At 45.3% G+C, this 72,089-nt stretch overlaps 1 long non-coding RNA gene across 1 annotated transcript; it reads right to left on the bottom strand.

The window, feature by feature from the left end:
* Nucleotides 1–49,631: 49,631 nt before the first annotated feature.
* LOC147683811 (uncharacterized) lies at nt 49,632–51,560 on the bottom strand. Its single transcript, XR_015301062.1, has 7 exons — nt 51,492–51,560; nt 51,305–51,396; nt 51,131–51,216; nt 50,956–51,037; nt 50,784–50,854; nt 50,442–50,529; nt 49,632–50,102 (listed from the first exon to the last, which is right to left on the bottom strand). It is a non-coding gene; the product is annotated as an uncharacterized LOC147683811 (long non-coding RNA).
* Nucleotides 51,561–72,089: the final 20,529 nt, after the last annotated feature.

The following is a 72,089-nucleotide window of genomic DNA, read 5'->3' as shown; positions in this document are numbered from 1 at the left end:
CCCTCCGTAAGTATGTTCTCCCTTTCCTCCCGGTTGTTCACCTCCCTTCTTGTATCTTTTCCACCTCTCAGTTCACCAATTTCCTTTGTTTCACAGGTGTCTCTCTCTCTTGTCTTTCGACTACTCTTCTATTGCCATCTTCTTCCTATCATTCTAACTATTTCTTGGACTACCTTCTCATCTTCTCTACATACATCGCTTCTATTTTCCTTTTTCTCACCCTATTTCCTCTTTCCTCATCCTTTTACTCATTATTATGCTGCATTGACTTTCATCGATTTTCTTACTCTCCTTAGTCTTTTTACTCCTCTGGGTCCTCTTTGCACTTCCTTTTCTTCCTCTGTTTTCTTCCTCTTCTATGATATGATATGTCTCTGAAAGTAATCACATGGAATGTTAAGGGCGTTAACTCCCCTATCAAGCGACAAATAATTTTATCTCATCTTTCACGTTTGAATGTAGATATTGCTTTTTTACAAGAAACCCATTTATCGGCTGAAGAATCTGTTAAATTGAAGAGAAGCTGGGTGGGTGATGTTTATTACTCTCCCGGGGATGGTAAACGTAATGGGGTTGCTATTCTATGTCACAAAGCTCTTTCACATTCCCTGCTTGCTCAGGAATCAGATTCTGAGGGCCGATGGATATATGCTAAACTTTCTATCAAGAATGTTCCAATTTTTCTCCTAAATGTTTATGCCCCTACCACTGGTGATCCCACTTTTTGGCATTCATTTTCCCAACACATCACCAGATTTATTGATGATAATTTTATACTGGCAGGAGATTGCAATCAGCCCCTAGATCCCTTCCTAGATAGGAACTCCAAAGCACATTTCATCCCTAACAAATCTCATAAATCCTTCTCTCAAGCTATTTCCCAACACAAACTCACTGACGCTTGGCGTCTATGTAACCCAGAACTTCAGGAATTTACTTTTTATTCTCCGTGTCACCACTCCCAATCCCGAATTGATTACATTTTTGTTACCCACAACATTGCCCAAACTCTCACCCATGCGGAAATTGGTCCAATTTTACTTTCTGACCATGCCCCTACTTTAGTTCAATTGGACATCTTACCCAAATCTGTAGGCCCTAAACGTTGACGTTTCAACAATTCTCTCCTCCTAGACCCTAAATTTACTACCTCCTTCACTTCCTTCTCCCATGAAGTTTTCTCACTAAACGATAATTCCCCTGTCCCCACACACACCATTTGGGATGCCTTTAAAGCGGCGGCGAGAGATTTCATCATTGGCTTTGTTGCTAAAAAACGCAGAGCTGCTCGTGATTTTACTAAGGCTATCCTTCTGGATATTAAGAAATTGGAGCATTCTTATTTTACTTCCCGCTCACAGCAAACTCTCACTGCCCTGGTTAGCGCTAAGATGAAATTTAACAAAAAATCCACGGACTACGCATCTCTGTACTTATTAAAATCTAGTGCCAAATTCTATGGAGGCAAAAATAAGGCTGGCAAGATCTTAGCCAACTATCTTAAGGTGAAACACAATAAATTAAACATTGAATCAATCTACGACGCCAATTCAAATCTCAAACACACTGACGCAGACATCCTCACTGAATTCTCTACCTTCTACAAGACCTTATACTCTTCTGAAACTCAGCCTTCTCTCCACTCTCTAGACACATTTTTCTCCTCCATTCAAAAACCGTCTCACTTTCCACTTGACCTTTCTCACTTAGAACTTGATATATCCCACCAAGAACTACTCAAAGCACTTCAAACCCTCCAGAAAGATAAGGCCCCTGGGCCGGACGGCTTCACAGTAGAATTTTTTCTCCACTTTTCAAAGCTTCTTATCCCTAGACTCCACTCCCTTATTGGCACCTTCCTCTCCTTGGGTTCCTCCTCAGGCTCTTTTTCAGACGCTCATATTTGCCTCATACCTAAGGAGGGGAAGGATCCTCAACACTGCAAAAATTACAGACCAATTTCTTTGGTCAATATTGACTATAAAATGTTTGCAAAGTCTCTTGCGGCACGTCTCGACCTTCTTCTTCCAGACCTCTTGGGCGTGGAACAGTCGGGCTTTGTCAAAGGTCGTTTTATCACGGATAACACCAGACTCCTCTTCAATATTCTTTCTAAATCTCGCCTCTTACCCCATCCCCTTGCGGCTATTGCCCTGGATGCCGAAAAGGCGTTTGATAGAGTCGAATGGACTTATCTATTTCACACCCTTCGCTGGTTTGGTTTCGGTCCTGTTTTTATCTCCTTAATCTCACTACTTTATTCTAATCCTCGCGCAGCGGTTTGTGCCAACGGCCAAATATCTTCTTTTTTCGATTTAAAAAGAGGTGTTCGCCAAGGCTGTCCCTTATCTCCCTTTCTCTTCAATCTGGCCTTAGAACCCTTCCTCTCCAAGCCCGTCAAAACCCCTCCATTCACGGTTTCCAACTGTCAGACTCCCACATCAAACTAGCCGCTTATGCGGATGAGATTTTGCTATTTCTCTCCAACCCCTCCGTTTCCATTCCTGCCTTTCTCACTGAAGTCCATGCTTATTCCCAAATTTCTGGCTACAAACTCAATAACGATAAATGTGAAATCCTCCCCTTGACTAAATTTACATTTCAACCCGATTTTGCCGCCTCCAATTTCACATGGAAACCTTCCAATATCAAGTACCTTGGTATGCATATTACCCCCACCATCCCAGACACTGTTTCCCTGTGCATGTCCAAATGCATTCAAAAGTTAACGGATCTCACATCCAAGTGGCATCCTCTTTACCTATCCTGGTGGGGTCGCCTTGACACTATTAAGATGATGTTGTCTCCCATTGTCCTCTATACCCTCTCCAATATTCCGGTCCCTGTCCCCTCAAAATTTTTCAAGAAGATCAACTCTATTCTAATGTCCTTTCTTTGGAGTAAAAAGAAACCACGAATGTCTCTAGCACGTTTGATTCGTCCTAAGTCAGAAGGTGGAGCTAACTTCCCTGACTTCCCAGCCTACCACAAGGCGTTCCAATTGAGGCAAGCCTCTTTTTGGCTACAGGACCCTGACACCCCATGTCCTCTATGGGCCAAATTTGAACGCCTCCTTCTCTCTCCCTTCTCCTTTGCTGAATACCTCTCCTTTTCTCGCAAACCCATCTCTATCTCTACTCCGATTCATAAGTTTACCACCAAATTACTCCTCTCTTCCACTCACTCCCCTCCCACTACCATTGCTGACTTCCTCTCCTCCCCCATATGGCATAACACGGCCCTGCTCATTCGTGACAGACCCTTTTTTTGGAAAACTTGGCATGCTCGAGGTCTGCAGTGGATCTCCCAACTTTTTTCTCACTCCTCTTTCTTATCTTTTGACACCCTTCGCTCCCTCTATGACTTACCCACTTCCTTTGTACGCAAATACCAATTGCTCAAGAACACAGTCCTAGCGAAATACAATGACCTCTCTCAGCTCTGCCCTCCTCCTGCTTCATCTGCTTCCACTCCCGCACTTCATTCCTTCTTACGCACTACACCAAAAGCTGCTGCCATTTACAAGTATCTTCACGCTGGTGAGATTCCAAGGCCTAAATCTAAAGTGGAAGAATCCTGGGAGCACGATTTGTCTGACTCTTGGTCGGTTTCCTTCTGGGACAAAATATGGACCAAACTTCGCAAATCTTCCAGAGCAGCAACCCTCACTCAGACTTTGTTTTTTATTTACAATAGACTCCCCCTCACACCCTCTGACCTTCACAAACGCTTTCCCAATACTCCTCCCACATGCTGGTCCTGTTCGTCACCACAAGCTAACTTATTTCATATGTTATTTTCATGCACTCATGTTCATAGTTTTTGGTTACAGGTTTGGACCCAAATTAATTTAATTTTCCATACCTCTATCCCTCTTTCTCACACACACATTTTTATGGGTAGCCTCTCCCCTTGCTGGGATGACGTTGATCTAAAACCTCAGATTGTTGACCTATTAATTGCTGCTGCCTTCCAACAAATAACGGTCAACTGGAAAGACTTCTCCAAAATTTCCTTCAAGGCGTGGTGGTTTAATGTGTGCCATAACCATAGACTTGATACTGCTCATGTTTTCCCGGCATGTATGGCTACTAAACGCTTGGACTTATGGACTCCCGTCACACTTTATCTGGACTCATGTAGTAAACGCTTGTTTTACCCTCCACCTCCACAACAGGAAGTTCCTAAACCTCCTTAATCGCTCGATACATTCCACTTATCCTTCATTGTACCATTTCTTTTAATTCTTTCCAATGTTATCATGCTTTTCATATTTTATGCTTAACGTGTTTTCTCTTTGCATTGTCCTTTTTTTTCTCATCTTGTACCCAGATTTCTTTTATTATAATGCTTGCATTTGTATGATTTTGTTATCTGCTCAGACTCTTTAACTTGATATCACATTGTACTTTGTTTTGACACCTGGTTTTTTTCTCTTATTATTATCAAATAAAATTTTCTTGAACTAAAAAAAAATGTCAAGGCAATTCTTGTGATTAATGTTCCTGCTAGGGGAAGATCAGAGGTTTGTCTCTCTTTTTATATCTTTATTAATTTTTTTTATTTTTATAGTTTCCAATACAATAGTGTACAGGCATCCATATGCATTTCTCTTCAGTTACATTAGCGTTTACGCGGCAGCATTGTACATGTAAAGCAGGATATCACTGCCTCGCTGTTTCCGTGCTGTTTCCTGTTATGGCATGATGCTACACGTGTACTGATAGGTTACCTTGGGCTCCTACAGCCCGTACAGTCTGTTATCTCCAATGGAGGGCCGGAGTAACGGTATATCATGCATCATTTTGTAGTTGTGCACAGAAATATATGAAAGCGATAGTACATGCATATCAAGGCTTTACATAACTGGTCTCAACCCTTTAACAGGGGCTGGGATTATGTCAGAAGCAAATAAAGCAGTATATATGCAAATGTAAGGCCTGTGTGCTTAGAAATTGTTTCTTATAACAAGATTACTACATTTAACTATAACCTATACTAAACCTAAACCAAAGATGGGGGATATCAGATGATCGAACGTATATGTGTCAGGTATTTAGTGTGTCAACTGAGCAGTCCCGCAGCTAGGTTATCGTGCGTGTAAGGTGTGGGCTACCATTCCCGCCTCCAAAGCATCAGAGTGTTGTATCTTGATTAATTCAACAAGTAGAGCAGAGGGTTAATATGCCTGCTACAAAGAACGTGTTCCATGAAGATCACACAACTGTTTTTATGTGGGTAGCTCAGTAGATTGCTGCTTTTGTCACATTCTTTTGTTAGTTGCAGTTCAGAAGTTACAAGTTACAATACTGCTACACCACAGTTATCTATGAACGGTCTTCAAAGTGCAGCATGCAAACTGCATGGTATAGGTTAGAACGCTATGTTTTTCCCCAGTCTTTCTTATCCAAATGTTGCTAAAAAGGGTTCATTTGAGTAGAAGTACATATTTATCAGTAAAGCTCATGGATGTCAATTTCACAAAATGCCTGGTGTAGCAGTAGTGGAATCACACACCCTTTCACCTTCACTTTCTCTCGCACTCACATTTACATTCACTCTTTTTCACGTAAACCCACTCGAGTCCGCGAGCACATCGCAATAGACAGTTAAAAGCATTTTCTTGCTCAACTCAGCTCCCAGGGAAGGTCATGTTCCACCTATTTGTGCTCCATGTTTTATTACACTAGTAATAACCAGTGTAATATTATTCACTATTAGTGTAATAAAAAAATGACTGAAAACAAAGCGAGTGGAGCCCCAACCAGCATTCGTAAGGAGGAGCTGTCACTGTATTCCTGGAACTGATTTTGCCACATCAGAGGCCAGGAGTTGCAAAGGCAGTGCCAGGGGTCACAAGGGGCAAGCTAGGGATGCAGCTGTGAATGTCCATTGTAAAGCCAACCCCAACCACTGTGGTACATTTTACACCCTGAGTTCGGGGTTCTCCAGACCACTCTTTAAATATGCTGCCTACTAGCATTGATGACGTGATTCCTACACCTTGTAATCCTCATGGTCTTATGTCACATTTCCTATAGACGGATTTATATATGTCTGATTCATTGTCTCAGTATAATGTGTGTGTGCTGTAAAGTGCTCTGACACTCTACACTGGTAGCGCTATAAAACAAATTGAATGCAAGTGAGAGAGGGGCTATATAGAGATGAGGGGCACACTTGGAGGGGTGTAGTGAGGGAATCCGTGGAGAAGGAGATCGCTGGGGGGGCCAAAAAACATTGTCGCACGAGGCGCTACCAGGGCTTGGCCCCCTTTAGTGTATGGTAATCTAATAGATTATTTCTCTTTGTCAATGTATAAATCTACTTTTTATACTAGATCTCCGGGAATTGAATTGCTTATTTTCACTCAATGATTACCCCACACCCTCCTAATATTTGAAAGTGATCCACATGCTGAAACAGCAACAAAAATATTGAGCTTTTATTCTTCAAGAAACTCAGGGCATATTACTAACAACTAGTGATAATTATCGCTAAGTTGGCTTAGCGGCAATATTTTTATCGCCGAGCTGCGGCGATTTTTATCACTTAGGAACCTTGCTATTATCAAGGTTTATCTCCTAAGCGATAAAAATCGGCCGAAATGCATGAATATCGCTGAAAAGTCAGCGATATTCATGCATTACCAAGCTAATGCTCTTAGCCTTGTTATCCACCTACCATTGGATAACATGGCTAATAACTGCTCTGGGGCAGGTGTTAGCTTTTGGAGATATTCGCGCTTAGCGCGAATATCTCCAAAAGTTGGTAATAGGAGATAGCGATGTTAGCGACTGTTTCCAGTCGCTAACATCTTGGCACGCCCACTTTGCATGTCATTAGTGATAAATATCACTGACATGCAAAGCGGGGCCCAAGATGGTCGCTATCTCCTACTAGCTGTCGCTAACTGGTGTTAGCAACAGCTAGGTAATAGGGAGATAATTTTATCTCCGCTTTCTTGGCTTTTAAAGCCAAAAAAGCGGAGATAAACCCCCTTGATAATATGCCCCTCATTGCTTCCATGGAGGTCACATACAGACAATGTTGGGCAGATTGTGGTAATTCCACGGTTTTGATAAATGAGTTACTAAAACCAATAATCATGAAATTGTGAGGTGTTTCCACTCACTTCACCGCATAAATTGGTGTGAAAAGTTTGCTAGCCGAATGCTGTTGCTTATAGTGATGGTGAGTTCATGCAGAGAGGTGGTAATAGTGTATATTTGATGCGGTGATAACACTTTTCTCTAAATCACGTTAAATGCACAGAAACTCACTTTCCCAACATTTAGCACTATGTCTAAATCCTCATGACATACTCTAAAAGACTTTGATTTGGCGAATGTTCATGGTCACTTGTATTCGAAATACACATGTTTACCAGGATTTACATCACAAGTAAGGGTGACGTACTCCTGGAAATTCAGGAATAAGACACCCACTCACAGAAGAAGTTTTTTTTTTAATATGCCATAGATATATTTAGGTCAGTGGTGTAAAGAGCATGACCATGTCTTTTTAAATTCCTTATAAAGATTTGCTAGGTCTATAAAAAAAACTATTACTGATTTTATTTGAAAAAAATACCCACTTTTTAAGAGTATCTTCTTATTAATATTTTCAAATATAGTACAAGAAGTGTTGAGTCTCATAACGAAACAGCTTTATTAAGTTATACATTTATCAGGTATTTCTTAATGGTAGAAACCTAAATTAGATAAGCACAAAAACACTGAGTAATGGTTTCCTCCAAAAAATAGCCAATCCTTTAGCTAAAGCTTGCAGGTACCCAGTTTGGAATTTTAAATTAAAATACAGCGCAGCTCGTGCAGGTAAGAGCGGTGAGGCCGGGTTTGGAGGGGGGGATTTCAACGGGCGATGAAGAGGAAAAATGTAATAAATAATACATTTTCCCTCATCGGCGTCTGTCAAAACACCCCCCCCCTCTCCCCTCACGCCAGCCCCCCCCCCCTCACCCCAGCTGACCCCTCCCCCCCGCCCCGCCCCCACCGCTCCACCGCTCTTACCTGCACGGACCGTGGCAGTTAAAATATCATAAACATCATAAACTTTTTTAGGAAAGTTTAACTATCCACAGCAGACCTCTAGGGAGCCAGCAACTGTGCCAGAACAAGTAGGCTCTGATTATAATTTGACAAAAAATCTGAAATTATTTCTATTAGAGGCCAGGGATTCGCCGCCTCTTCAGTGGCAAGGGCTCTTTCCTGTCTGGATTGCAGTCTTGCTGCCCCTGCATTATTCATCAGAAACACCATCTCTGGCACACTGATTGCACATTTATTTGTGTTTAATGTGAGCACCTCTGCGGCACAGGGGTGTAATTCTAACTCCACGCCCGGGGATATATTACTTTTGCGGCATCTCTGCACTAGAATACATCAGAGAAAAGACCACCCTTGAGATGCATTGACACTAGTGAGCTATATACTTCTGGAAATTATTAATTGCTTTTGCTAGCCCAAAGGGCACTCTGACCGTCCACAGAAAAAACTTGATTGGAAAAAAGGTCCCTTTTTGGCAGAGCAATTGATCATTAATATGAACTGCACCTGCACATTTTTGCACCAACTTATTTTGATTGCATAACCTGCACTGGTCCTGGTGCAATGCTGTCCGACATGCACACCGTCTGCAAAGAGTAATAAGCATTGGCCATGCAAATAGGCCTGAAAATGAATGAAAGTGCCTCTTTTCGCAATAGTGGGTTTAGGCACTTACTAGTTCATCATACAGGTACTCACTCCAAACTCGTCACTCACCTTTAGACTCTTGCATCCATACATTCATCCACTGACTCATTCAACAACATATACACAATAAATTAAAAGAATATAAGTAGACAAAGACTGCTACTGTCTAACATGGTGGGCATATGGTTGCAACAACGAAACTAAACCTAGCAGTGGATGTCTATCTTACAGAGGTATTGTAAATAGGCTATCTTTGGTTTAAAGTTCCAGGATGGCTGCCATCTTAGAATGGTAAATCAATGATACACTATGGACAACATCAATCCGTCATGGTCTCCTGGTTTAGACGTAGTCGCCACGTGGTACACGGTTCACTGTACTTGAATTGAGCACAACCAAGTGACCCCTTAGCACTGCCTCGAGAACTGTTGCATTATCTTAATTAATAATAAAATATTAAGTAAAAACGGGAGAAACAAAGTGGTGATAGGGGTTCTATAAAATGATTAAATTAAAAGCAAAAAGATTGGCCAACCAGCCCACACACTGAAGTACACTAATATTCAGGTGGATGTACACATGGTCAGGAACAAATCCCGACATTCACAGGGCAAGAGAGCCAGTGACTGGTGTGGACTGAACCATTAGCCCATGCAGAACGCTGTCATGGTTGGAAGCAAAGTGTAAATGACACTTAAGAAGACTAATGGCAGAAGAGAGCTGACACAATGGACCTATATGGATATATATTTATATATGGATCAGTGACTGCTCCTCCGTAATGGCGGAGGAGCATCGCCCCACTTAGAGTAGAATTAGAAGTAAAACAAAAATAAAACAATTTTATTATCGTTTTATTTTTCACTGTCAGTAGATGCTGCAGAGTTTAGGATAGAGCAGGGCCTGACAATCCTCTGTTGACAGGGCAGCGATGGGGAGGAGGAGTGGGGGGGGCACTTGTAAATGCACACGTCAATTTGGCCGGCCGTCCTAGGCCGGCCAAACAGACATGGGCATTTAGGTTTCTCCACCCCAGCTGTGTTCCACAGCTGGGTGAAGAAATGGGACAGACTCCCTGTGCCTGAGCGAGCAGCAAACCAGCCCTCTCAGGCCAATCCGCACGCTGCTCTCTTAGCATGAGAGCAGCGTCTGGATTGGATAAGACGTCTGTAAATGGTGTCCTACGGACTGCTGAGAGCAGGTATAGCAGAAGAGCCGAGGCACGAGGTGGCCAGCCGGTCGGCATCAGATCATTTTTTATTATTATTATTAATCCCCCCTCCATGCCCTGACCCCCTGCTGCTGGTGCCCTGCCGCCCGCTACTATACATTGGCAGCAGCCGTGACTGATAAGGATGTATGCATTATTTAATTATTTGCTTTGATAAAAGATCCTGGCAGTCAGCTAAGAAGAGATTCTAGCAAGAATTATTACAGTGAAAATCTTCTCTCCCAGGGTATGCCAGAGGCGATAGATAACCAACACTAAAATCCTTCTCTAGAAAGGTCATTTGTGACGTTTCATTTAACAAAATACACATCTATAGTCTTTAATACAGAGAAATAATAATCCAGTTAATATGGCAGGCCTACTGCGTTTAACATAACTTTTTAGAAATATGTTTTCATTCTGAACCAATTGGGCCTCTAGTTGTTATCAATGGCGTGTCACCATAGCCAACTCAGAACTACTCTGTTAATCATAATTCATCCCATAAGGCAACCATCATGTATGCCATCAAACAATTACAAATATGAACAAAATGCAGTTTCAAAACAATATAAAATTCTTACCAACAGAGCCTAATAATGCTTACCATAGTGCAAATTGTCTATCCCCATGGTTTGCTTGGTAGGTCATCAACACCAAAACCCTGGCCTACTAAGATAATGTGCGAGATTCCATGTCACAAAATACCTGACTCCAGGTTTTATCAAAGTATATTAACAATTCATCCATAAAAATGGCGTTGGCACTAAATGGACAATGCAAAAAAAAAGATATTCGACACTTGGCCATTTAAACAATTCTGTGTGGATTTGCATCAATGAAATCTGTTTTCTGGAAATATTTCTTCAAAATTAAACCAGGTACAATCTAATTTGCCAATAATTTGTATGCGAATGTGTGACTTCTTTTTTCAGATTTCAAACTGAGAGTCTTTTAACTGTGTTTTCAGTCCCTACAAGAGCTACGGCTCTTTGTGAAAATTATGATTTGTATTTTGAAGTGCACACTCAGTGGCGGCTGCCTGTGAATGGGGGTGGGAGGGCAGGGGAGAGATAAAAAACATTTTAAAAAAATATACTTACCTTGTTTGCCATCGCCGCCTCGCTGCACACCTCTCTCTCGCCTTTCCTCCGTCTTCTTCTCTGCTGGAAGAAAAACCGGAAGCCCCCAGGCTTCCAGACTCTGCCGGCCAATCACGATGCTGCAAATGAGAAAACTGCAGCATATTAGTGTTGATTCAGTGGTAGAGTAGAGGCAGCGTGTTCTAGAAGACATATCTCCCAAGTATTTAGAAAGCAATGATTGGTATATCAGTTCCTACATTAGTTGATTTGTGTGTTTCTACTTGGTGTGTGTGTGTACATGTGTGTGAGTGTGTGTGCGTGGGTGTGAGTTTTCTTGTGCATGTGTATATATATATATATATATATATATATATATATATATATATATATATATATATATATATATATATATATATATATCCCATGCTGTGTGGACCAACTCAGTCCTCACAGCGTGGGTTAACCTTGTCAGAACCTGATAAACTCTATTTTTGTGAGGACCGGTGCGCTGTGAGGACTAGTCACAATCTTGTGTTTAGGTACCTTCGAGCGAATGTATAAAAAAAATATGTGCATGTGCTACAATTTGTAACCCATTTAATAATACCTACATTCCAAATCTGCAATGATGTCCAGTATTACCAATCCCTACCTTCTTCAAGAGGTGTTAAATATCCTCAGCGGCAGTGGTTGCCTATCCCCTGACAAATATCTTCAAATGTGCTGGAGGTGGTACTCACTACAGCACAAACGAAGACATAAAATATAATCAGAAGGACTCTAAGATGTTGAAGAAAGATGAAACCTTCACATTGTGTGAAGGACTGTGGTATTATAAATTTGTGGTAGTAGGATGCATGCTCCAGAATATTGCTATCTTGAAACAGATACCCACACCATATTAGAATAAGTTGTATCTGCACAGTGATCATGACGTAGCGCACAGCCACCTTGTACGTATGGAAGAGGACAAAGAGGCAACAATCAGAGGATTAAAATGTCATACAGAACATCTCAAATATGTGAAGCAGTTAATCCCCAATGCAGCTCATCATGATCCTACTCCTAACCCTAACACATCAGTTAAGATCATACACCCTCCTTAAACATAATACATCTTTCACAGATCCCATCGGATCACCCCAAAACCAAAATCCACTGTGTTTTGTGCTACCACTTTCTAGCTCCAGCACAACCACTGTGAGTCATAGATTATATTTTTCTGGTGTTTTAGAACTTTTGGGGGGATCACAGCTAGACCAGCCATTCATGCCAAGCCGTGGTGGGCCATCGATATCGATTACTGCATGCTTGGAAATGAGATGTGGAGAAGAAACTTTCGCAAGTGAATATATATCTGTTCCTAAAGTTCCCTTCATGCTGAAAAATGCCAGGCAGTGTATTTTCCAAACATTACATAGTTCCCTTATATCTTTTTTTTATGGGGATGCTCCCTAAGCCCCCTTTCTCTCATCTTCCCTGCTTGATCTTCCTATCTTCAATCACAGTAACATGTCTGATTTGCCCCATTTCTTCCTCCACTATGATTTGTTTTCTGTATCAGTTTCCTCTCTCCTGCCTATATCAAGGGGCATCAACCACTACCTAAATCCCAGTATCTATCCCCTTAATTATAACTAAATTTCTCAAACTCCTGCCTGGGTTCTTGTACCTCACCCCCCTGCCTATGTTATTTTGTTTTGTTATTTTAATGTATAATGCACTCTTGAATCACCCTGGGAGGAGTATCTCGGTACAACAGCACAACCTTCCCCCCGATTGGGACTTTTTGACCTGTTTAACCATAAAGAGAGCCGTATCCCTAGATCTAAGGAGTCTGGAAGGATGATAGTAAGTGAGCTTCGAGGCTAAGCAGCTGGGACCCTTTCTTGTCAGGGCTGTGTGGGTGAGAGAACAAATTTAAAAAACAATTCTCTTCTGGACTGGTAACCAGTGCAGTGAATGCAAGAGGGGAGCAGAGGCAGCCCTCAGTGAAAGATTACAGATGAGACTGGCTACAGTCAGGCCCGGACTGGCCGTTGCGGGCACCGGGAAATCCCCCGGTGGGCCGCATGGTCGGGGGCCGGTTTTGGGCCCCTGGGGGCCGTTTTATGTTACAGGGCCGTTTTTGCAGCTATGCTGCAAAAACGGCCCTGTAACAAAAACGACCGAAAACCGGCCCTGGCACAGAACGTGGTCGCACCCCGCCCCCCCCCCCCTCCCCCGGAGGGGGGGGGGGGGGGCGGCCGAGCACTTTGCCAGGGCCGGTTCTGGTTCCCAGTCCGGCCCTGGCTACAGTATATTAACACCCTGGCTGCTATGGCTTTTCCCGTCCTGTGCTGGAAAAGCTTGATAGGCATTATTTCATGACGAGCTCACCTTGTCATGAGCACAGCTGCAGTGTGCCTCATGACGAGCTGAGCTGAGCTCATCATGAGCATGGAAGGGTTTAAGCACTAAGTCTAAGCACTCTACCTCTACTTAATAGTTAGTGGATTGTCAGTGGTGTGTGCCTGCATGCATGATTCTATGCGGTGTTACTTACTCTCTTGACATTGTGTGACAACATTATGTTGCATGGCTCATCTTCAGTTGCCTCCAGCCGACAGGGCTCCCCATTTCCCCCCAAGACCCCAAGTCATCTATGATGAGGGCCTTCTCCTCTTCTGAGCCTGCTCTGTGTGAGTAGGGAAATCTGGAAAGCGGGGCAGATGCCTAGTTAGTAGTGTTCAAAATCTGACAACTCTGCTGTGAACTCATCAGTATGCATACTCCCATCAACAAAGGCTAACTTTTGCATTCAATAAATACCGGAAGTCAGGTGCAGTAAGTAAAGGGTCACGTTAGGACTTAAAGAGTTATGAACTCATCCCATGGGCAAATGTTGTTTCCATCACCTGTGACATGTAAAGTGTGAGCGCCTAGAAACACGAGATTTAAAACTGAGACATTAATGAAATGTGTTTTAAATGTTCATTAATTGGGAAGACAGGGGAATGGAAGGTTGAAAACCATATTACTCGAGCACGCACTCAAACACACCATGTTATACCTATTATTATTAGGACCAGCTATTGACTGTAATGAAGTGTGTAATTACTATTCTAACTCCATAATAGGGAAGATTATAAAGCGAACCAAGACAAATCTAACTGAGCTTTTAGGTTTTTTGAAACGCTCGCTCGAAAGTACCTAAACACACTACTGCGACCGATTCTCACAACCCACTAGCCCTCACAAAGATAGTGTTTATCAGGTTCTGGCAAGGTTAACCCATGCTGTGAGAACCGAGTCGTACATACACACATACACATACACACACACACACACACACACACACACACACACATGGATGTGTGGACACACACACAAAGAACAATTGATGGACAGAATGCAGAACAATGTCCTACATTCACCCCAGTACAGAGATCTGGACCTAAATACGTTGTTTTTTTGTTCAAATGCAAAAAGAACAATTGATGGACAGAATGCAGAACAGTATCATACATTCACCCCAGTACAGAGATCTGGGCCTAAATCTGTCGTTTATTTGCTCCCTGTGACTGTGGGTGAATGCTTGCATTGTCCAGCATTCCGTCCATCAATGGTTTCTTTTGCATATGTTGCCTTAAGTGGGAAGGGTATGCCTAGACGTGGGTCCTGTGCTCACTACACCACTGGATTCAAGCTAGCCTGGCTGATGAAGGGTGATGCCCTGAAACCTGTCCCAGGGTGCTCGTTTCCGGTCCAGGGAGGAACTGGCTTGGCAATTCGGGCTGGACTGTTCCCACAAGGAACAGGGTCAAGACTGATTGGCATATGACTGGGTCCAAACTGGGGTGGTGAGGTGAGCAAAAGAATGATGGATTCAACCTAGATCCCTGTGACTGGGGATGAATGCTTGCATTGTCCAGCATTCGGTCCATCAATTGTTTCTTTGAATATGGACACACACACGCACGCAAACACCCCTACAAGAGGCAGGAGAGCTTCGCTGAGCAAATAAATACCCCCATCAAGATGGTGAAGCCTGTTAGGCACCAACACACAAATGGAAATGCGAACTCCACTCGGCTGCTTTTGTTCCTGTAAGCAATAATGCCACAATTAACACATTTGAAATGGGAACTGAAAACTGATTTTAACAAGACAAGTCTTGAAAAAAAATATAAAATGTCGCGTTTGTCGTGTTGCACCTCCTGACAGGGCTATTAAATTGCAGCGTAGGACTAACAATGCCTTTTCTGTTGAGCGAGTATTAGGGCTCACCAGGTGAACATATGTAGCACTGCCCACTTTGTGGTAAATTTAGTTTCTTTTCAAAAAATTGAAAAGGTTGCCTGTGGCTCGCACTGCGGCGATGCCAGCAGAAGCAAACTTACCAGAAAGAATTTCAGTTCAGGATTGGAATTAGCTTCCGTGTGAGTAATACACTGTAATATAAAGAACAAGAAAAGACTGTTTATTCCCCGCTCCTTTTATGTTGCTTTGATGTCATATTTTTGTGTGCTTCGAGGTAAAGGAAAATGCGTCTTAATTATATAGAACTATATTCTCTCTTGTGCTAAACCTGCTCCCACTTTTCAATTTCAGCTCACACAAAATACTTGAAAAAACAAAAAAACTGAAGAAAAAAAACCTGAAAAAAAATGAAAATCCTAAATACAGTTTGGTAAAGTTTAGACATAACTTGATTGGAAGTTTGCTATTTAGAAGTTACATTTAAAAAATATGCTGTTCTCAGAATGTTTTAAAGGTTTTGAGGAAACGTATTTTTGCTCAAAGAGACTGGAAACAAAATAGAGAACTCTTTATGTGCACTTAATGCAGTGCATGATGGGCCGTTCTGTGAACCAAAAGCAGCCCTGCTAAAAATGCTCAGCAGCCTACCCTTTTCCTTTTCCTTTTCCCTTTTCCCTTTCCTTTCCCTTTCCCTTTCCCTTTCCCTTCCCTTCCCTTCCCTTCCCTTCCCTTCCCTTCCCTTCCCTTCCCTTCCCTTCCCTTCCCTTCCCTTCCCTTCCCTGTCCTGTCCTGTCCTTTCCTGTCCTGTCCTGTCCTGTCCTTTCTTTCCTCTCCTCTCCTCTCCATCTTCTCTCCCTCTTGAAGCTTCCCTGCGCCTGCTTCAATTAACCTCGAGGAGCTGGAGAAAGGGAAAGTGTCAGAGGCACCTGGAGCGGTCCAAGGCTTTAAAGCCGGGCTCCAACCCACCGGGGAAATGCCATGGAATGAATAAATGCCCTGTCTGGCCCTGATGATTTCATCTTTCACATTCCTCACAAAATCTGCGATGGCGTTGTACTGTTTAAAGCATCATCAGGATGTTAATGCTATTCATTGCAATTAACAAAATTCTAAAAATGATTGTGCTTAACTATTGGAAAATGTTACTTGCTAAAACTAGGACACAAAGAAACCTCACAATACTACTACCCAGAAAGTTTATTTTTGAGTCTTCCATGACATTTCCTTTTCAGCCAGTGTAAACCCTATTTGACATAATGTACTAACTGTATAAATATTTGATAGATATTGATGCCAGGAACCGTACAGCAGTGCCAGTGAATTGACATTCAGGAGTGACCAGGAAACAAATCCATGATGTGAACCGGTGAAGTTAGTAAAAAAAAAAGGTAACAGGGTGCGAGAAAATTGAATTTTGAGATAGATCACTTTGTCCCTAATACAACATACACTTGTGACGCTGCGATTACCCGTCTTTCTTTGGGAACAAAGAAATGATTTTCAGACATTAAGCATCCTGTAAATCATTCACAAGGAAATTCCCTACAGAACTTTGATTTATGAGCTGAATTTACCATGCATTCGCGCTCAGAGTTTTATGTCATAAGAACAGTAATGCACACCCCTGGCGCATACATGAAATAGTGTCAGCTATAATGCAATTCAAGAATGTCCTCAAGACCTGGCTCTTCGACTAAACCGCAGACCCAGACCCCACACCCCAGACTTGAGACCCTCACGGGTGAGTAGTCGCACTTTATAAGATTCTGATTTATTGATTGATAATGTACATATACACAGAACAGGAGGACCTCTCTCATTGCATTTAGCAAAAACTTTACAAAAAGGAATCTTAGTTGTTTGCACCCGACTCAGATGCATTGTCTGGGAGCCGAGACTCTTGCTATATATTCTTTTAAAGAAGGTCTTGGTGCATAATTTTCAGATGCCTTCAAAGCAAGGCTCATATGCAGTCTATAATATTTTCACATATCTGTTTCCTTTCATTTGTCCTTTTCCTTTTTTTGCGGTCTTTCTACAGGCAGCTTCAACTGTCTGTCACATAGAGCATTGTTTATAATATTGCAAAGAGTCAGTGCTTATTCATGAATTGATGGGTTCGCATCAATGTCAATTCTCTGCTTTTTATGCTGGCTTTCCTGTCTAATCTTAGAGCATCTCTTTTTTACCCTTGCTCTTTTTTGGTTAAGGTGTAACCCTCCACTACTGAACACATGGTAACACTTTTTTATTTTGTTTTAAATTATTAGCAATTTTATATAGCACATGGCCCGAAGGCATCAGAGCGCTTTACAACAGTAGCAGGATAAGGGTAAAGCAAGTTACAGTTACAATAATTAAATTCAGACATTAGCATTGGTAGCTGTGACCAGGACAGATGCAGCAGATTAGTCAATGGTAGAACACAGTTCAAGCAACAATTAAGATGGTGGTGTCACGTTATGTGGGTAGATTGTATCCTGGTGGAGAGAGTGCTTAAATCTGGTCAAGGGTGATTAACCAAGGTGTCTGTCAAATAGGAGGCGCTTGAGATCATTTTCGAAGGTGGCTATGCAGGTTGTTTGGTGAAGGGAGGGAGGTAAGGAGTTCCAGATTTTTGTGGCACTACCAGACAATGACTGGCTCATGTACCATTCTCGTCTGAGGGTGGGGGGGGGGATCAAGGAGCAGGGCGTGGGCATTTCTGGAACCTCTATTTGCTCCAGAGATTTTCAGTTTCTCACTTAGATAGGAGGGTGAAGAGGAGTACAGTGCTCTGTGGGTAGTGCAGGCAGCTTTGAATTGAGCCCCCGCTTCAATGGGACGGTTAGAAGGGCAGAGGAAATGTGGTCAAGTTTCCTGAGACCTAAAACAAACCACGCTGATGCATGTTGTGTTGCTCTCAGTGGGCCTACGTGAAATTTGGGAATGTCTGAGATAAGGACGATTCCGTAATCTAGTCTGGAGAGAATGAGAGACTGCACCACTGTTTTTAGGTATTGTTCTGAAATCTATTGTCTGATGCCCCAAAGCTGACTAAGTTGGTGCCGTGCGCTTTTGGCCATGGCTGTGATGTGACTGTGAAGGATTAGGTGAGTGTCAAGAGTGATGCCAAGTGATCTAGCACTCTGTAAAATGGCAGGGCAGCTATCCAGGGTGGGAAAGATGGCCAATCACACCTGTACTGGGGGTTTTGCTTTCGGAGGTGAGAACAAAAGAAATGTTGTTTTTGTTGGGTTGACTTTTAGATGACGGTTATACATTCAGTTTTTTATTCTTTGGGAACATGGTTGAAAGGAGGGCAAGGTCTTCAGGGAAAGAAATTTTCATGTATATTTGAGTGTCATTGGCATAGAGGTGGAAAATAATCCCAGAGTTTCTGATAATCACACATAGTGGTTCAAGGTAGAGGTTAAAGAGGGTTGGGGAGAGGATCGAGCCTTGAGGGACCCCTTGATGTACGTTGACTGGACTTGAGAAAAAGTTGCCCATTCTCACAATTTGGGAACAGTTGGTTAAGTAAGAGGAGAACCAGTTGAGGACTTTGCCTCCACATCCCATGCGTTGTCTAAGAGGTAGGAGGAGGTCCTGATGATTGACAGTCTCAAATGCAGCTGACAAGTCCTGGAGGACCAGGAGGCAGGAGTTACTGGAGTCGAGGATTCTAAGGGAGTCATCGACTATTTGGAAGATCACAGTTTCTGTACTGTGGCCCTGGTGGAAACCTGTTTCTAAGAGGTTGTTTGTTCAAACATATGAAGTGAGTTGGGATGCTATGCAACTTTCAATAACTTTGCCTAAAAATGGAAGTGTGGAGACTGGGAGATTGTTGTTCATATTCTCTGGGTCGATAGATTGTTTTTTCAAGAGCAGGGACACTTGACCCACTTTAGGTCAGTCTGAAAATAGGACCTGTTGAAGAAAGGCAATGGCCATCGAAAGGAGGAGTAGGTGTGCAGCAAGGGATTTGCTAATAGAACCTGGCATCCCGAAGGTCGTTTGAGGGTTTCACTTTGGAGATTGTTCGCTGTAGGTCTCCTTGGAGATTGGGGAGAAAGATTACCATGGATGCAGTTCCTTGCATGATAGAATCTCAGTTTTTGGGGGTTCACTGGTGATATATGAGAGAATTTGGCTCAGAGGATTTGTTCTTGTTGTGCGAAGCTTATCCACACTCAGGTGAGAGGGTGCTAGTCTCCATTCTTTTTCACGCTTTCTGATAAGCGTTCTTTCTTCATAGAGATCTTTTGAGAACCAAGGACTAGAGGGTGTTGATCTGTATAATGTGCACTTCAAGAGTGCACATTTGTCAATAAGGGTTCCATGCAGGAGTTGTATTTGTCAGTGGCCTCAATAATATCAAAGATGGGGTGTAATTGAAATTAGGGTCAAAAGGGCAACGCGGGCCATGCCATCTGTGTGATGGTTGGATGCATCTCTGAACCATGTTTTCTCTTTCTTGAACTGCCCAGATGTTTTGGTGTGAGAACCGGAGAGAGTGAATGGGAACTGCATGTGGTCAGACCAGTCAACAGGAATGGGGTTGTTTGACTGTAGATTAGGGGATTTGGATATTATAGGTTCAGAATGGTGCCTTTGTGATGTGTGGGCTTATGGCAGTGTTGCTGGAGATCATTGTCTTTGAGTAAGGAGGCAAGAGTGTCCGCAAGGCTGTTACCCTCATTTCCCCAGTGGATGTTGAAGTCTCCGAGGAAGATCGTGTTGTCCGAGCTGATCAGATGAGAGGTGTAGAGATCCATACATTCCTCGATGAAGGTGCTGATTTGTCACAGTGGATGGTAAATCACATTCAGTCTGATGTTAGAGTTAGTGGATGTGAGCATTTCCACTTACACACATTTGAAAGACTGAAACTGAGTAATTGGGAGGATCCTGCATCTCAGTGAGTTTCTGTGAATTAGAGTGAGACCTCCGCCTTATCTTTCTTCTCGGTCTCAACATAAAATGGATTCATTTGGCGGAAGTAGGTCTAGAGCATGGCTAGATGAGTCATTGAGCCATGTTTTGATGAGGATCAGGATATCATGATTATTGCCAGGATTGAGACCAATATCTCTAGACAATGTTTGACTGCAGACCGGCAATTGTGTAGCTTGCAGTTCAGGGAGAAGCTGTTGACTATTTGCTTTGGCTGTTCAGGGAGGAAGGTTGGAATTTGTATCAAGTCACGAGGGGATGTTCGTACATAGGGATGGTGTGTGTGAGTTTGATTTCAGTCTGAGATAATGGTGGAAATAGGGAAGCCCACTGCTGAAATAGAGGATGGTGGAACGAAACTTGAAGCTGCATACCTCTCTAGGAGAATGGATGGGTCTGAGTTGTCGAGGGGAGATTGTGTCCGTTTGAGTCTGGGTAGACGGCTGCCTCATGGTGAGTTGGCCAGTCTGGGGTGGAGGGATGGTGGGGGGTGATGGAGAGAGCAGCAACTAGAGAATAGAGGGACGCTTAAATGGGATAGAGCCGATGAGAGGATGTCGTTTTCTCTAGAGAGGTGTGACAACACGGAGAGTAGTTTTTGAGCAGAGGCCAGTTATGTTCATCAGTTATGGTTGTAGGAGATGTGGGTTGTTGGTACCTGGTGTCGAGGCAATGAAGGAGGGGAGAAAGGGGTAGGCATATGGGTCTACTGTTGGTCAGAGAAGAGGGTGGAGGGGTGACTGGAGGGGGAGATATTGGTTTGTGGGAGGTTGGAGATGGACAGTGTGGAGATGGTCTGTGGGGGGTGTTCAAGGTTTGGTCTTGGCGGTAAGCAATCAGTTGAGGGGGCATGTCAGATAGCAGGAGAGTCTGAGGAGAGAAGGGTTGTCTGGATGGACCATAAGGGGTGGGGAGTGGGTGAGGGGTATTAGGGATGAGCGGATATGGGGAGCATTGAGGATCATTGGAGGGCTTGAAGGAGAGATAAATGGTCAATCGTGGCCAGGATTGTGTTGTTGGTTTTTAACAGGATTTTCCTTTGTTGTAGATGGAAATAGAAAGGTTACCCAAGAGGCCAAAGGAAGGGGAATAACATTTGAGTTTGCACCCAAAGGATATGTTAGAGAGAGAGGAGGATGGGAACAAATTGTGTAAGGACTTCATCCATAGGTCAGTGTTGTGTGTTAAGAGGAGGAGGGCGGTTTTGAGGGCAGGTTTGCGTTGTAAATGGTATTGGTCTGCAAAGAGGGTTACCAGGTGTTCTATCAAAGTCCTATGTTTTAGGTTTTTCCTTGCATATTTGGAAAGATTTGAGGGGTGTTTGATCTTGAATGCATTGGTGCCAGACATGGAAAGGCAAGATGAGGAGAAGCTGGGCGTAATGGGTGTCTCCATCATGTTGGAGTCTGATAAGAGACGAGAGGCAAAAGGTATGATTTAAACAACCATTGCTAGGGTAAAGATGGGCGTTGCACAGTAATCCTGAGCTATGTGAGGCGCACTACATTCTTAGAGGTAGAGGGATACCTTCTCGATGTCTTCGGTATGTTGATCATATGGAATTGTACAGTTTTTGGTAGTTGGTTGGGCTGCTTTTGTTGAGTCTGAGGGACCAGACATAGCAGACATTGAAGGGCAAGCATGTCAGGATGGTCCCCTGCAGTTTGTATATCAAGAGAGGAATGATTGTAACCATTTCAAGATGGCAGATGTTTTGTGAAGAAATGAAGTCCTCTTTCTATAGCAGTGGATTTTTAAAGTGAGGTTATGCTCCCCGGTGCTGCTGCTTCATAAGGAGAGCAATTGTGATCTCATGCAGATTTACAATGTCCTTAGCTGCCCTGGTTTATTTTACATTTGTTTCAGGGGCATGTGTTGTCTGCACAGTGAGTTCTCTAAAGATCGAGACAATGGGGCTCACTACAACAGTATTTAACATTATCCACGCAAGTTCGTAATGAGAGACATTCTCCCAGTTTGGTAGGCAAATCAGTGGGTTTGAACTCTTGAGGGGTTTACCCATGGTGGATTCACATTTTAAACACAGTGTCTCCCAGCCACCATTTTAGGGCCAGGCATCACAGCTGTCTGTCCTATTGGCAGCATTATATTTCTTTTTTGAGAATGCCAAAAACATGCTGGGAGGCCACATCATGAATCCAGGGATTCCCCCCAGGCAGACAGGGTTCGTGATTTGAGGGCCTGCAGAACTCTTTACAGGTTGGGGCTCTGGGTTGTGAACACGCTGGCTGCCATTTTAAATACAGGCAAAGGGGCCCTGAGGTCTCTGGTGTGTCCTAATCTCCGCGTAAGCCTAGAGAAGGGGGAAGGGGATTGCACGAGCACAGGCGCCGAGTGATCCCCTCGGGGATGATTCACTGTGCCCTGCAAAAGAGTTTAATAAAATAATAACTAGCCCACATACCCACTGGGGTACTTTACCATCTGGGTATGGCTGCCGCCCATCGACCTCATCTCTCAGAAACACATCAGCCAAAGCCACTGTAGGCACCTGGGCCACACAGTTGCACTCACCAAAGTACAGGGAAGCCCAGGGCTGTTCTGGTAATGACCCATAATTGGCCTGTGCGCTACCCAACTTCATGTAGGCCTCCTTGGTGCAGTCTCTACTATGGCATCTCTCCTCCCCCTGACGGCTGGTAATCCGGGCACACCACAAAGAAAGCACTGACGGTTTCAGAAGGGGAGAGGGGGCCGCTCATGTGTGCCTAGCGATGTAAGTCCTGCACTATGGCATAACACTGTACTTGTTTAGCATTCCATGTGAGTCCAAGTGTTGGTAATCAAAGCACACTCATTCTCATGACTTTACTCCCCTGACTCACTTAACCCCTTGCATGCTGGTGACGAAACCCAGCCGTCACGCTCCGCGGTGCTCGTGTGCTGATGACGGCTGGGGTTCGTCACGGCCCCGCCCTGTTCGTTTGTTTACCGCACAGCGGCGGAAACGGGCCAGCAGCGAAGGGGTTAAACTCTCATGTCCAAGCCTATCACTTGAAGCTCCTCAGTTGCAGTCAAGTGTCAGACGGTTACCTTGATGAAGCCCTTGATGTGTTTCTTAACCTGTGTCTCCCCTCCCACCCTCCCTACCACTGTTATACCGCAGTGAGACAGGCACCAGTGGACAGTCTATCAAAAAATACAGTAATTGTACAACATCTACAGATAACGCCACCCTATTCATGGAACACGGGCACTTCAAGCTGCAAATCTCCAAAAACTTAATCCTGAACGGACCACTCATCTATCGACCACCTGAACCATTTGCCACCTTAAGCAACCTCATTAAGGACTTTGTTTCACTACTCACTATCAACTCCAGAGCCTAACTTTCTCCTCTGTGATTTCAATTTTCACTTGGAAGACCAAAATGACCCCTGCTCCACAGTCCTCCTCAAAAGCTTGAGCAACGTTGAACTCACCTAGCTCATTTCAGAAACCACAGGGCACACACTGAATACCCATCTTCACCACAAGCAGTAGCATCAAATACAACTCTACCAAACCACTCACATGGACTGACCACTCGTCATACAAATCAAAGCACCTTCAGTTAGCCAGGTTCATCATTCCAACTGGCTCAGAACCCTCAGCACAGATCAACCTAGTCCCACAGACAACCTTGACAAGGACATCAACATCTTCAACAACTGGATCAAGAACTGCACTGACTCCTTCGCACCCTTCAAAGCCAACAAGCATAGTAGATCAAGCAAGCAGGCCAGCTGGTACACAGAATAACTCAGAGACACTAAACGGCACTGTAAACAGCTAGGAAGATAATGGAGAGCCAGACCCGACATCACCAACAGAACTACATAAAAAGCTGCACTCAGACACTATTATCAGCAAATAAGAGATGCCAAAATAAAAGTACTAGTGGACCGCATTGAAGGAAGCTCCCACAGCTGCAAGGAGAACTTCTCAATTGCAAAGGATTTCACCTCACCATCAGCCGCTATCAAAAACCTCACTGCCTCCCAACACCTCTGCGTCGACCTATCCAACTACTTCCACAGCACAATCGCAAACATCTACAGCAATTTTGCACACCTACCCAACCACAGAGAACTCATCGCTAACCTACCCAGCACCAACTAAAATAGTCACCTGACTGAATGGACAGCCTTTACCAGAAATGACACATCAGCAATCATACAGACCATCCACTCAGGGGCCCAAATGGATCTATGCCCAACTCATATGTAAAAACTGGTAACTTCACCAATCAGCATCATCCTGACCCACATCATCATCGCCATCATGTCCGCCACTTTACAGGAGGAATGGAAACTTGCAGAAATCAATGCCCTCCTCAAGAAGCCCCCAGCTGACCAGAATCAACTGACAAACTTCTGACCAATCTCCCTGCTCCCTTAGCCAGCCAAAGTGATTGAGAAGGCCATCAACAAGCAACTCACAATTCACCTCGAATTTCACCATCTTCTAGACTCAATCAGGATTCAGAAAGAACCACAGCACCAAAACAGTAATCATTGTGGCAATCAATGACATACGAATCATCCTGCACTGAGAAGAAATAGCGGACCTCATCCTGCTTGACCTCTCTGCGGCCTTCAACACTGTCTACAACAAGATACTCCTCAAAAGACTTCATGAGATTGGCATAGAAAATTCTGCTCACAAATGGATATGATCCTTCCACTCAGTAAGAACCCAAAGGATCAGACTCCCATCTTTCACATCAGACTCCAAGAAACTGATATACTGAGCTGCCCCGGGATCGTCCCTCAGCACCACCCTTTGCAATATAATCATGACACCACTCGCAAACATCATCCGATCATAAGTCATCACTGACCCATGCTCCACCCATGGAACACCGCCCTGGGGCAGAGTAATGCAACACAGTGAGCGTTTTGTTACACTAGATTTATCAAGCCACGCTAGGTGGACCTGCGTGGCTTGATAAATCTAACTTAAGAACTGTGACGCTCTTGCACCCCACTGAGTGGTGCAAGGGCGACGCAAGTCTTTGATATATTTGGCCCTACATATTATGGGGGGGCATTTAGAGTTTGGTGGAGTAGAACTGTGTTGTGATTTACCCCTATGTGCAGGGCTGTATTGATTTTTGTTGGCTGAAGCTGCTCAGATATGTGGTCTCTCGGTGGATTGCGCTTGTACCAGTAAGGACATGTGTGATACCAACAGTACTCTGTCTAGCCTAATCTGTGAGATGAATGGACACTGAAAACAGCTATAAATTAGAACTCTCCTGCACTGGCAAACCAGCAGTTCCAGGTTACTGCAAGCTTACCACTGGCAGAGCAATTGCTGGCTCTGCCAGAGGGAACCATTGACCTGATGGCCTGTATGCCAGAGGGCGTCAGGTCATTGTGAGGTCACCAAGGCCTACATAGGGTTCTCGGCCTGAGACCACCAGGTGAGGCCTAGCAGTTCTGGCTATGGAAATCATTATTCTGATGCACGAGGAGCTTACTCCTTCAACATTTGGTCTATTGTGATTTTGTTTTTCAAAAACAATCTCCTGCTCTGGGTTTTTAAAAAACCAAACACTTTGTTGCAAGGCCAAAAAACATGTCACCTGCTCTAAAGGGAAGTCCAAAGCCTCCACTAACTAGGCGGCTGGGTGGACATTGGACCAACTCTAACTGCCCTTTTTAGGTTTCAACTTAGTGGAAACCACTGAATTTTAGCAAAAGACATCACCCTTCAGTGACATTATTTGTGTTTACTAATGTTATATCAGTCATATCAGAAGATGCTAATCTAGCCCACAGAGAGACGGCGCACTGTCAAGCTACAAGATCCCCTGCGGATTCCGCAAAATAAATTGAAACACACAATAAAAGCAATTAACTAAGAACAGAGAATAAACAGAAAGCATAGCAATTCTCTCCAGGTTGGTGACTTGTGAATTTTGAAACAAGAGAGCATAAATACCCTGCCAACAAGAGTAGCAAGCAAGCTGGGTCCTTTCAAGGCTGTCAAGGTTAAGGGTCTGGGAGAGTTAAAAGGTGGTGGTATTTCTCTCCAGATTATATTTTGTGGGGCACTCATTAGACATTCCAATTCTTCATTGACCATAGAGTGATCCAAACTCTTCCCAGTGTTGAACAAATTAACACTTAACAGAATATTTTGCAGTGCTGTTTTCCAGGATAGTCCCTTAGAAGCCAATATCAATTAATTTAGTTAAGGAATGTAAAGTCTTTTGATTCGAAAGATTATAAAATGGTTCTAGCCCGCATATGTCTGCAGTTTTGTATTAAAGTGATAATAACCACAACAGCAGGGTTTTCAAGGCTGTGGGTAGCCTTACCTCCTCACCCCGGTGTAGGAGTTGCCGGGCGGAGGCTGGGATGGACTCTACCACTGCCTGCAGTCCCTGACCAGTGTTCACTGAGTGGTGATTTGCATTCAGTAAAACGGGGTCTGGTATTCCCAGACCGGGAATACAGGGTTCCGAAAGACCGGATTACTATTTGTTGCCAGGAGCCAGTGGAGTACCAATAGCCCCCGCTGCCCCTGCATAGCGGGGGGCCTGAACTACAGGGGGCCCAGACTCCAGGGGGCCCACTCATGCACTGTGCCCGGGCAGGCCTGAGAGCTCATGACTGGTTCCGGAGTGTGGGGGCCCCCTCCATGTACTACAACGTGTTCCCATGAATTGCCACTCCTGGCAACTGGTAATGAAGCTCTATGTGATTGTGGTTTGAATCTATGCATTTGCTGTTTTGTGGTCTGAATCTTTGCCAGCGCAGCATTGTATGTCCAATTGTATATTTTCCAAAGGAGAAAGGGGCGATTGGTCAGGCACAGGGACCAGGGGCGGCTTTAGGCATGTGCAAGCTGTGCACCGGCACAGGGCCACCAAACCCCAGGGGCCACCCCCACCAATATTATATCCTTAATATAATAATCCTCTGAGGATGGATACATATTTGCGTGGCGGCCCCTGGCAGGGATTTGGCGGCCCCTGGCAGGGATTTGGCAGCCTCTGGCTCTGTTCCACTTTCAAACACCCTGACCCCCCCCTCTTTACTGGCCTCCGTGCTCCGCCCTGACCGGACCCCCTTTCCGGGGCCCCCTCCCTACGCTTAACGGCGAACTAACACTTTTCGGCTAGTTGGTAGCATGAAACACAGACACAGAGCAATTCTACTGGCAAAATCAATTTTGCACTCATAACAATTTCACCTTTCAATATACTTGGCCAAATCCCTCCTGAGATTTTGCGGCTGTAATTAATGTTGTCAAAACCACCTCTCTTCACATGAAAGAAAAAATAACATTTGGAAAAATCTTTCCCACATAGTCTAACATATCACAGTGTTGTCAAAACCCTTACATTTATTTTCCACTGGACTCAATAGATTGTATTGACAAAATGCTTATGCGATTTTGATGACAAAATGCTAATGTGGAAAGCATATGTACTGCCATTAAGAAAAGTGAGCATGATGTATTACTGTGATGTGAATTTTGGCTTACACCAGCAAAGGAACATCATGGCTCAGGAATATTCAACGACTTGAGCACGGCTGCTGTAGGTCAGAGCCATTTGACATTCCCTAATAAATCTCTTACGAGTTGGCTTCTGACGTGTCAGCACCAAAGCAAAAAACATTTACAACAATAAATCATATTCATATATTTGTGAAAAGGTGCGTTTTTCCAGGATGGTCGGCAACATGACATATATATTTTGTGAGTTTATTAATAATAAAAAAAGAGGTTAACAGAGTGTGTGCATGGCCACAAAGGGAAAATTATAGGAAAATAATTAAATTTTTAAGCTATTTTATAGATGGTTCAAATAGTAGTTTGGGGGACCAAATACGTAGGTTCCTTTTGCTATGGAAAGGCAGGGATTTTTCGGTGGAGCAGAAAAAATACTTCCACCAAACCCTCTGTGAGTTTCCAGTTCATCCTGGAGCCTGGTCCACACTTTTCAAGCCCACATTGATATCTTTTATAACCTCTTCATTCAGTGGTCCATTGAGAGATTCTGTAGCCCCTTTTTAGAACTCCTAGACCTAGTAAGTAGAAGGAACCTGCTTTCAGCAAAATGTGACTTGTATTTCAGAAGTTCATGAGCATTTTCTGTTATTTCTCTACAGCAAGTAAACTTAGTTAATACTCTAATCATTTTTCAAGTCGAATTAATTGTGGTCAAAATGGATGTCATATACTCTGATCTTACAGAACAAAGCCATCACTCAGGGTACACAAATCAAAGATAGATGATCAATACCTCAGGCTGCATAGTTAGGGTTTACATAGGTACGCAACCATTCCAACTCAGGATCTTCTAGGACCATTTGTACCTTTGATTACAGAGATTATGAATGCTCAGACTTCAGGCAGCAGACACTACTCACATGTTAAATAGACATTACAGGTCAAGGTCTGGATTTTAAGGAGCTCCATTAGGATGCATAGGTCTTACATTCTCAGCCTTCTGACCCCATAACTACTTTTTAGGTGACAGAGGTGTATAATATCTGACGTCTGACTAGTCTTACCGGAGGATATTTACGATTGTAACACTATTGTTGAGATTCCAGAGTTCTTACAGGCTTAGTCACCCAATGTGAGGCTAATTTCCCTGTGTACACAGATCTTACAGGTTGAAGGCAATGATGTGAGAGCTGTCCTTCAGATTGCTCAGATATTTTAGACTAAGGCCATTGACAGTAGAACTGTCCATGAGGATACAGAGATCTTCTCTGCTCAGAATTCAGACAGGAAATCTGTTTTTAAGTTTACAGGGAAAGTTTTGTCTGAGGTCTTACACAGAACAACTAATATTCAGGTTAGATAGAGCTCACAAGCTCAGGCTTTATACTGCACTAGCAGCCTGTCCCGACGTTGTCCGGGTATGAATTGCTGACGGCCAGTAGTATATTGTTTTGTAGGATTTCGTTTTGATAGCATTTCTTATCTGTGACAGGCCTGTGAAACGCTCAGATTCACAGTGCACTGCTGATGCACTTAAGAGTGCGCGTTCAGTAGTGTGTCAACTCGAGTTTCCCTACTTTATTTTTCCTTGCAATATATATAGCGCAAACTCGACAACATGGCATGAGCACAATGTACATTACAGAAGAACACATTCATTTGTGGTAGGCACGGGGAGAGAAAGCGATTTGCCTGGAATTCACAGGATGTTGAGCTGATGCCGAGATTCAAACGTAGCTCCCCATCTCTAAAGTTCGCAATTCTAGAACTTGTGGCGGGAGGTGTGTCTAAAAGTGTATGTCGGTGCTGGCCATCAATGAGAGAGACCTGTGCATTTTTCAAATGGGTGGTGAAAAAATATGAGTATGTTGCTGGAGATGTGGGCCGCCGTGCCACCAATGTACTGACCGGGGGAGGGTGAACACCCATTATTCTGCAACTTTCTTTCCGCATACCATCACTCCGCATACTTTCATTACGAAAGTACCATGACTCCGCAATGCCATTATAACGCATGGCATTACATTTTATATGCTTTTACCACGCATACATTTACAACGAAATTCGTTGTAAATGCATGAATGGTAAAAGCATGTTTTTGTTTTAATGTTTGGATAAGGTAAGTATGGGTATGGGGGTATATGTTTTGGGGTACTGCGGTATATGTTTTGGGGTGTTTGGGTATTTTAAGGGTTCAGATATAGTTTTGGGTTATGGGGTACAGGGGTAGTTTTAGGGTTTAGGGATAGGTATGGGGTTTGGGGTACAGGGGTATTTTTAGGGTTCAGGGCTAGGTTTACGTTTTGGGGTATAGGGGTATTTTTAGGGTTCAGGGGTAGGTTTGGGTATGGGGTACAGGGGTATTTTAAGGGTTCAGGGGTAGGTTTGGGTTTTGAAGTACAGGGGTATTTTAAGGGTTCAGGGCTAGGTTTGGGTTTTGGGGTACAGGGGTATTTTAGGGTTCAGGGGTAGGTTTGGGTTTTGGGGTACAGGGGTATTTTTAGGGTTCAAGGGTAGGTTTGGGTTTTGGGGTACAGGGGTACAGGGGTATTTTAAGGGTTCAGGGCTAGGTTTGGGTTTTGGGGTACAGTGGTATTTTTAGGGTTCAGGGCTAGGTTTGGGTTTGGGGTACTGGGGTATTTATAGGGTTCAGGGGTAGGTTTGGGTTTTGAGGTACAGGGGTATTTATAGGGTTCAGGGCTAGGTTTGGGTTTTGGGGTACAGGGGTATTTTTAGAGTTTAGGGATAGATTTGGGTTTTGGGGTACAAGGTATATTTATAGGGTTAAGATGGGTTAGTGTTTAAGGGTGTTGGGGTATTTTAAGGAGTAAGGGTGGGTTATGATTATGGGTTGCAGGGGTATTTAAAGGGAGCAGGGTGGGATTAGCACACAATATGAGACATGGGATGAAGGGCGGAACGTACCACACGCCCCCACCGTTTGTCACGCCCCCAGCACACGCTCACAGCACAACGCAGACACGCCCACAAGGGACTACTTTGCTGGCACGGTTCTTTTACCTTTTAAATGTATATGGTGGGCGTCTGCATAGCCTATGACCTTCTGCTGCAACTGCCCTTTCCAACGCTGTATTGGGTGTTGTGATTGTTGCTGTGGTTCCTGAGATTACCCGCCTCAAAGGTTTGGGCTCTCTCTTTATTATATTAGTATGGAAAGGTACCCGTTAGGTAACACACATGCTCAAGGTCCAGGCTTCTGATAACAGACTATCCCTCAGGTTATATGCATCTTGTGGAGTCATGATGTGCAAAATTGTTTCTAGTTTACTCTGTCTAGTTTCAAGAAACGTCATAATTTTCCCACTTTAGACCACAATTTGTGGCAAGTTTTCCCATAGCTGTGATCACTAGCATGTTATGCTAGCTCGGCCTTTATTCCCCCTCCCTTTTAGTCTTCCACAAATAGCACTATGTTCTATGGTTCAACATAGTTTGTGGACCTATAATTTTGTTTTTATTTAATGTTTTTAGATAGCACGTACAAGGCCCTAAAGCATCACAGCAAACACAACAACATATGCAAGACAGGGCAGTCAAAGGGAAAAACACAGAGCAACAGCAACGGTATCAAGTATGTAGAAAGCGCAAGAGAAATCAAAAGAACTGTGAGCTTTTTAAGATATCTTAGGTATTAAGAAGCATGCATTATCAGATACATCGAGAAGGAATAATTAATTTGCTGTCTGAATCACTGGCCGATTTTAGAAAAAGATGCAGTGCAATAGGTATGGTTTTTAATATTGATAGAACATGAAAGGATATCTTGAAATAGTTGATATTATCTCCTGGAGATCCAATTTCTCAAAAGATCTCTTGATTTTTCATCCCTTGGATATAGCCTGTTTTTGCCTTTACCTTTGTATTAAGGTGACCATTTCATTATTTTCTAACTTTGCTCCCTCTTTTGGGCAGGAATAAGTATTGATAGATCCCTGAACTCTTATACTATCTCCATCTTGGGGCTATACTGCAGGAAAGAGGAAATGGGCAGGGAGTGCATCCCAAACTTACATTAAAGAATTGTTGTTGTGGCCTGTATTTCCTTCACAAACATTACAGTAATGCTACAAGGAATCTGAGTTTGGGGACCTCGGGTGGAGCTGCGTTTGTTGTAATTGCTGTTGTGTTTAAAATCTCCTCAAGTCAGCGGCATTTTTCCCTATTTGATGACATTCTTATGAGTTATTCCCTGTCCTTTCTATATTCAGGAACTGGGTAGCAATGACATATTTACACCTCCACCTCCTTTAGAGCAGGAATTATCTTTTATTTCAACTAGACTAAAAGGTTAACATGTACTATTCAAACTTTAATCTAAAACAATTTGGGAAAAGTGTTGGACACTAAAGGGGTGACATTTACTAGTCCAACTCCAATTTATAGCAATTTGGGGAAAGTGTTGGACACTAAAAGATTAACATTACCTTTCCTACTCCGATTTAAAAGCATTTGAGGAGAATGTTGGACACTTAAGGGGTAACATTTACAATTCCCATGCCAATCTATGTCCATTTGTGGATAGTGTTGGATACTAAGGTAATGAAGTGTACTATTTCCACTACAAATCTACAACATCTAAACCAAGATGATACAAACTAAATATTGTATACATACAATCATATTCCATAATAACACAACATTTTGAATATATAACATAAACTAAATTTCACTTATAAAAAACACTAACCAAAACTACAAACCAATATAGTCACATTCACAAATGATATAAAAAATAATGTTTTAACACTAATAATATATATTGTATTTTTAAAAATTATTTACTACTATTGCAACATGTAGAAACATTAATAAAAAATTATATCATAATCCAAAATTAACAATCATAAAAATAACATACATTTTTTAAATATAAATCTAAATGATAATATTTATCAAATAAAATTATCATTTTTGATTTAAAAAAAGTTATACTCCATTTTATTGTTTTGAAAATGGTAAAACAGATCAGCATAAGCATAGACATTTACAGGAGCATGACAACCCACAGTTTCCAGCCCCATAAGGTGTACACAGGCACAGTAATTAATCAAGGTAAATCGGTCATTCCAAAGTACCTAGCCACTTTCCCCACACCCTACGGTACTTCTTGAGATATCCTCTAGCAGCATATAAGGTTTTTTCTTGGGTCGCGCACCAATCCACCCCCCTTCGCCACTTCCCAAGGTAAGGTGGGTCAGGGCATTTCCATGCCGTTGCTATGTCGCTTTTTATTGATGACCGGAGGACTGAAAATGCGTCCTCAGTCAACGGGGTGAAGGTCTCCAATTGATGTTCAATTTTTGTATGCCCTTCGGAATTCTTAAGCTCGATTGGAATTTTGCTGTCTTTTTGGGGAAGATGCTTAAGAATGTTTTGTACTTTGGCAGCAAAGTATTCTGCATGTTCATTGCAGCTGAGACCTGAGGTGTCCAGCCTAGGCGTGGGGTGGGGGCTTTACGTAGCTTTTTAGCCATGAGGAAGGTTTATTTGGGGGAGTTAGCGGCTAACGCAATCTTTTCCTTGTAATAGGCAGCTTGGGCTTTTTTTATTTCTGCCTTCTGTAAATTCCGATGGCCTTCCTATATTCCGTTTTTTTATCAGGCAAGAAATCTCTCCTCCAGACCCTTTCCAATATTTTACAATATTGTTTTAGGCTGCATAATTTAGGGAAGACCCAGGCGGACTTGTTAGGTTGAACTTCCTTCTGGATTGAAATCTTTGTGAGCACCAAATTGAGTGATCCCTCGATCCAGTTGCAAAATCTTTCGCTAGCTGCCACCGGATTAGGTTCAAGGTTTGGTTCGGTCTTTACAAGTGCTTGAGTCCACCTCTCCAATGGGAGTTTGGACCAAGGTTTGATTTGGGTACGTGATGGTTGGGTATATAGTACAGTGGTAGATGGCGACCAGATAAAGGCGATCAAAGAATGGTCTGACCAAGGAAGGGGAATGGACTCTTTCCCTATTAGGTCTCTCAAATTAGAAAAAATGGTGTTGAGGAGGTGCCCTTTGACATTGGTTGCTTGTGGAACCTTCTGAAGCAATTGATAGGCCACAAGGTCTCGAACTAGTTCAGTTGTGGTAAGCGCTGAGGGATCATCAAAATGAAAATTGAAATTTCCTAGGAGAGCAAAATTAGCAGCAGCACTAGCAAGGTTGACAACTGTCTCTGATATGGATTTGCAGAATTGACCCGTCATTCCAGGTGGGTGATAGATGAGAATACCTGAAAGTGAAAGGGTGGGAGTAAGTTCTATTGAGAAATGGGAGTTCTCGCAGTTAGATAACGGACCGCCTAGCAGGCGACAGGTCAAGTGGTCGTTATAAATAATAGCAATACCACCGCCCTTGCATGTCTCTCTGTTCATCCTTTGAATTAGATATACTGGGGGAGTGCTTGAACGATATCCGACTCTGAGCTAGAGTTGAGCCAGGTTTCTATGAGGAACAGGACTTCCGGGTATGAGTCTTTTAAGAACATCGAGATTTCCGCCGTATGTTTTGGCAAAGATCTGTAATTGAGTAGAAAAAAATTATATAACTTTCCGTACAGTGGTGGGGAACCGACAGGAGTCGATAGATCAAACCGACAACGAAGATACCTGTCCTGAAACGTCTCAATCAAAATGAAATGTGCACATTTAGACCCGAGGGTTCTGTTTAATTCTTTGAACTGTTTGCTGGTGTAACAGTGATGGTCTGGGGGCGGAGGGGAAGGGGTTCTGGCCCCTGGGCACGGTCAGGCTCGGACGGGCGCAGACCGGCTTGCCTTTGGCATGCCAGTGACGCGCCAGTGGCATGGTTGCGTCCACTGTTTCTTTTATGGTGTGCTTCGGATGTCGGCAGATAGAGCGCTGAAACTCCGCCTATGTGTATATTTTAATCAAAGGAATGCCGCAATCCCTCCAGCTTTAACACAGCTCTCCAGCAATGTCAGGACAAGTTTTAAAACAATTAGACAAGTAGCTTATGTAGTTAGATTGGGTAGATGTGATGGGGAAAATGAAGACTTTAGGAGGGATAGTGGGTGAAGAGTGCAAATGCTATGTCCCAAGACCGTTCCTGAACTTAAAGGCTACGAACAGAGAAGGCATCCTAAACCTACCCTCCCCTTAGCTAGACACCTGGGCTTGGTTCACTGGAAGGAGAGGTGAAAAGCAGTGCTTAATATGAGCTAGTTGAAGATGGGGCACACTGGCACATATTTCCTCATCAGTCTTTGACTCAGGACAAGAAGACAAAAATACAACAAGGGAAAGAAGGGAGTAGAGAAAGATGGAAAAACAGTGACAAAGACTGAAAGCATCAACGATAAAGAGCATGCAAGAGTGAGTCTGCGGGGCAGGGAGTGAGTGGTGATGGACTAAAGAAGCATGAGGGAGATTCATGTCTTTGTATTTATTATCATGACCTTCTGCTGCACCGGTGACAGCTTATGAGCAAAGGTTTGGGCCCCAGCTGTTAATATTTTGCAAACTAAGCACTGGTGAAAAGAACAGTGATATGAGCTTTGGAGGGTTGGTGGCAGTCATGTGAACAGAGAGGTAGGCACACAGGTGCAGAACGAGAGAAAAAGAGGTAAGGTTTGGTGTCTGGCACAGAGGGAAAAACAACAGAAAAATGTGACAAAATCACTTAAAAGGAAAAAAACAAGTAAGCAGCACAGATAATCAATAATAATAATAATAATAATAATAATATCAAGTTTGTAAAGCGCCTGGTTACACTAGAAACAGTGTGTCCCCGCGCTGTGTAGACTAGAGGGTCAGGCACGAGCTCAAACAGTTCCGGTAGCGCCAAGAGTCACGGAGATCTCCCGCCTATGTCGGAAAAAGATGCGTTTTTAATTTCAGCCTGAATCTCAACTCCGACGGTTCCATCCGGAGTTCTAATGGAAGGGCATTCCAGTGCTTACTGGCCAGGTACCTGAAAGAGCAGCCACCCATCCTAGCTCGATGGATACGAGGCACCTGGAAAAACATACTTCCCAGGGATTTTAACTGTTGGTTGGGTCGGTACAGGGTTAGTAAGCTTTAAAGATAGGCCGGACCCTTCCCCTGCGCAATACGGTGGGCCAAACACAGTGTCTTGAACTTATTGCGCTCATGGACCGGAAGCCAGTGCAGTTTAGCCAGAGCGCGGCTACCTGAAGACTTTCTAGAGAGATTCAATACCAGCCTGGCCGCCGCATTCTGAACACATTGCAGACGGTGAATTCCTTTTTGGCTTAGGCCCACATACAATGCGTTGCCGTAGTCAAGATGAGGCGTGACTAGAGTGTGAATCAGAATTTTCCTACTGGTTGCGGTGAGTAGATCCAGAGTTTTGCGCATGCATTTTAGAATGCCGTAGCATTTGCCTGCTACCCCTCTGGTGTGATGTTAGAAAGACAGGTTCGTATCTAATCTGAACCCCAGGTTCTTCACCTGTTCCAAGGGGCAAGGGGACGGCCCTAATTCGGGAGGCCACCATGCAGAGGACCAAATGAAGGGAGCTTTCCCTACCACGAGGAGCTCCGTTTTACTTGCGTTGAGGCGCAAGCAATTGTTGTTCATCCATTCAGCTAATCTTCCCAAACATGTCGAGAAATTCGCTGCCGCCTCTTTGGGGTGCTGTGACAGTGTCACCACTAGTTGGGTGTCATCAGCGTAAGACACTATCTCCACCCCAAAAGCTTCCACTAGTTCCATGTACAAATTAAAATGGGTGGGGCTCAAAATAGAGCCTTGAGGTACCCCTTGTCTTAGTGCCCGAACCTCCGATTTATAGTGGGGGCACCAGACCTGAAATTTTCTGTCAGTGAGGAACGCCTTCACCCATTCATAGGCCGGACCCTTAATCCCTGCCTCCCTGAGTCGGGCGAGCAGCATTGGGAGCAAGACGGTATCGAATGCTGCGCTGAGATCTAATAGCAGCAGCGCGGCCGTCCATCCCTCATCCACTCTCCTGCTCAGCAATTCGGTCGAGTAAAGAAGAGCTGATTCAGTAGAGTGGTTCGCTCTGAAGCCCGATTGAGAGGGGTGCAGGAGTTGGCACTCTTCCATATATTTCAGCAACTGTGCATTTACGATTTTCTCCACTACTTTCGCACAGAAGGGAAGGAGAGAAATGGGGCGGAAATTGTCCAAGTGGGCTATGCCAAGATTAGCTTTTTTTTAATGGGGATGACCTGTGCTGTTTTCCAATCTTGTGGCACATAGCAGGCCTTAAAAGACAGCTCTGCCATATGACTGATATGGTTTATGAGAAGCTCTGCCTGATTCCTAAAAATCTTTGGTTGGGCCGCATCTTTAGGAGAGCCAGACTTGATACTCTGGACTATCTTCAACAGCTCAGGGTTGCTCGGGACTGCGAACTGGCAGAGGCCCGGATTTCTAATCCATCTCTCTTCCCTGGAGAGTTCCGTGGAGGATCCAGTTGCTCCTATTGTAAAGGAGTTGTATATTGTTTCAACCTTTTGGACAAAAAAGTCCACAATCGCCTCACAAGTCTCTTTCGAATGGATTTCTGGGGCTAGGGTCCTCCCCAGTGAAGTTAATTCCTGGTAAATACCAAAGAGCTCCTTAGTCGAGCACTCTGCTTCCGTAATTCTATTATTAAGAAATTCCCTTTTGGTCTTCCTAAGCGAACGATTATTATTATTATTATTGGGACATTTGTAGAGCGCTGTGTTACGCACACCGGCGTGTCCACGCACTAAAAGAGGAAGGGGCAGCAAGCAGGGATCACAAAGACAGCACAGACAATTATTTTGTGTAGAGGAATGTTTTCAATCTCGCTCGGAACCTGGCTTCCTCCGGCTCCAAGCGCAGGTCCACTGGAAGTTTGTTCCAGTTATTGGCCGCCAAGCATCTGAAAGACCTGCCTCCCATACGGGCTTTCTTAACTCTGGGGATCTTGAGGAGACCGCCCCCTGCGGATCGAAGCGCACGTGTTGGTTGATACACTTCGATCAATTTATTCAGAGGGTCGGGTGCCCTGCCATTCAAAATTCGATGACAGGTGCAGAGGGCTTTATACTCCACTCTTCTCCTCACGGGGAGCCAGTGTAGCTTCTGAAGCGCCGCCTTAGAAGGCGCCCTTTTGGGCAGCCTGAGAATCAAACGAGCTGCCGCATTCTGCAGCACCTGCAGGCGTGCCATGCTTTTCTCCGAAGCCCCCAGGTACAGCAGGTTCCCATAGTCCAACCTAGCTGTCACCAGGGCATGAACCAGGGTTTGACGGGCGCTGATCGGGAGCAGGTCGAGGACCTTTCTTAACTTCTTCAAAATCCCGAAGCAGACTCCTACCACCCGATTGATCTGGGGGCCAAAAGTAAGATCCACATCAAACCACACCCCGAGATTGCGTGCCTCTTGACAGGGGGTCGGGGTTGGTCCAAGACAAGGTGGCCACCATGCCGACGACCAAGCAGACTGGGCTCTCCCCACCACCAGCACCTCTGTCTTGCTGCCATTAAGCTTCAAACAGTTGATAGCCATCCACTCGGCAAGATCTTTCATGCACGAGCGGAAACCATCGGCAGCAAGACAGGGCGCGTGCGATAGGGAGATCACCAGCTGCGTATCATCGGCATACGAGACCAATTGAAGACCATGACTCTCTACAATCGAGGCAACCGGCGCGACATACATATTAAAAAGGGTCGGACTCAATGACGAACCCTGCGGTACGCCTTGGCCCAAGGGAACCCCCTTTGAATAGCAGTCTCCCTGCCTAACTCGAAAGCTTCTCCCCATGAGGAAGTCCTGGATCCATCTCAGCGCGGTGCCAGAGATGCCACCTCTGTTCAGACACTGTAGCAGGATGTTATGAGCTACAGTGTCGAACGCCGCGCTGAGGTCCAACAAGATCAGTGCCATGGTTTGGCCTGCATCCACCCCCTCCCTCAGATGTTCCGTAGCCATAAGGAGGGCAGACTCGGTGGAGTGGCGTGGCCTGAAGCCAAACTGTGTCGCGTGGAGCAATCCCATCTCTTCCACGTGCTTCATAATTTGAGTATTAACCACCTTTTCTGCCACTTTGGACAGAAACGGCAGGAGGGAGATGGGCCTCAGATTCTCTAATACCTCGAAGCCTAGGTGGGGTTTCTTCCGGAGCGGGAGCACCACCGCCTGTTTCCACCCCTCAGGCAGCTTCCCCGAACTGAAGGAGATGTCCAGGACGTGCCTCATATAAGGTTCCAAAACTTCAAGGCTTTCCGCCAGTCGTTTGGGAGACACTGGGTCCCACGGGGACCCTGATTTAACAGAGCGACACACCACTACTAAATCCTCAGATAGAGGGGTGTAAAAGTTAGTAAGGTGCCCTGCCGACTCCGTGTCCGCAAATGCTGCTTCGAGGTCAATCCCTGTTGTCGGATTGGGGAAAGTCGAGTAAATCTTCTCGACTTTAGTTGAAAAATATTCGGCAATGCGGTCGCATGACTCTGTAGAGGAGCTCTCCGGCTCAGTAGGTGAAATTACCGTGGTCAAGGACTTGTAAATACCGAAAAGTTCTTTAGCCGAATTCTTCGACCCCAGGATTTGTCCAGCATAGTAGGCCGCCTTAGACTTTTTGATCAGCCTATGGTGCAGGCGCCTTTTTTCCAAGAACAATTCTCTGGCCTGATTGTCATACGACACCCTCCATGCTCTTTCGGCTCGCCTACAATCTGCCTTTGTTAACCTCAGATCACCACTATACCATGGGGCAGAGCGTTCTTTCCGAGCACCTGTGGAAGTGTGGCAGAGAGGGGCTGTCTGGTCAAGCGCTTCAGTAATGCGCTGATTCAGATTTGAGACCGCTGTTTCAATGTCTTCGCCACCCGGCTGGCCACCCTTGCTTAAAGCTTGGTTAAAATCCTTCACCGAGAATTTGGCCCACTTCCTCCTGAGATAGTTAGGGGGTGCCTGACTGGCTTTGTTGGATTTTAAGCTCTGTATGGAAAATGCCACCAAAAAGTGGTCTGTCCAAGGGATAGGCTCTATACCGGACACCTCCACACCTCCCCAGTTAGCATAAACCGATGATATTCTTTTATACCAGTCTTATATTCCCATTTAGCAGTTTCTTCATAATTTTTCCACCAGGAGCATTCTAAGCCTTTACACACAGATTTGGCCGCTTTTAACTCAGCGTTAAACCACTCCGCCGACTTAGCGCCTCTAAGTGGGGCCTTGGTCGTCCAAGGCGCTGTTAAGTCTAGCGCTTCTGTCAGCCAGCTCTCATAGTCCTACCAAGCCTCGTCCAGATTATCCCTCATAGGTGGACTGCTTTTTCTCAAGGCAAGTTCTAGATCAGCTTGCTTAAGTTTCCCCCATTGCCTGCGCTTGTATGTCATAGGCTTATTTAATGGGGGCTTCTTAGCCAGGCCTGTTATCGTAAACTGAACCAGGTAGTGGTCTGACCAAGTAACCTGACAAGGGGGGCAAACCTCAATTCCCTCCCAGTTTGCAAAAATAGGGTCTAAAAGATAGCCCGCTTGGTGGGTCGGCAGCCGTGATTGTAGTTTTAGCTTGAGTAGTTCTAAGGAGGTGATTACTCCTAGGGCTTCCCTATTATCTTCCTCCTCAAAATGAAGGTTGAGATCACCTAAAATGAGGAGTCTGCTATAGCGTAGCGCCGGCTGCGTGATCGTCTCAATCAGGCACTCCGCGAATGCCGAGGGTGCCCCTGGTGGGCGGTATATCAGGTAGCCATTTATTGTCAAATTCGGCCCCCACTTGATTGAAAATGAGCCTGCTTTGCTATTTATAATACTGGCTGCTTCTAAGATGCACTTGAGCTCTAGTTTGTGCACCATCGCAATCCCACCACCCTGAGGTCGCGGTGACAAGACCTGGTGGCAGTCACCCTGCGGATGCGCGATCTTGCGACACGTGGTTTCCGTTTGACTGAGATTGCAGGTATGCTGTAGTGACGCAACCTGATGGTCTGATACAAATCCCACATGAAAACGCAAGTTTGGATCCCTAGCCCTGACGAAGTTGCTTAAACTTGATAACAGCAACGAAACATGTTGGCTAGTTGTTATTAATTATGACTTGATATGAGTCATTTTTTAATTTGGAAAAGCTTACAGCAAGGAATAAAGGGTATTTGCAGCAAGTAAGCTTTACCAATTTTTAATGGTGAGGATTATCTTTTATGTTCTCCCAGGATCCTTGAACACGTGGATTGTTTTTGCACATATAGGAAGTACACTCACTTTTAGGTTCTTTCTTCTTGTTTTCATTGGGTTGAGGCTTTGTCTTAACAATTACACACACATCTTCCTTTCGGAAAGAAGGTAACCAATGAAGATAAGTGGGTTTTCTGGCGAGTACCAGTCAGTTGCCCCCTTTGGTGTTGCTACCGTGAGGTGCCTTCTTTCCTTTTCACATTTTTTCTGTGGATGAAAGGGCTGTGCATGGTAGTATGTATAATTCTTTTTTAGAAGTTAGATACACCACAGTAAAGTGACCAATTTATTGAATTGGTCACTGTAGGTGAGGTCGCAAAGGAATTGACCCTCTCAGACTGTGATTTGAAAAATATTTACGGTGTATCAATCCAGGGACAGCCATTTATTGATAGTGAGATATTTTATTGAGACATGTTTTTAACTCATGAAATTCATGTTCTTGATGGCTAAATGTACACCTTTCTAAGATGGCGGCTGCACTTAGAGGCTGTGGGATGCGGGGGTCCTTTTTCTATATTTATGTAACTTCAGATCGAAAAACTTTATCAGTGTCGGTTGTTTGGTGCATTTCCTACATGTGAACAAGGCTCTCCGCCGAAACGCGTTGTGTGGATTAAAACTTGGAATACCCATCCAGCTGTTTTGCCTATCATTCCTGAGAGCGTATGAATATAGTGATTTGTTTTTTGGATTCTAACATTACCGGCATTGCTCCGCCGGAGTTTACGCCAACCTTCATGGGTCCCAATGCCTCAGAAGGAGCCCTGTGGATGTGTGATATATATGTATATATATATATACACACATTATAAATGAAGATGGATAGATATAGGTATATATATATATATATATACATACACTGACCTGTCCCCTCCAAATATCGGTACTTCCCATATTTCATTACTGCACTGAAATACCAGAGGACTTCATAATGAGACCCTAATTGAATGACATCCCTATAAAACTGCGTAGACATATTGGTGCTGTGGCGATTACTGGCATACATAGCAAGGGGATGTATGACGTTACGACGCGCACCGTCACAACGCGTGCTGTTACAACGCGTCTTTTACAACGCAAGTCGTGACAACGACTTGTGTTGGGGGCGCGGATCGAGAATAGTATAATTTACTATTCTAACACCAGTCCCCGTGGACACTAGGGAAGGTGTTGGAATAGTAAATATACTATTCTTAATCCTGTAGCGCCCTCCAGTGCAAGTCGTGGTTACGACTTGCGTTGTAAAGGACGCGTCGTAACAGCACTGCGTTGAAACATCCGCGGTGTAAAGGATGTTTTCCATAGCAAGGCTGCTGAGTAGTATTGTTAATGTATCATTAGATTTGGGGGTCTTTAGTTGACGCTGGTAGGTACTTGTGACAAATAGGGACCCTTGCCTCTAGTCAGGGTAGGGGGGTACACTCCCATAATAACCCCTGCTCACCCCCTTGGTAGCTTGGCACAAGCAGACAGGCTTATCTCAGAGGCAGTGTGAAAAGCATTTGTGAACACATACAGTAATCAAGTGACAACACTATAGATGGACACCACACAAGTTGTATTTTAGAAATAAGAATTCTTCATATAGATTTAACACAAGACAACAAATGACAAAAATCCACAATACTGTACTTAAAATGGAAGGTTTAGCTTAGTTCCCTTCAGATCTTAAAATGCAACACTTTGAGTCAATGTACCTTAAGATGCGACACGCAGGGCAATGAAAGTGTTGCTAAGATGGAAATGCGTCCAAGATCCGGTGCAAAGAAATAAAGACGTCAAGTTCTTCCTGATGAGGCACGCTTCTCCGATGTTGCGAGAAGTCTCGACTCGATGCGTCAGCTGCAGCGGCGACACCCTTGTTCCGTGATGCAACGACAGCAGCTTTGGCATCGACACTCTTCTCCGACGATGCGAGACGCTTCCACTTGATGCAACAACTGCAGCGACGACACTCTTGTTCCGTGATGCGACGACAGCAGCTCCGACGGCGGCACGCTTCTCCGTGGATGCGAGGTGCTTTTCTTGATGCGGTGCAATGCGACAGCTACAGCGGCGATATCCACGATGCGACGGCAGCGTCTGCAACAGCGACACGCTTCTTCCTCGTTGAGAGACGCTTCTCTTGATGCGGTGCAATGCGACAGCTACAGCGACGACATCCACGATGCGACAGCAGCGGCTGCGACGGCGACGCGCTTCTTCAGGGTTGCGGGACATTTCTTGAGATGAGGTGCAATGCAACAGCTACAGCGGCAACATCCACGATGCGACAACAGCAGCTGCAAGGGCAGCACGCTTCTGCCTCTTGAGTCGCGCTCCCAGCTCCTTGCGACACGCAATTCCTCAGAAGGCCCAAAATAGCAGCAGGCACTTCCAAAGAACTCTTGGAGAACTGGGGGTTGAAGTCTGTTGTCCCTGAGACTTCAGCAGGAGGCAAGCTCTTCTCTCAAGCCCTTGGAGATCCTTTCAAGTTGAATAAAGCACACAAAGTCCTTTCTTCTTTCTTTGGCAGGCAGGCAAACACTGCAGGCCAATCCCCCAAGCTGCACTTCAACTTAGGGATAGTGTCTCCTCAGTTTATTCAGGTTCCTCTCCTCAGCAAAGGTTTCTTCTTGTTGTCCAAAAGTGATCTAAAGTTCTGGGGTCTGGGTCCCCTCTTTTATACACAGTTTCATTTTGTTTTCTGAAGGCAGAGAGGCCTTTGCCTAGTCCAAACCAGTTTGGGTCAGTATTGGAGCACTCTGTTTACATGACTCCTTCTTTCCTTTCACAGTACAGGGGAGGGGCATTAGACGTACCACAGGGGGTGGAGCCGGCATTGTGGAAGGCAGGCACAGCCCTATTCAGGTCCCAGGTGCAACTCCTCCCACCCATCTACATGCAGATCGCTCTATTCAGCCCTGTACTGACTCACCCTGTCTCCTGGAATCCCCCAGCCCCTGTCACTCAAACTCCAGACAAGGAATACACAACCTAGCAGGGGCAGGCTTGGATAGTTAGACAAGACAATACCTACTTTCTAAAAGTGGTATTTTAAACACAGAATGTTAAAACCAACGTCACTAAAAGATGTATTTTATCATTCTGAGTTCAGGCATACTAAACTCGAATTTCTACCATGTTCCCTGAGTCAGTTAGGATGATAAGATGTAATAATCTAACTGCCCATTCTGGTCTATGGAGAACAGGTAGCCTTGCAATAGTGAAAAACGAAAATGGTTGCAATTCACTATTAGGACATGCCACACACATCAGTGCTTGTCCTATCTTATACTTACAATGCACCTTGCCCTTGGGCCTACCATGGGGGTGTCTGATATGAAGAAAAGAGAAGGTTTAGGGACTGGCAAGTGGGTGCACTTGCCCAGTCAGCATAGCAGTACCAGACTGCAAATAGGCTCTGCAATGGCAGGCCTTAGATACCCTTTTACCGGCTGCTTCTGTGGGTGGCAGAAGCAGTGCTGCAAGCCCACTAGCAATATTTGGATTTACAAGCCTTGGGCACACTCAGTGCACTGTACTAGGGTCTGACAAGTAAACCAAATCAGCCAATAATGGAATCACTAATCCACACATCAATTTACAATAGGGAGAGCACATGCACTTTAGCACTGATCAGCAGTGGTAAAGTGCCCAGAGTCATAATACAGCCAACAACAGGTCAGACAAAATACAGGAGGAAGGCAAAAAGTTCAAGGTTGACCCTGCAAAAAGGGCCAAGTTCAACAATCATTAATCCTAAAACAGCAGAAAAGGGATCTGAAAGTACCATTGTTCCATTGTTGTAGGGGAATGATGTGTTCCTGAAGCTTTCTCTGCCTACAGTGTCTATTACCTTCATATCCTTGTACCAGTCTTTACGACCTGCCCACTCCTCCCTTATCCAGTCTTCATTATGCTTGGAGCAACAGAGGATGCTGGGTAAGCCAAGCTTTATGTAGCCCCAATGGAGATGGGTGGAGCAAGGCTTACATCATTTCCTGTTTTTTTTAAATTATTTTTTATTATTAATGCGGACAATGAAAAAATGGCATATCCATGCACCATTACAGAATTATTACAATAATATTTGAAAGAGAATAGTCAATACTTGTATCATACACCAAATTACACCCCTCGAGACTTCCAAAATTACCCACTTGGTGGTTCCTGTAAGATAAGCATAGTTTACACAATTCTTGCATTTGAAAAAACAAGCAGTCTGATACAATACACTTCCTTAAATGTAAGCTTAACCCACACCAGTGGGAACAATACCTGCAGGTTGTGTTGCTGAGGGGGTACAGCTAGTTCGAAGGAGGTAGGGTTTCAGGGGATGCCAAATATCTTTCGGCCGGGAAGTGGGAGGCTGCAAAGACGCAAACAGTTCACAATTAGTGTTACAGTATGTGAGGCTCGCCAGCCAGCCAGGCATTAGTTATGGGGGTAAACCTGCTACCCCAGTGGATGGCAATTTCCCTTTTTTGCAAGGCAATTGCTGTGAATTTCCGCAATTTCTTCAGGAACCCATGTACATAACCCAATAGCGCAACCTCTGGAAGGGGTGCAATCTCCTGACCTATCATGTGCAACTTGATCCCATAAATAGACCTCGAGTATTCCCCTATTTTTGTGCAGTTCCCTGTCATGTGTGCAAAGTCGGCATGGGGGCCCCCACAATTCGGGCAGCTATGTGTCCTCTATGGGTCTATGGAGTTGATTTTTTGCCGCCGACATGTATGTCCTCCACAGATATTTGAAATGCATTAACTTGTGTCTGCTGTTAAATTACACCTCTTTTATCTCAGCGCAGCAATATGCCCACTGCGCTTGTATTGTGTGACCCAAATCCCGCTCCCATGCTTCTCTAACTCTGGCATCTCGGCAGTGAACCAGAGCCATGGATGCTCTGTAAAGTTTTGAAATCAAGTGATCACCTTCTTTACTGGTTATCAATAACGTTAATAGCGCGAATGACTCAGGTTCCAAAGGAAAGCTAGCAATCCTCTCTCTAAGCGCTCTAAGAACTCTACACAAGACAAAGTGGTCAATAAAAGTAGCACCCCTGAACTGCTCATCTTCCATTGTGTTAAACACATGTTCCCCAGGAACCAATTTCCCGAGCTTCTGCCGGGAGTAGGATTCAAGAGTACTCTGCACTGATCTCTCCTCCGTAATGGGGAGCCAAGGGTTATTACTCACTGGTATCTCAGACGAGTACAATACGCACCCGCCCGACACCCGTGCCTACTTATGCCAGGCCCAACTCGTCGTTGAGTCCGTTTAAATGTTGCGAGGGTCCCGAGGGAAACCCCGTGGTAGGACTGTTCTCAATGGCGCTGGCAATACCAAGTCAGCTTCAGGTTTCGCATAGTGAATCCGTGCATCAGGGTGACACCAGGAGTGTGCAAAGCTACACTGAGCTACCAGATAGTATAGCTGGAAGTTTGGGACTCAGAGTCCCCCCCTCTCATATGGCAGGGTTAGTGTGTCCCAGCTAACTCTGGTCCTCTTCCCTCCCAGACAAGTCTAGTGAGGTGGGATTGGATAGTTTTTAAAAAAAACTGTTGGGGAGTAGGATGGGGATATTGTGAAATAGATACAAAAATGTAGGGAGTACCACCATCTTTATGATTGCTACTCGGGCCGCCATAGATAAGGGAAGTTTCAACCAGCGCTCTATCTGCTGCTCTAGCTTGTAAATAGCTGGGCCATAATTTAACAGTACCAACTGATGAGAGTATCTGAATGCCTAAGCATCTCGTCGACTCCTCGCACCATTGCAAAGGTAACCCACAATCTCATATGACAGTACTAGACATTAGGAGGAAAATTACAGATTTACCCCCATTGATACCAAGTTCAGAGAACCACCCTTATCTAATGATTTCCCTAATTAGTAGCTCCAAATTCTCCCTAGGGTGTCGGACATAGAGGATGACATCATCTGCATAATGCAAAATCAATAGAGGACCTGTCTTGAACTGGAGGCCTCGATGCAAATGTCTTTCCTAGAAGTGCCGGACTAATGGATCAAGCACAATTATAAATAGTAACGGGGAGAGCGGACATACCTGCCGTTTGCCCCGGGAGAGACGAAAGTGTGAAGACAAAGTGCCATTCAGTCGGATCCGGGCAGTGGGGGACATCATTTCCTGGTTTGGTTTTCCTGTCTCATGGTGGATACTCACAGGACAAGTAAGGACTGGTATGAGGACGCTAGGACTAAGAGTAGTGAAGATTACCTGTAAGTAGTTTGAACCATTAACTGACTATAGCCATGACCTTTTAAGACCTGTGCCTTGACCCACCTAGTTTGAATAATTGTGAGCCCCCACAGATCATTCTAGAATTTTCCAGCAAAATTGAGACTATTGAAGCTCTCATTTTCCTTCAGCCAGTAACCGTGACTAGGTTGCAAACTAAAGACTGTGGGTCTGATTCACAAAGTAAACTTGCACAATGTGCAAGTGTATGATTGTTTGTATTCACAAAGCGATTTAAGAGTAGTATCTTTACGAGTGCAGAGTCTCCGCACATAAAAAGACTTATCTTTTTATGTGCGGAGACTCCGCACTCAGATGGATACTACTCATGAATCCCTTTGTGAAAAGCAAACAATTGTAAACTGTTACCTTTGTGAATAAGGTCTTGTGTCTAAATCAGTATTACATGTGAGAAATTACCTCACAGCTACCTGAGGTTTTTGCCACACACAAATTAGCAGGTAAAACCTTGGAAAATTTGTACCGGCATTCCATGTAAGGGAAATCGGAAAGAAGGAGGACAGTGCTTAATTTGTAAAAATAAAAAAAAAGTGCCAGGCCCTCATTAGAAGGCCGCTGCAGCCTACGTCACCCTTTGCCCCTGCCAATGACAGAACCAACATACCTAGTAACCATCACACCCTACAAGTGTGACAATTCAGACTATTCCTGCGCCCCAAAGCTATACCAATGGCTTGGGCAGCAGGAGTTTGTCATTTATTACATATCTTGAATTAGTAAACAGCTGCTGTTTTGCTCGCTCTAAATCAGACAAGCTGCGCCACCATGTGACAGGCTGTCATAAGTGCCAGTTCTGACAATAAAGTGCTGGTGCCGACTCCAGGCTCCCGACACCACCGGCTCAAAATAAGCTCTGGGAAACATGCAATATTACCCCGTAATCTTCATTCTGACCCGCAGGACTAGAAATTATGCTGTAATATCGCACCATTATAAAATGAACCCTGTGATAACAATAATTCCATGTGGGATACAGCTGTGCCATTATAGTTCTTAAACTACATGCTTAGAAGTCCCAATGTGGAAAGGGCTGTTGGCATATGATGTGGTGACATCTTGAAGTATGCAGGTCAAATTGCTTAATAGATACATGCAAATGCCAAACAATACATGCCCAGGTACAAACCCCATTCCAGAATAATGCCAACCCTCGCCCAGGATCAATCGACGCAGAGCGAAATAACAAGAACAAACTGAAAGAAAATGGCGGCATACTGGGAAAGTAATTTGAAAATGAAGTTTTGCATTTATTCCTTTTTAAATCTCCACAGGCAGGGGTTACTCAGAGCAAACAAACGGCCTTTTAAATTGTTTTATAGCCTCTTCAGGGGGTATAATTAGCCACCCACACACTGAGGCTATTTAAAAACTACTGTGAATCAATAACCGGTCTGCTCAGTTAAACTATCAACTACCCGGCTTGCCTTCATTAAAAAATATTTCTAAAATATAATGAAACTTTATAACTACATTTATGAGCGGGTAAAAAAGAAGAAAATGTGCATTACAATAAAACCAACAATAAAAGGAGTTGAGATGGACATACATGTGTGGAAAACTGGCTTAAATGATTTGATAAATTTTTAATAAAATTATTCAACAGCACCGTACATACCTTTTTTCCGTATAATTTCGTAGCCTAAAATTTACATTGTTTATTACTTGGTGTAATTATTTTAATATGAATCAATAACAGATCTTCTCTGTTAACAGTCAAGATTTTTCTGGGAGCTAACATGGAGCATCCCTGAAAGATATTGTGCTATTAACCTCTTATTGGATTGAATGAGGGTCCAACCCTCTCCAGGAGAATACTGTTATAACATGGGGTGAAATGTTACGACATACTGTTCTAAAGCTGTTGGCTAAAATCCATATGTTTTACATGCAGTTTTGAAGGTACACTAGTGAAATATTCAGGTAATTGAGAGTGTGGTGCAGTTTCCAGGAACATTAGTTTGCTGCAGCAAAGATTAATGTGTGTGCCTAGAAGCAAGTTGCAGGCCGCTTTCTCAGGAGTGCTTTCAGTTTTGGGTAGGCAGAGGATTACTCAGTCCATAAAGCGTTGAAAGCAGTAGTGACCGATATAAACGAAGGGCGGTCGGGTCCTTGCACCGCCTCTCCTCTTCCTGCCTGCTGGTCCCAGCAGTCCCTGAGAGAGATTACCTGTGGTTGCCCCAGGCCTCCATAGGGGGCCGCTCAAGAGGGCGGCCTGTTAGTGCCATCGGGCCTCCCCCCCCAAGACGCCCTGCTCAGACCAGGGAGTCTGTGGGATTTTTCCAGCCTGGCTCAATGTAGCTGGGCTAGAGAAAACCTAAGTACGCATTTGTGCATTGATCGGCCTGAGACGTCCGGCCAAAACACATTTGCGCACTTAGGGAGTAGAGTGCACTAGCACTCCTCCTGCCCCCTCCCATACATCTAACTAACAAAACAGAAATACCAGTACTGATATGAATAGTTCAGAAAACCAATATCCACCCAAATCCAGAACAGCAAATCAAGAATGGGAATTGCTACTCAATAGCATTTTATTCAAAATGTTTTCAAAATTTATTTCAGCATTTGATTCATAGTACAAAAGAGATTTTTACAATAAACACGTGGGACATTAAAGCATTAACCAAACACTCAACCATTCATTCAGAATTTCAAGCATATCACAAACAACCATATCATATATACATACTTGGGGGGGGAAATTAGAAGGGAAAGGGACAGTGTGAAGAGTAAAAAACTAAAAAACCAAAGTCTACAAATATTTTCAAGAACAATTAAACCGGCTATTTTTTGAGTACATTCCTATATTTCTGACAGATCAATTGGTACTCATTGTAATTAATATTGCACGGTAATGTACGACATTGAGCTCCGTGCTCAGCTAATTCGATGCCCAGATGCTCCAGTAGACTGGTTGGGGTGGGGCCTACGCGTTTCGAATCCCACTGGAATCGTTGGGGATTCTCTTCAGGGCCTTATAAAATATCTGTAGCAAATGAAGAAAAAAAGGGAGAAAAGAAAACCATAAGTGACGCATATTAGACCATTTTGTTGGTAACCATGTGATACAACATAGGGCAATATCAAGTGCACTGCCAAGCAATACTAACAACCAGTCGTTGCAAAGGCTTACCAATTAGACGGGGGGTTTACCAATTAGACAGGGTTTTTTTTAATGAAAGAAGAGTCCTTTCAAAGTGGAATCCTATCCTATGGGTTTAAGCAATATTACTAGATGGAGATATAGCTATTTTCGTTGGAAACGCTAATCTGGCGTGGGGTTAACTTGACCTAAGAGGTGGTAACAGTATATTTTGATACTCACCTTTTATTCAAAAGGGCGTGTGTCCTTATAACAATTGTCCCCGTATAGAGATATCACAGTTCCTATGCGCTGTGGAGTAGGCGGCTGCCTGTAAATAGAAAGGCTTTGTTTAGGCTAGTATACCCAAAAACGGCATGTCATGGATAGAAAAAAAGGGGGGTTAATGCTATCTTATCCCTATCGTTACTTGGCTGTATTTCGGAGCTTCTGTGCAAACGGACTGTAGGGTTAAAAATTGAAGCAACAATCTAGGCTGTGAAGAAAAATGGGGAACCAGTTACTTATTTGGGGGGGAGAAGCTATAGATCGTGCTGTTTACATGACCGCTTTTGAGGGTCTTACCGGTCTCGAAAACTTTAAAGAACCGAAACTGGTTAAGTCAAGTGAGCCGCACAGTTGGAAACAGGAGATTTCTGAAATGAAGAAAATAAAATGAAATGAAATAAAAATGATTAACTAGTTTTACTGGGTCACAATTGAGGTGAAATACAAATCACCCAAAAAGAATTCTCACCGGTCTTGTGCGGATCGACGTGCTTCCAGGTGTGGTGAGCCAAACGGTAATACGAAGTGCCGAAATATTCCGGCTGAAGTCACTATAGGAGCACGAAAAAGAGAAAGAAGCACATTCAAAAAAAGTAGTATTATTTCTAACTCGAACAACTGCGGCATGTATTCCCAGTTCTTACCGGGTGTGTTCAACAATTATAAGAAGCCTGTAATTGTGGTTTCAAGAGAAGCGTCGGGTGAATGCCCATCCGAGTAGTGGGCGTATCTACAGCAAAAGAAAAAGCAACTCTAATTATCCAAAACCGGAGGTGCCGGGAATGAAGTACGATAGCTAACGGGGAGGAAACACTTACTTATGCGTCCGAGTCTCCGTGCCAGGTAGAAGCCCGTAATCGTGGCCTCAAAAAAGGAATAGAACAAATGTCTATCAGCAGCGTAGGGGAATCTGCAGCAAAAGGGAGCAACTGTGATTAATCAAGAATCGGGGGGATCGAGAGTGGAGTCAAGTAACTGACGGAAGTGGGGGACAAAAACACTTACTTGTAAGCCCAAGTAACCGCACGTTTAGATAGCGTCTGAGTTTGCACTGCTCACTCGCGCATGTGTAGAAAAGCGCGAGCTTGAAGGAATTCCTTTTAAAAAGGGTGTGCTCCAAGGGCGGCCCAACGGGGGCGTGGTTTATGAACCTGAAACAGTTTCAGGGGGGTAGGGAAGTCTACCTAGGATCGAAAACACTGGGAAGTGCATAAAAAGGTGATTTCAATAGCTAAAGGCTAATCTGATCCATACAGGATAAGGATGCGATTTAATAGTGAAAGAACTGTGGCGTCCTCATAGTTTATAGATCTCACTTAGCTCATTAAGACCCGACATTGCCGTGTCGAATTTGACTATAAGGAATGCCTCTCTCTTGGATAATTTGAGGTTCCAGTCACCTCCACGAGGGTCTTTTTCAACCTTAGATATGACTGTCCAACTCAAATCTCTGATTTGATGTTGCATCCGTGCCCAGTGATTGACCAAGGGCGCATTTTCCACTTTTCTTTTCAATCTTGATTTATGTTGGGAGATGCGCTGGCGTACTTCTTGATTGGTTTTGCCTATGTAAAGGTGATTACACAGGCACTTTATCCCGTATACTACAAATTTAGATTTGCAATTACTGAAGGCGTCATGCTTCCATGAAACTCCATTGTGTTGGAATAACGACCCTTCTACTGTGGTATCGCAGCATAGACATGTACCACATTTGTGGTGTCCTGTAACTGGGGGCATATCCATTAGATGGCGCAACGTTGGTTGTATTTCAGCTGGCATGGCAGCTCGTATTACATGGTTGGCTACACTGCTCTCTTTCTTAAAGGCGAATAAGGGGAGTTCTTTTAAACTCGCATCCAGTTTTTTTTACCAGGTGCCAAGTTTGTCCAATGACACGTTTGAGTTGATTGGCATTCGGACAAAAGGTGGTAACGCACACTTGGCGTTTCAAATCAGATTTCTTTTTTCGCTCTAATAGTGTCTCTCTGGGAGTATATTTAGCCCTCCTCATGCAGTTTTTTACGAGCTTTTTAGGGTAACCCCGGTCGCACAATTTGGATACCAGATTGCCTGCGTGGTGCCGATAATCTTCATTATACGTGCAGTTTCTGCGTACACGCAGAAACTGACAGTAAGGAAGGTTTTCTCTGAGACTTCTTGGATGATTGCTGTCAAACAGTAGAGCTTTGTTACGGTCAGTAGATTTAATATACAAAGTTGTTGCTAGTATGCCTGCGTTGGGGAATACCTCAACATCTAGAAATGGAATTCGAGTGGTTGACTGAGCAAGGCTAAACTGTATGTCTGATGTTCTAGAGTTTAACCATTGGTGGAACAAGGACAAGTTGTTACTGTCTCCTGTCCACACCATAAAGACGTCATCGATAAAGCGTAGCCATATGCCTATATGGTGACCGAATGGATTATTTTTGTGTATGTAGGTGTCTTCATACATCGACATAAAAAGTACTGCTAGCTCCGGTGCAAAAGGGCAGCCCATTGCCACCCCCTTGACTTGATAGTAGAACTCCTTGTTGAAACAAAAGTAGTTTTTTCTTAGTGCGAAGGATGCAAGATCAACCAGAAATTTTGTAGATACTCGCATTGGCCTAGGTCTGGAATCTAAAAAGAACGTGAGGACTGCCACTGCCTCGTCCTGGGGAATCTGAGTATATAGGGACGTCACGTCGAGGGTGACCAATGTGTCCGTCCCCTCACAGAAATTAACTTTCTCCAATTTGTTGAAAAAATCGGTAGTGTCCTGTAGGTAGGAGATTACCTGACTCATGAATTCTTTTAAAAAGCAATCCACATACTTGGCGATCGGCTCAAGCAGTGAACCACATCCTACCACGATGGGTCTGCCTGGCGGGTTGTCTTGACTTTTGTGGAGCTTAGGTAATACATAGAACATGGGTATTTTGGGATGTTTAATTTGTAGATATTCAAACTCTTTTGGTCCAACAAACCCTTGTTCGAATCCTTCTTGAATTAAAGCAAACAGTTCATTTTGTAGATCTTGTGTGGGATCTTTCCCTATTTTTCGGTAACAACTTGGGTCATCCAATTGCCTCATAACTTCGGCAGTATAGTCGTTGGCATCCCACACAACTATCGCCCCGCCTTTGTCGGCCTGCTTAATTATGACCGAAGTGTCATTTCTTAGACCAGTTAATGCAGACATTTGGTCTTTAGTGGTATTAAATTTGACACACTTTTTGTCTTGTTCCATAGCCGAGATCGCAGATAACACACTTTTTTCAAAGATTACAAGTTCTTTTGGGATCTTATTAGCTGGTGGACAGAAGGTGGATTTATTTCTTAAACCCGTAACTTCAGCGGAACGTTGTATAGGGTTTTCAATAAAAAACATAGTCAGTCTCAACTTTCTACAGAATTCTATAAATTCAGATTTCATTCTCACGAAATCTGTCCTTTTGGATGGCACAAAAGACAGTCCCTTAACTAGTATACCTTCCTCTGCCCGGGTAAGCACTTTTTTAGAAAGGTTAAAGATAGGTGACACTACTAGTTTTTGTAGTGTTGGCGGTGAGTTTTCATCTCCTAAGGGATTGTGTATCTCACCCTGCCCCTGGGGCGCGTCTGGCCTCTTGATAAAAAAGGATTCAAAGATTGGTTTTGCTGTTGTTGGTTTGAATTCCAATTCCGATTGGGACGGTTATAATTACTACCTGTGTCACTGTCTGTGCCTGATGATGATGTTTCAGAAAAAGAGATAAACTGTTTTCTACATCTCCCTTGATTGTCAGGGAGATAAAGTCTTGAGTCCGCCTTGGAATAAAAATCTGGCTGTACATATGGGTATACGTTGTCCAATGAGAAACTTTTTTTATCTTTCTCAAACTGGTTGGTCTTCTGTGTGATCGTGTAATCTTTAAATTCCTGTATCTCCTTATCCACCTTTTCTAACAATGCCTTCGCATCAGCTATAGCTGGATTGGTACTAATTTCAGCTTCTAGTTTAGCGGTTTCATTCAATTCTTCTTTGGAGATCCTGGCTGCTGTCTCAACTGTTAAGACCATGAGGTCTCTGCTGCATTTGGTTTCAATCATTGAAAAACCTTTTTTGAAAATAGGGTCTTCAGTAAATATTACTGGAATGTTTTTAATTTGTAACCCACCTGGGATAGTTCCCTCTCACAAATGTTGCAATAGAAAATGACCATGAAGGTCAGTTCTAATCTGTTTCTTTTTTAATCGGATAAACTTATCAGATTCATTGTTGGACGTCGCTGTTACACTCAGGGAAACCGATGCAAAGACTGGCGGATCGCTTAGCAGGCTCTTGATGTGGTCTTCAGTGTAAGCAAACGTGTCCTTTTCTGCCATCACGTGTACAATAAAGAAAAAGAAAGAAAAAATGAGATTAGATGCAAAAGTGAAACGAATCAATAACAAACAAAGAAAAAGAAGTCAAATCGCACATATCATTAGAGGTTGAAGTAAGACAATAAATTCAAACCTCACCAAGGAAAGGGAAAATCAATAATCCCTTACTCCAAATTCAATGGAGTTACAAACATAGCCTCGCGGGCATATGCCCGCTATTACAGCAAGAAAAAACAGGGGGCTGGCTCTAATCAGTAAGGCTGAGCCGAATAGTTAACTAACAAAACAGAAATACCAGTACTGATATGAATAGTTCAGAAAACCAATATCCACCCAAATCCAGAACAGCAAATCAAGAATGGGAATTGCTACTCAATAGCATTTTATTCAAAATGTTTCCAAAATTTATTTCAGCATTTGATTCATAGTACAAAAGAGATTTTTACAATAAACACGTGGGACATTAAAGCATTAACCAAACACTCAACCATTCATTCAGAATTTTAAGCATATCACAAACAACCATAGCGCTGGCTAAGAGGCAGCAAATGTAAATTAAAACGATGGAAGAAAATTGTTTTAATTTTGTTTTAATTTACATTTACTGAGCCAGGCCTAAGTGGGGCAACGCTCCTCCACCATTGCGGAGGAGCTGCCACTGCTTGAAAGCTGCCCTGTTGTTATCCAGCCTATTGAGGGGTTTACTGAGCGCCCATAGTAAGTTCACCCCCCGCAATAACAGCTGGATCCTCTTGGTTTTAAGCCATTTATAGATTAATATAGCTCAACTAGTGGGTACAGTGACAGGAATTAGTGAATTCTGGTAACAACTGTTTGTTACTGACCCCTGTTAGAAATGAGGTCTCTCATTGGCAGTTGTTTGCACCCTCTGCAAGTAGGGACTTAAAGTCTAGTCAGGTAAGTGTGGTACACACTAAGTTTACCTGTGCTCACCCTTGTGTAGCTAGCTTGGCACAGATAAGTCAGGCTAAACTAAAGAGGCAATGTGTAAAACATTTGTATACACACACAGTAAACCAGTGAAACACCACAAAAGTACTAAACCAGTTTAGAAAAATAGCCAATATTTATCTGAGTAAAACAAGATCAGAACGATAATAATCTTAGCACTTAGAAAACAAATGATCCAACTGAGGCTATTTGGTCGCGCTTGACCGAGACCGAGACAAATCCACAAGTCCAGTCCAACTGCGATGGAGCGCGGGCCAGCTACAGGAGTCACACAGACGGGGGCGTGGCTTAGCAAGCCACGATGGCGGCTGTGTCCTGCTGAGGCTCCGCGATCGGGCTAGCGTCTTGCCCAGTTCCTGGATCGCAAGGAGCCTCAACATACCCGAATCCACACCCGGGATGCCCCTGCACACTGGGGCACCCCTTGAGTGACCAGCAGCTGCTGTGAACGGACGGCGCAAGCCAGGCTGCTTCCTGCCGAGACCGAGGGACGCCTACCCTGGGAAATGGCGGGCGCTACTAAACCCTGCGGACCCGTGAATCGCCGAAATCCAGCTTCATAGAGGGCGACCCCAGGAGTCATAACCAGCGACGCCTGCAGTGAGCCTACGGGAAAGCCGACATTAGCCCACCGGGATACATAGTGCACAGCGTCTCTCTGCGCTCCGGAGCCCCGACGCACAAGATGGCGGCCGCCGCCCCGGGGCTCCGATCCACCGAGGCTGCATCTCCACCAGAAGCCTGATCGGCTCCCGGACTCGATCTACCTGCCACCACGCATCACAGGGAGCCAGCGAGCACACCACTGTCGCGGAGTCGACCATCCCGGACACCCGGCACCATCGTGGTGAGTGGTGAGTGGAGATCTCCCCATTCCCCCTCCCCCCCTCCCGGGGGTCTGGACTGTGACACCCCGGCCTCGGCCCCGTGGGCCGTAATCCCACAGAAGCTGCGCTGCCACACGGCGCCCTCCTCCATCCCGGAGTTCCGGCTCGCAAGAAGGCGGCAGCCACCCCGGGACCCCGGCACCTTGCGCCGGCTCACTACCAGGAGCCTGATCGAGCCCCGCGAGACCGGACGGCTTGCCACCGCGGAATACTGGAAGCGCGCCGTTTACACGGAGCTAGACATTACAGAAACCCGCCGTCACGATCGAGGGCGGTGGGGGCCGTCCTGGCTTTCCCCCCCCCCCCCCGAGGACTTCCTGCCGGCGCCCCGGTGACCTCCATCTCACGTCCACCATTGTAGGGAGCCACTGGACACACCGCCACCCGTCCAGGGCGGCCACCTCCACTAACTGTGCCTGACCCTAACATGGCGCCCATAGGAACCTGGCGCCAAGGACGATCGCTCTGTGAATAGGAGCGCTCTACCTGAATTACAGTCGACACCAGCCCACGCCTCCTGACTCTGCCCTGCCAGTCACCGCGGGCCCCTCCGCGCAGAGAGGAGAGGACCCCCACACGACCCCCATACGGACGGAATCGCCGACCCCGGCAACCGCGCACCGCCCCTGGCACCCCCTGGCAGAGGCCCCTCGAGGTGGAACGAGCCTCGCATTGCTCCCGGCGAGGGCCGGAGGCCCTGACCAGCACTCAACTACCGCTCATCCGGTGCTGCTGTGTGACGACGACCTACCGCCCTCGAGACACACAGCGACCACAGGGGGAACCCCCTCTCCCGTCTAGCAGCGCCCATGGGGAAACCAAGGGCCACCCAAGCAGTCCCGGAAACAGCTGTCGAGAAGATGCCGCAGACGAGGGCATGGACGCAGACTAATGCGTCGCAAACCGACCCTACGCTATCAGCAAAGTTGGATCAAGTGCTGGCGGCAATAGAAATGTCCCGCCTCTCGATGGAAGAGAGATTGGGCACCTTGACGACCGACATTAGCCTGATTCGAGATGACCACCGTAAACTGGCGGACAGAGTGAAGGAAGGTGAACGGATCATGACCGAAATGCAACCAGCGGTGAAATCACAGGAAGCAGATATGCAGGAGATCCTGCGCCGCGTGACGACCCTGGAAGAACGCACAGTGGATTTGGAGGGACGCTCGAGGCGCTGTAACATTCGCGTACTGGGCCTGCCGGAGGGGATTGAAAACTCGGACCCCCTGGCCTACATGGAATCCTGGACTAAATCGTTTACCCCAGACTGCGACCGGTCGCCGTACTTCTCCATCGAAAGGGCTCACAGGGTCCCAGCCCGGGCTCCCAAGCCTGGTCTCCCCCCACGGCCCATGCTAGCCAAGTTCCTGCACTTCCGAGACCGGGATGCGGTCCTCCGCGCGGCCCGGACGGCGGGTCCCCTGCAGGTTGAAGACCAACATGTTATGGTGTTCCCAGACTATGCCCGAGAGATCCAACAGCGACGTTCCACGTTCCTGGAAGTCAAAAGGCGCCTCCGCGCGAATGATCTTCAGTATTCCCTGCTGTTCCCTGCCCGCCTTAAAGTGATCTACAAAGGGAAAGCTCTCTTCTTCGACGCGGCAGCGGACGCGCAGGACTGGACCGAATTTCATTGCCCACTGATCCCTAAACCAGGACCCCAGAAGAAACGCAACAATGACTCCGGACGATCAAGAAGACGGGGTGCAAGCCGCTCGCGAGCTAGCCACACCAAGAGTCGGGCGTCCTCCCAGGCGGGCTCACCCGATCTCACACAAATTATGCAGGAACGACGAGACGCTATACGGGCGGCCACCGGACTACATTCGTCACCCCCAGCTTCGGACCTGGAAGGTCAACCGCACCTGTTCACCCCTGAGAAAGACCGGGACAGTGATGGAACTATGTCAGGATTTGGCCCAATCTCTTCCCCCCTTGTTGTGACACACACATTGGACGCTGCCCTAGCCAGCCAGCCTACCACCTCTTCGTGAACAACTGAACTGTCAACTGACATATCCTTTTCATGATTGCCTGTTGTAATGCGCGACATCTAGAAGCCTAGACTGCTTTACCAGATAACTGCGAGCTCCAGCGAGCGATCCACACTTCTCCTGCTAGAGCCCGACTCGCGCACAGGCCCAGCAGCGACACATGCTGCCACCCCCGCGAATTTCTGTTGGTTTTCTCCCCTAGTGGGACACTAGTTTGGATATGCCACCCCCAGTGACGTATCCTCAGAATTGGGACAGTTGCCCACCCAAAGTTCTAGTTGTTGTTAATGCCCCCAGTCCCCCCCCATGTTTGAGGAAGCTCGGCGCGCAGGACCACATACGATGCACATTCACGGGCGGCTCACAGGAATGATAGAGGAACCCCTCCCCCGACCACACCACCCTAGAAATGGTAGTCCCCCACTCAGACATTAATATTCTTACACTAAACGTGCGGGGCCTACACACACCCAGCAAACGCTACTCTGTATACTCCTACATACGGCGCATGGCGGCCAATATAGCGTTCCTACAAGAGACACACATTAACGCCACTGAGCTCAATCGCCTACAAGCCAAATGGCGAGGGACCATTTGTGCCACACAATATTCGGCATTCGCGCGCGGCGCATTGGTCTGGGTGAGGCCAGGTACCCCCTTCCGGGCACTCAGGCGCATAGTGGATAAGATGGGCAGATATGCACTTCTGGAGGGCATTCTTGATGGACAGGGGATACTCCTAGGAAGCATTTACGCCCCCAATACGGATCAGGACCAATTCTGGGATCACCTTACGGGCGTACTGGCCCAGTTCACCACAGTCCCGTGGGTATTGGGAGGCGACTTTAACTGCACACTAGACCCCTCACTGGACCGCTCACACCCTCCCCCCACACACTCCCCGGCCCCCCGGCAGGCAGCCCTCTTTAGAACATGGACCGCACACTGGGCGCTCACAGACGCATGGCGACACCTCCACCCACTAGATCGCATTTACTCCTTCCACTCGATCCCACACAACCTCCGGGTCCGCCTGGACCGTTTCCTTTGCTCTGCTCCGATCCTTCCTAAGATTACATCCACGGATTATCTGGGCCGGATCCTCTCAGATCATGACGCCCACATTATACGTCTTACCTGGCGCCCCCCGCATCCACCAGTCCCCACCTGGCGCCTCCCTAGAGACTGTCTAACGGACCCGATTTTCAGGGATGCACACGCATCCAGCATACGCGATTACTTTACACGCAACGAGAACACTGCGTCATCGGTACTGGTGGAATGGGACGCGTATAAGGTGGTGGCGAGGGGAGAATGCATCAAACAGATAGTGGGGGTCCGCCGCACCTTAGAACGGACGCTCTTGACGACGGAACGGGCTTTAGCTGCCCTCACCAAACGACCTGACGGCTCGGAGGAACACGCCGTGCTCACGGCGGAGGCTAAATCGGAATATCAGACTGCCTGCACTGACCTGCGGAAGTACAATTTTAGGGCATATGCCTCTAGGGTGCACAAAGACAGGGACAAAACCGGGGCGCTCCTGGCCTGGATGGCGAGGCAGGAAACTGAAATTAAGCCGATCACAGACATCATCAACCCGGAGGGTGTGTTAGTGCAATCACAAGCCGAGATTCTCCTGGCATTCCAACGCCATTATACACGAGTGTACGAGGCCCCGGCTTACTGCTCCCCGTTTCTAGCGACCCACTTTTTGGACCCTCTGACACTGCCCACGATATCGGATGATGACAAGCGCACACTGGACGCCAAAATTATTCCCTCTGACATCACCCGAGCGATGCGCGCCATGTCCCGGAATAAAGCACCGGGACTGGACGGCTTCCCACTAGAATACTACACAACATTCTCTTCCCTGGTGGTCCCCCGCCTGTCACGGATGCTCGGGGCGTCACTTCATTTAGGGAGGTTGCCCCAGTCGCTACGGGAGTCCGTGATTGTCACCTTTCTTAAGCCTCACAGGGATCCGCTCCACATGGGGTCGTACCAGCCCATCACACTCCTGTCAGCGGATTGTAAGATCCTGGGGAAGATCCTGGCCGATCGATATGCACAAATCATACGCCCACTGGTCCACCCCGACCAATGCGGCTTCGTCCCAGGGAGAAATACCTCCCAGAACCTCCGCCGGGTCTTCCATATCCAAGATCAAGTACGTGACAGATTTCCCTGCACCGCCTGCCTCATTATGGACCTAGAGAAGGCGTTCGACACTCTCACCTGGCCCTACCTGTTCTCAGTTCTGCACCGCCTCAATATCGGCCCGACCCTCATGGCATATACCCGCCTCCTATACACCGACCTCACCACTCGAGTTCGTATCGGGAAACGCATCTCACCGGCGTTTGAAGTTCGACGGGGCACAAGACAAGGATGCCCCTTGTCGCCCCTCCTATTCGCACTGGCAGTCGAGCCGCTGGCGGTTCGACTGCGTCAGGAAGGTGTGGACTGGGGCGTACCACTCGCAGACGGAACCCATTGTGTGTCCATGTACGCGGATGATCTTCTTATATATGTCCGCGACGTAGAATCGGACCTGACCCCCATAGGAACCGCATTAGCGGAATTTGCAGCGGCCTCCGGCCTACAAGTAAATTGGGACAAGTCCACAGTCTACCCTCTACACCCAGACCTACCCCCCCGAGACGTCGAACTCGGTCTACATAAGCTCCCATGGTCGGCGGAAGCTCCCCGATACCTCGGCGTGCGCTTGTACCATTCTCCAGCAGACATCTACGAAGGCAATCACCGCAAGGTACTAGCTTGCCTACGCCCGACGGTCGCCTTCTGGAATAAACTACCGCTAGCCCCGATAGGACGGATAGCCCTCGCTAAAATGGTGATGCTTCCCCGGCTCCTTTATCACTTTACAAACCTGCAGGTGATACCGCCCAGATCCTTCTTTCGCGATGTTGATTCCCTCTTGGGAACTCTTATTTGGGGAGCAGGCCGCCACAGGGTCGCTCTGAAAACTCTTCAACTCCCCACGACACAGGGGGGACTCGGAGCACCATCCTTTGAGGCATATTTTCTCGCGGCACAGCTCCAGTGGCTGTCCTACTGGACGGCGGACCGCTACCCTCAGGAGACGGTTACCCCTACTAGCAGAATCGCAACTCCGGAGCTCACTCGTCTACTCCTCCCGGGCACCAGGCCACGGCGCACATATCCCCTCCATGTGGCGATAGCGCGCCGATGCATGATGCGGGTTCACCGGCTGTCCCCTGATAGGCCCCCATACTCCCCGCTGCTACCATTAATAGGCAGCCCCAGGCAGGATTCCTACTTCACGGCTCCACTACTCGCCGATTGGTCCAACTGTGGCATCACAGACCTGGAATCACTCTTCGAGGAGGGACAGCTGAAGCCGCTTGACCGCCTGATTGCGGAATATGGGCTCCCCCCGGGTCAGTTCCTAAGGTACAGACAACTGCTCGATGGATACCGGCCCCACTTCAATCTCCAAACTGGCGAGCCAGACACGCATCCAGTAATACATACTATCCTACATATGGGGGTGGGTCGCCACCTGGTCACATGGTTATACAAATCCATCCGAGAACTCTCATACGCTCCCCTGACAACCCTGCGAGCCGCCTGGGAGGAGGACATAGGCCGCGCTCTGCACGACTCAGAATGGACCAGGGCGCTCGAGGCCCCTAAACGCGTCTCTAGGAACGCCCGCTTCAAAAATATACAGTATTACATACTACACAGGGCATATCTCACCCCAGCGCGATTACAGAAGTTCTACCCCTCCACACCATTCCTATGCCCCAGATGCTGCTCCCCTGCGGCAAATTTTCGTCATATGTTTTGGGACTGTCCCGACCTCCAACCCTTCTGGCGGGCAGTACACAACACACTGCTGGAACTCACGGGCCTTACTACACTAGCCACCTGGGAGTCCAGTGCACTAGGCATCCTCCACATCCCAAAGCAGGAACCTGTCCATAGACGCTTCGTACCCCTGGCGCTCTTGTTAGCCAATAGATGTATAACCATGCGCTGGCGATCCCCAGAGGGCCCCCCCATAGCACAGTGGAAAGGGGCGGTTAGCAAATGGGCGGCAGCGGAGGAAGACGCCTTAAGAGAAGAAGAAGCCAAGGGTGCGCGTAAAATTCCCATCTCCATGGAATGGGCCATGCTCCTTCACAATTTCCGCCAGTCCACACAGGCGGGAGACCAGCCTGACCCTTCCCCTCCCCCCACCCAGAAAGACTGGTAGCCCTTATCTGATGTGAGCCACCCCAGGGTCAAACCCCGATAACCCCCGCATCTGGAGCGGCCTCTCGTACGTCCGGCCACTTGACCCCCACCCCGCTGGCCGAGATACAGCAGAAGCCCCCCTGCCGATCACCCCCCCTTTTACCCCTCCCCCCCCTACACCCTGCTGCCGATATCTTCCTGTTTGGACCCTGCTAGCGCCTACATGCTTCCCTCCCACAGTTCCGTTTCCCCTCTGTTTACTGGTCACACTATTATATGCACAGAACAGACCCAGATCCTGCGCCGCTGTGGCAAGCGAGCGCCCGCCTCTCCGTATTCACCGCCCCCACGGCGGTACCGTCCCATCGCTTCCCAGCCTACAGGCGCCCTCACACGCGTATAATGCACTGATTACCCGATGTCATGCTTATGTGTACCAGTTATATAAAACGAGAAAATGTTGCACACATGGCTGTTCGTGGCTGAATGTTGAGGCCACGTCGGCGGATTGTTTACTCTGTACTGGTGTACCTTTTTTTTCTCTGCAACAATAAAAACACATTTAAATAAAAAAAAAAATACAGGAGTCACACAGACCCCAGTACAGTATCTTGGATGAAGTCAAAGATGCTGCGATGTGCAGAGGAGGTGAGACATCATGATGGCAGGGGATGGGTAGGTTCCTTACTTCTATGCAGGTCGATGGCACATTGGCACTCAGGAATGATGCATTTGCGCAAAGGAGGTGAGGCGTCACTCTAACATAGTGATGCATCGATTCCTGGAGGCGGTGCAAGGTTGCTGAGCCGCTAACGACCGGGGACGATGTGGAGCGCAGGGGAGTTGAGGCGGTGGTTGCAGATGCGAGGCCTCGGGTCCTGAAGGCAACACAATGTTGAGGATGCGTTGATGTCAGAGAGCAATGCATTGATTCCATGGCTATGATGTCGAACCTGCAGGCCTCAGGCGCTGTGTCAGAGTCAGAGCAGTCATCCCAGGCTTTAGTAAAGTGGTGATCAAGACTCACAAAGCAATGGTACTTCAGAGGCGCTGCAGCCCAGTAGAGGCTTACACTGTAAGTCGAGGTCATTGTGTTCTGCACACAGCGAGCGGAGATCACAGCTTCAGTGCAGACAGCACCAATGCAGTGATTTTTCAGGGATGCGCCGGCTCCGAAATAACGTTTGAAGTCGATGTATTGATTTCTTGATTGCAGTACCAGAATCACCTCCAAGGGTCCAGGATTTGATATGGCACCACTTGGCAGGTCAGGACTTACAACAGAGGTGCTCAGGTGCTGGTAGCAAGCTGCAGGTGAGGTCTTTGATGACCCTGAGACTTCCAACAGGAGGTAAGCTCAACTCAAGCCCTTGGAGAAACTTTAGAAAGCAGGATGCAGAGAGTTAAGTCCAGTCCTCTAAGTTCCAGGCATGAATCAGCAAACAGCCGGCCAACACGGCAAATCAAGCAGCAAAGGGGAAGTTCCTCCTAGCTGTCCAACAGCTCTTTTTCCAGAAAGAATGTCTACAGTCCAGAAGTGTTTTGGTTTCTGCCGTTATGGTGTCAGAGGTCCACTTCTTATACCTGCTTTGGCCTTTGAAGTAGGGAGACTTCAAAGAAACGTCTTTGTAATGCACAAGACTCTGCTTTTACTGGCCCTGGCTCCAGACACACTACAGGGGGCATGCAGTTCTTTGAGTGAGGAACGGCACATCTCTACTCCGGTGCAAATGTCAACTCCTCCCACCACTCTAGCTCAGGAAGACTCATCAGCCTGGTGATGGACCATCAGCATATGCAGAGAACTCCTCAGCTCTCCATGTGTGTGACTGTCTAGAGTGGAATCACAAAGCCCAACTGTCATCCAACCCAGACGTGTATTCTAGGGACAGGCAGAGGCACCGAATAGTTAAAGTGAGAAAATGCAAACTTTCTAAAAGTGGAATTTTCAGACTTGCAATTTAAAAACCTAATTCACAAGAGATGTGTTTTCAAATTGTGAGTCAAGAGACACCAAACTCCAATTAATTTTCTATTTGCTCCCAATTGGAAGATAACCTGGGTAAAATACTACAGGGCAGCTCTAATGCTAATCTATGAGAGGTATAGGCCTTACTGTAGTGAAAAACGACTTTAGCGGTTTTTTACTACCAGGTAAACTCAAAAGCACATGTCCTACCTTTTAAATACACAGCACCCAGCCCCTGGGGCTACCTAGGGCCTACCTTTGGGGTGCCTCACATGTAGTAAAAGGTAAGGTTTTGGCCTGGCAAGTGGGGGTACTTGCCAGGTTGAAACGGCATTAAAAAACTGTGCACACAGGCTCTGCAGTGGCAGGCCGGAGACACGTTTTGGGGGCTACTCATGTGTGTGGCACTATCAGTGCTGCAGACCCAATTGTAGCATTTGGTTTACAGGTCCTGGGCACATGTAGTGCACTGTAAGATGGACTTACTAGTAAATCAAATATGCCAATCATGGAGAACCCAAATGCCATTTAGGCACCGAGCACTTGCACTTTCGCACTGGGCAGCAGTAGTAAAGTGCCCAGAGTCCAAACACCAGCAAAAACGAATTCTAGCGCAGAATCGAAAGCAGAAGGTCAGAAGCAAAGTGACAGGAGAATCCATGCCAAAAGATGCCTGGTCTAACAACTGCCTTGATCGGGCACTGTGTATGCTGATTTTCTAGCAGCGATATCCCCTCTTAGAGGACCTGCACATCTGGACAGATGATGAGGCAAGCCCCTTCCTCCAGTTAATGCCCATGTCTTGACATGCCATGCCGTGTAACTGCCATGCCAGGGGTTATTTCCTTAATTGATTACTACAATGGCATCTCACCTGGCCCAGCAGCCAATCTGGCAGTTCTTACTCTATTTCTCTTGCCTTAGCAGCAGCTCATAGGCTTTTTCTAAAGCAAGGATATTGGACTTGACTTTTTCTGCAGGATCACCCCCAAACATTTTGCCTACACTCACCTGTTTTCTGAACTAATTTTTGTTGGCTTTTAGGACTATGCACACTTTACCGCTGCTAACCAGTGCTAAAGTGCCTAGACACAATTGGCACATTTAATTTACTTGTACATTGCTAGTGAAATGGTACTGCATGTACACAGGGCCTGAAAATTAAATGCTACTAATGGGCCTACAGCCCTGTTTGTGCCACCTACTTAAGTAGCCCCTTAAAACATGTTTCAGGCCAGCCATCCATTGCAGCCTGTGTGTGCAGTTTTAAACTGCTATTTTGACCGGCAAGACAAACCTCTTGCCAGGCCCAAACTCCCTTTTTAATGCATATAAGTCACCCCTAGTGTAGGGCCTACACAGCCCAGAGGGCAGGGTGCAGTGTTTTTTTAAGTTTTACATGTCCTGATAGTGAAAACCTCTCATGGGATAACATTTACATTTAATGAGTTGTAGCATTCAATGGGGAGCCGATAAGAATATTGAGTTTGGTGTCTAAAGAATTGCAATTTGAAGCCTTCTTTAATGGTACAGTCGGATTTTAAGTCACATCTCAGAAAACATCATTTTTAGAAAGTTGCCACTTTCTTGTCCTAACCATTTGGTGCCTGCAGCATATATCCTTGGTCACATGGCTAGGTGTAGCTGACAGTTGGTCTTTGTGTATTGCTCCCAGACAGTGAGGGAAAAAGAGAATATATGTTGGCAGAATGGGCCATGTCTGACTTGATGAGGGGGGGGGGGGGAATATTCACTTCCCACATCTGCACATCACAAAGGCTTTGCCTGAGCACACTCAAAAAGAGGTTGACACTAGTCTTTGATGATCCCAGACAAGCTGGGGCCAGGAGGCAAGAAATTCAAGGTCCCTCCAGGGGTGGAAACCTGTGGAAACTTCTCCTACTTCAAAGTTGGCCCCATGTATAAATATTGGACCCTCAGACCTAACTCTTCATTTGGACTTGTGGAAGACTCAGAAGGACTTCTTCACTGGAGCCCGGCTGCCCAGCTGCCCTGCTGCCAGAGTGAGAGGGACTGGGTCTGCATCTTGAACCCAGGACCACTAGAGTGACTCCAAGGGCTAGTTGGCTGGCCTCTTCATCAGAGCCTCTGGGACAAAAAAGGCTCTAGTCACCTTGAGCCCAACACCTGGACTCTGCCCTCAATGGGTCTTGCAACCAAGTGGTGCCATTCCTGTCCTGGACCCTTGGAAGGGGACCTGAAGGTGCTCTGCCAGCTGAGCTACGGTCCAGCAAACTGTACGCAGTGCAACGCCTCACCCCGCAACCCTTCAGAACCTCTCCTGCATGACGCACCTTGAAGCACGACTTTATATTGCAGCCCTGCAGCCTCTCGGAACCGCTGCTGTATGATGCATTTAGATGCAGGACCTCCCATTGCAGCCCTGTAGCATCTCAGAACTGCCATTATGAGATGCATCTTGACAGAGGAGCTTGCATCACAGCCCTGCAGCCCAACAAAACCATTGATGTGAGATGCATCCTATGCACAGGATCATGCAGCACTCCACAATCTGGACCTAAGGTACATTGTTCAGCGGGCCTAACATGGTCTCTGTACCCAGCCCGCGCACCATTGTGGTCATGCTGAAATTGTGACTTTGTCCCTTTCCAGCATTACCAGCATTACCAGATAACCACATTTGGTGTTTTATGCTTCTATGCTCAATTTTCATTTACATTTTTAAAACTGCATTTCTCTGGTTCTACAGATTGAATGTTTGTTGTATTGGTGTCAAATTATTTATTACTTTTTATTTCATTTTTCTAAATTGGTGTGAGATTTTTCTTGTGTTGTGTTTTCACTTTATTACTGTTTGAAGTGCTACATAAATACTTTCCACATTGCCACTAGGCTAAGCGTGACTGCTTTGTGCCGAGCTACCAGAGGGTTAAGCACAGGTTAATTTGGAGTTTACTTATGTTTCACACTGACAAGAACTGTGGTTGCACTTGAGTAGGGTTTCACCCCCTCAACCAGTAACCCAATTTCCTACAAGGGAGTTATTTTCAAATCTCTGTGCTTAGTGCATAACTTACTAGTGCATAGCTTACTTACTTACTTATGCCCACTATACACTCCTGGTGTATATGCAATCAGAATCAGGACTCTCCAGCCACCTCTGTCCTGTGCTAGTCTTTCAGTTGGACCCCAGGTGTAACTCATCTCAGTGCAGTCAGCCTCAAGGCCCTGATGCCAGGTGTTTCTTGGCTTTACTCTTTTCCCTTGAGGGTTCCATGTAAGGGTTTGGCTGGTAGTGTTTGATGCGTGCTTACCGAGGGTATGACGTATTCAACCACAGGGTGTTTTCATGATTTCTTCATGAGCAGGGAGTAGGAAAACTTGCTCCCATAGGTCGTTGTTACTGATGGTGCTTGGCCAGCGGATTTGGAGGATTATCCTCAGGCAGGTGTTAATGAAGGTCTGTGCTATGTTGTTGAGGGTCACTGTTGTCCTTCAAGTTTGTGCTCCATACAGAAGGACGGGTGACAATCAATGAATTGTAAGTATTGTGAAAAAAGGCTCTCTACGGAAGTGCACCCTCTTACCTTTCTAATCTCTGTCTGACCGGATACTGAATGTCCGCCACGCCAAAACAGCATCCATCCCAGCCAGTGGCATTATGGGAGTAGAACTAGCCAGCATTGCCAAATCCAATGGGTCTCAAAAATCTCTTTTAGCCATATTGTACAGCAGCTTGGCTATGCACCACGGCTAAGAGTAAAGTTAGAAAAAAAAGTACAACGACGGGGCTAACGCTGGTGCTGCATCATATTTGCTTTTTTTCAGGCAGGACAGGCAAGTAAGGACTGGGAAAAATGGTTGGGGTACAGGCAAGAAACAACGATGGGGAGTGTGGTAGGAAGGGGAAGGAGTGGGTGGGAGGGCTCAAGAAGCAGCACAGACAAGGGGTAGTGGGAGGGGAAGAAGCAAAAGTATATGAATCATAGCATGAGCAGAAGACAAGCACTAACAAAGAGGAAGCAATCTGTGCTAGGTGCATGCCCCACAGAAAGAAAAGGAAGTGACATCCAGCATGCCCTGGCCAATTAGGAGGCAGGATAGAGAAGTGACAATGAAGCCAGCGGATGGTAAACAACGGGTGGGCTCCAAGCCCTTTATTGTAAACAATACTCCTCACACTGACAGTGCATGCGCTGTTGGCAGATACGATCTGAAAGGATATAAGGTTTACTTCTTTGAAACCTACTTTCCCTATTTCTTTGTCCAGGATCTTCCATCCAGAGATCGAGGAAAGCTTTGAAATTTCATCTCTTCCACCACTTTTTTTTTTTAACAATTAAAAAAAAAAATTTAAGACATTTACTGCCCTTTGGCTAACAATTCAAGGATAGATTGATAACACAAAAAACAGAAACAGAAGCATCCATCTGCACAATGCACCCTAGTTCTTCCCCACTCTCATGTTCGCAATACAAATGTACAATAGAAAAAGCCTGAAAATCAAGTTACCTGATAAATGTCCTCCCAGTCCCACCCAAACCAGCAAACAGGTGAATCACGTCATTTACATGGATCACTGACTAAATATTGAGGGACAAAATATAGATTCCAAAATATCGACAGACAAAATATCGAATTCCTATCTACAAACAGGTAAGTACCAAAATATCAAACCCAAAACATCGTTTAAAAATATATACTTTGTAAAAATATTGAATTTCTTAAAAATAATGTAAAATTAAAACAATATTAAAAACAAATAGCTAAAATATACTTAAAAATACTTAAATTACCTTAAAATTATTAAATAATTAATTTAACTTATAAAAAAACATACAATCATATATGTTAAAACATAAATATATATATATTAACATAATGTTAATAAAAAATACACAATATTATTACCGTTGGATAGCAGGAGTGTAAAAATTACTATTCCCACTCCTGGAAGTGCAACAGTAGGGAAAACGTTGGACAGCGTAGGGGTAAAAATGACTATTCCCACTCCAAAGAGTGCAACAGTAGGGAAAGCGTTGGATAGCGTAGGGGTAAAAATTACTATTCCCACTCCAGAGAGTGCAACAGTAGGGAAAGCGCTGGATAGCGTAGGGATAAAAATTACTATTTCCACTCCAGAGAATGCAACAGTAGGGAAAGCGTTGGGTAGCGTAGGGGTAAAAATTACTATTCCCACTCCAGAGAGTGCAACAGTAGGGAAAGCGTTGGATAGCGTAGGGGTAAAAATTACTATTCCCACTCCAGTGAGTGCAACAATAGGGAAAGCGTTGGAAAGTATAGGGGTACATTTTACTATTCTCACTCTACTGAAAATAAATTAATATAATTCACATAATTATCAATTAATCAATTAATAAAAATTAATTACCAATTAAGAATTAATTAATTACCAATTAAAAATTAATTAACAATGTATTCAAAATAAATAACAATAAACATATTTAATTAATTATAATTAAATTACTTCCCACCCTATTCCCCTATAAACCCACAACCCGCTACAGAAAATAAATTAATATTATTCACATAATTATCAATTAATCAATTAATAAAAATTAATTACCAATTAAGAATTAATTAATTACCAATTAAAAATTAATTAACAATGTATTCAAAATAAATAACAATAAACATATTTAATTAATTATAATTAAATTACTTCCCACCCTATTCCCCTATAAACCCACAACCCGCTACAGAAAATAAATTAATATTATTCACATAATTATCAATTAATAAAAATTAATTATCAATTAAGAAATAATTAATTACCAATTAAAAATTAATTAACTATTTATTCAAAATAAATACCAATAAATTAATTAACATATTTAATTAATTATAATTAAATTACTTCCCACCCTATTCCCCTATAAACCCACAACCCGCTACAGAATTAAATTACGCAAACATTAAATAACATAAAATGAATTACTTCAAATAAATTAAAAAAAATATACACTTTTCACACATATACTAACATACAAAACACTTAAAAAAATCGATATTATTAAAAATTCGATATTTTTAATAACCTATATTATCTACTTCGATATTTTGACTTTCTATATTTTTTAAATCGATATTACATTACTTACCTTAAAAACGATATTTTCGATGTCTATATTCTGTCCATTCGATATTTTGTCCATTCGATATTTTGGAATCGATATTTGTGTTAGTCTATATTTTGGAATCGATATTTTGACCATATACCCATTTACATCTTGTCATATATAACTAATAGGTTCTAACACTATGGGCCAGATGTAGGTAACACATTTTTACAGACTCTAAAATACCGATTTTTACCGAATCGGTATTTTAGAAAAGTGAAACGAGTTGTAGGTCAAAATTCAGTAAAAAAAAAACGAATCGGTAAAATTCGGTAACCCCGTCTCGGTATTTACCGAATCGGTATTTACCGATACGGCAAAGACCGAATCGGTAACTCACATGCAATCCTATGGGCCCGGAGGCCCATAGGAATGCATTGAAACTACTGAATCGGTATTTACCCAATCGGTAAATACCGAGTCGGGGATACAAAATATCAGGCAGTTGAAGTATCAACCAATCACGTGCCTCCATCCCGCCCCTCATCCAACCAACAGAGCAATAGACCAATCCTGTGCATCGACCCCACCCCACAACCAGGAAGTGGCCACACCCATGCAGGTGCAGTGTACCTGATCACACAGGAGAGCAGTCACACAGAGACAGGCTGTTGTGAAGCAGAGCCCTGCAGGAGAAACAAATGGAGCCCCAAGACTCTCAGATGGAAGGTGGAGAGAGGAAGAGGAAGATGAAGTTTAGCACTGGTGAACTTCAGGTGCTGGTGGAGAAGGTAGTCAAGCACTACCCAAAAATCTTTGGAAAGCAGTCCCTGCAGATACCAGAGGCTGTCAAGAGGAACACCTGGCTGGGGATCCAGACCAAAATCAACGCCATAGGAGTGACCAACAGGGAAGTGGATGACCTAAAGAAGCGATGGTAAGATCTAAGGATCATCACTAAGAAGAAACTGGTTGCAAGAAGCAAGGAGGCCAATGCTACAGGCGGAGGGAAGAACAAGGCACCTCCACTCACGGACCTGGAAGAGCTTGTGGAGTCCACACTGGAGCCAGAGTGCATCCTGGGGATTGGTGATGCAGACAGCTCAGCCCGAGCTGCAGCTAAGAAAGGTAAG

This window comes from Lissotriton vulgaris, chromosome 11 (genome assembly GCF_964263255.1).
Source record: "Lissotriton vulgaris chromosome 11, aLisVul1.2, whole genome shotgun sequence".
Taxonomy (NCBI): Eukaryota; Metazoa; Chordata; class Amphibia; order Caudata; family Salamandridae; genus Lissotriton; species Lissotriton vulgaris.
This window is presented reverse-complemented; position numbering and strand designations above follow the sequence as displayed.